This window comes from Varroa jacobsoni, unplaced genomic scaffold (genome assembly GCF_002532875.2).
Source record: "Varroa jacobsoni isolate VJ856 unplaced genomic scaffold, vjacob_1.0 scaffold_839, whole genome shotgun sequence".
NCBI classification, from domain to species: domain Eukaryota; kingdom Metazoa; phylum Arthropoda; class Arachnida; order Mesostigmata; family Varroidae; genus Varroa; species Varroa jacobsoni.
The window spans coordinates 82,711-154,799 of NW_019213741.1; the positions used below are offsets into that span (position 1 = coordinate 82,711).

At 39.5% G+C, this 72,089-nt stretch overlaps 3 long non-coding RNA genes across 4 annotated transcripts; 2 read left to right on the forward strand and 1 right to left on the reverse strand.

The window, feature by feature from the left end:
- Window positions 1–17,507: 17,507 nt before the first annotated feature.
- Window positions 17,508–18,122, reverse strand: LOC111264243 (uncharacterized). Its single transcript, XR_002682771.2, has 2 exons — window positions 18,027–18,122; window positions 17,508–17,816 (listed from the first exon to the last, which is right to left on the reverse strand). It is a non-coding gene; the product is annotated as an uncharacterized LOC111264243 (long non-coding RNA).
- Window positions 18,123–18,293: 171 nt separating this feature from the next.
- Window positions 18,294–19,672, forward strand: LOC111264244 (uncharacterized). Of its 2 annotated transcripts, none has more exons than XR_002682772.2 (2): window positions 18,294–18,900; window positions 19,283–19,672. It is a non-coding gene; the product is annotated as an uncharacterized LOC111264244 (long non-coding RNA). The 2 variants fall into 2 exon arrangements; XR_002682773.2 differs by having other exon boundaries at window positions 18,338–18,838.
- Window positions 19,673–47,202: 27,530 nt separating this feature from the next.
- LOC111264236 (uncharacterized) lies at window positions 47,203–48,515 on the forward strand. The gene is made up of 3 exons (XR_002682769.2): window positions 47,203–47,465; window positions 47,595–47,692; window positions 48,098–48,515. It is a non-coding gene; the product is annotated as an uncharacterized LOC111264236 (long non-coding RNA).
- Window positions 48,516–72,089: the final 23,574 nt, after the last annotated feature.

A 72,089-nucleotide genomic window follows, 5' to 3' on the forward strand; every position in this document is an offset into this window, starting at 1 on the left:
AACATAGCGTGTATTGTTTTGTCACTATATTGGATCGAGGACGGATACAACGCGTGTCAGTATTGTGTTGCTAAGCAGCGCCTCTAGACACGCACACAATTATACAAATTTTATATATTTTTATGATGGGTCGCGGGTTCTTTTATGGAATGCATCGGCAAAATTTACAAACATGTAGAATTGCTACAACTTTTCCAACGATTGGGTGTTTATATCAAATTATATTGCCGTCCTCATCTCTTGATCGATGCATATGTTTTACAAAAATAAAAAAGAAAATACATACTACATTTAATTCGAAATATATAAGAGTTTTCTGAAAAGTCTTGTGAACGATATCCGTCGCGCATGCTGGTCCTCAAAAAATAGCAGAGCCAAACCTATAATTTCTAAAGGTAAGCAAAAACAGTAAGAATGAGAAACGCCTAATTCAAGGTGAAATTTCACGAAATACGTAGAGGGTCATAAGAGAAATATCTTTTCCAATTTAGTAACTGTCTGTTTAAACAGTGACACACATTGATTTGAGGGGTTGTGTGAAGACAGAACAGCATCTACTGACAAACCAGTTAATAAGTGACCTCTTTTTAAAAAAGAGCTTCAAAATTGAATATTGTTGAAATTGAATTGTTGATATGACACAGATGTCTGCAGATTGCAGGTTACTGTTTCCGATTCTACCCGCATTTTCTCATGTACGGTCATATAATTAAAATTTAAAGCTTTGCAGAAATCCTGTAACGATCAAATAGCGTTTACTTTTACAAAGTCGTCAGCTTCCATGTTAGCGTCTTTAAGCCATACGGACCCAATAAAACGAACGGGTCATGGCAATATGCGACTAAATCTAATTCAAGGTGAGCTATGTACGACCCAAAAAAGCATGCTTACTTTCGCTACATGCAGTAAAATTGGATATGAAATCTTGGTTCCTAGTAATAAATCTTTCTAATGATTTTTGAAGCTCCAGATAAATGCATGCATGTGGAAAAACGGTCTGAACTTTTCCTGTTATCTAATTATGCTAATTATAATATTTCAATGTGGTGTGTATTTATTGGCTTAACGCAAACGTTACCGTATTTTCAGCAGACGGCTCCCTCAGACATATGGCTGCCATTAACTACTAACTCGAAATAAGACTCGTCGACGAAGCAATGGCATCTGCTTCATCGACTCTTTTGAAGCCTTTGAGAGCCGTAGAAGGGCTGTTCACATGAGCAGTGGTTGTACTTCGAACGAACGATACTGTTTGTTGAAACAAAGCTAATCTTTTTCGATGCTGCGTGTGCGCCATGGCGAAAGAAAGATAACTTACTAGTGCATTGGTAATAGTACTGATGTTGAGAATCGGCACCGGTGTAGACTGAGGGGAAAAATGTAGCAGTGGAGGGATAACGATAGAGACGAGGAAAGAAAAAACTTTACTGTCATCCTTAGTGCCTGAGAATCAAAACTCCAACGGATGACCTTATCCATAGTCTGTCTGCTCACCAATTTATGCGTTAATAAAAAGGCTGATCAAGTGACCGCATGTGTGTGTGTAGATCGATAGCGGACGGTGAAGGTTCAACAAAGCTGTCTGCTTCTGATATTGAATCTTTAGGACGGTAGTTTAGGCGTTGGGGCGTAGCTGTCGCTGCTCATTCGCAAGAGTAGGTCTTCAGCGCCATCACGTAAACAGTGTCGCTTAATGTTGGGGCTTAGCGTACTGTGTTCTCATACATGTGTACTGTGTACACATGTGTTCCTGTTCCCCTAAACTTCACACCTTACCGTACAGCCTACAACATCCGCTGTTCGGTTGTAGTTTGAAGACGAGTATTTCTATGTTAAATGAGTGTTTAGCATAAAATCTATGATTAACCACAATGAAAATAAACACTCCTTCATTTAATTCAAGTAGTATATGTACATTCGGCATTGCGGAAACCGAATCTGATGTTACCGGCAAATTTTAATAATAAAGGTAGTGAAAAAAAAAAAAAAGAAAAAATGCTATCGAATCAGCGGCATCCTTTGTTGCTTAAATTACATTAGCTAAAAAAAGAGGACACTATTTTTCCAAGTCAAATAACCATACTTCTTAATGATGTATCATTAAAGGTCTACTAAAATGTACATACCTGCTGTGCTTATGAACAGACCTATTCGTAAAAGACAGGCTATGCTTTTTCGCCGAATGCGGGATATATTTATAGAGGAATTAGCGAGCACCAACATCGAACACTGCCGTTTAGAGAAAATAAATATGCGTAAAAAAACTTAAGAAATACCGGAGGCAGATATGAGATGTGAGTAGCTCGAAGATTTAGGATAGTTTCATATGAGGCAGCGACTATTATAGCCTGACTAATAGTTACAGACCTATACATTAGATACAAGAACAAAAGGATTAAGAAAGCTGCCCTGCTCAAGGCCCCATTTATCAAGTGACACAAAGCTTGGGTCGACCCACAAAACACGAGAAATGTGGTAACCAAAACAATTTAGAGACAGTGTCTTCTGGTGTAATAGGAAGCACGGTAAGGTGACTGACTTTTTACTTGGTTTAGATGCTAAGCGGGTACGTTTCTTCGAGATTTATTCGCACCGAACGGGCCGCGCAAAAAATGACATTTTTGCCGCCTACAGTAAAGGAGAAGTAAGCATAGTCCTGCAATGACTTCGGATTTTAGAAATTGAAACATCGATTAATATGCAGCAGGCGAACACGATTAATACGTAACGAATCCATATAAGAAACCAGACATCGGCGTATGTCTTTGAAATACATGTTTGTTACTTTGCTTGCTTGAAGATCACGGGAGTGACATATGCGTAGGATTTTCCGACCCAGTTTATGCTAATTTTAAAGGAAACAATATAGTTGTAGTAGGTAGAAATTTTCGGCATATATGTTTTTGCGACAGTATCAAGAAATTTTACACACTCCGCTTAAGTATGCTGTGCGCAAAACATCAAGCCACCATTAATGACTGTTAGGAAAAAAATTCGTTCTCGATACGGATTTTCAAAATGTAAGTTTTGAAAAAAGGTTTAGATTTAGCCATAATCAGTCGTACGAATATAATAAGCAAGTTAGTGGAATCGATACATTAAACACCGTTTAGCTAGGTGATATGAACGCTAGAAGGAAGATGAGTCCGAGTATCTCAAACTTAGAGCTTTCAGGCAAGGGAAAAAAATATGTTTGTCGGGTGTTTTCGGTAAACGACGCACTAGACGTTCCCATTTCTGGTACTTTCCTGTCCTTTATTATGTTTCGCTGAGCAGACGAATTTTTGTAGTGCATCGTAAGCTAATACTTTTCAGAACATTTTGAATTTTAAAATGGAGCTTTATATGATAAACGAATGAACGGACTCAAAATATCTAAACAAAGCATTTTCAACGGCTGCTTCTGTTCCGTTCGGTAACAGAATTAACAAACCCAATCATCCCATATGCGTGGAAATCAGAGACACTGATCACTTTCTAAAAGACTCTAGCTTTCAACATTAAAACCAGCACCAATATAAATTGTTAAAGTGTAATCTACCTGCGAATCCTAATGAAAAACATGTTTAACAAATTCAATATGCGTAATATATAATATGTGGTTGGTAATCGCCTTTAGTCAATTGTTGCAGTCAGCCAATGCACGAACAAACTTAAAAACAAACTTCTAGATAAAACATTAATGTTCTACCTGGATTTAAGTAACCGAGATATTACAATTCTCCTTATTATTATTACAGGTATATTAGAAATACCAATTAAGTACTTGGAAGAGGTTAACACGGGTGCGCGTTTTCGGCACCCGCTCGACTATGTGATCGATTTTCCGAAGTCAAATGCGAAACGTACCCCCTAAACGTACCCCCTAAACGTACCCCCGAGCCTTCCATTTGCGATGGGAATCCGGTTAACAACTTCCGTCTAGGCTTAGAAAAAAAAACTGGAACATTGGGAAATGCAGCATCATCGAAATGTTTCTGCTATTTCGTCGGAGGTAAAACGGGGAAAGTTACGTTCGCACGATTACAATATCAAGATGATAATATTGGATAATATACTCCACAAAAGTACCCTTTTTTCCCGGCGGTTCCTAGATCGAACCCAAATGATCTACCGAAAAGTTTTTTTTTTTTAGCTATGGCGTTCAGATGATGCTTGTCGTCTTATAGAAAATGCGCGCGAACCTTTAAAAAATATATTTTGAGTTCTGTCTACTCTGTTTACATTCCTTCTGGATAGAAAATAATACATTTCTAGATATTACACACACAGTTACTAGCAGAATGATGCCGCTATTCAGTGTTTATTGGCGAAGTAAAAGCATCCAACTATCTTAAATAATTATGCGACAGCGATATATTGAGCTTCTAAAAGCTCACAAAACGCAAGGTCATGCCAGTGGCAACTGATGGTTATAAACGTTGTAGTTTGGGTTTGAAGGATGTCATAATACTATCCTACTTTCTCGGTCTGATCTTGTCCTCCCTCCTTCTTGCACCATTATAGGAAACATTCGGTTTAAGTGTCATGTTTGACGGTGGAGTACCGCTAACTTCTTGGGCAGCGTTTGTTGCCAGTTCTTTTTTTCAATAATAGTCTTTCGTATATCGATTGGCATGAATGCCGGCATCGCCACTGCGTACCCGTTGGAGTCTTTGTTTTGTTTTCCTCAGCCGCTACCGTCCTCGCTTACATCTCCCTAGAGTCAAGCGCAGACGCTTTTGAAACGTCCATCGAGTCAAAGTGGTATCCCCTGGGGCTCAAATATTAGAATGCAGATACAAATTTTTTTGTTTTTTCACCGGTGGGGAGCCAACGGTACCGGCGAACAGGCAAGAGGACTACGAACTGCCGGTCCAAGTGTAATTCTCCTCCAAAAGGATCTTTCGCTCGAAGCGTTCAAACAACGCCATTTTAAACCATTTCAGAACCTCAGTTTCCCATTCAGTTGTTCCGGCGAACAGCCGGCACAAATGTTTGGGGTTGTATGGAGCCCATCACGACCGCGCTTCTGCTGTCTTGCCCGGCAAATTTAATGATCCAAGGCTACCAGACCCCTATTGGTATCGATTCTCAGCAGGTCTCGCCTTTTTTCTATAAAGAAAGCATAAAGCGTGGGCAGGAGTCACTGTTCGTGGCAAACCGGATTCCCAACTAGGCTATATGAGGTCAAAAAAGAAAGCTAGATATTTGCTACATGTTGTTATGCTACACAAAGCGAACATCAAGTGCCAGCTGTCTCCCTAATAGGGGCTTTGCTGGCCGGGCTAACGTACGGGCATTAGGTAAGGTGATGAGTCGTCGCCAGAGAAAGCGGTTTGCTTTAGGAAGCGAGTCCATGAAATATTACTTTAGTAATTTTAAAGGAGAATGGGTTAGCTCGGCATTGCTAAATGCACTAGACAAAGTGCCATAACCCGGTTTCTTATACTTGGGCATGTAAACGTAATAAATGATCGGGTTTACCTCTCTTGGATGACGTTTAGTTCCACAAGGAACTTGATGTACTTATTATTTTTTCGAAGTACGTGAACTATAATGATATCGCCGAGAAGAATGATCTTATGAGCTCGTTGTGACTCCACTTTAAGTAATTATACCGGGGGCAATGCGTTTCAAATGGTAACGTTCGTTCCCATTTGACAAGCCGGCACAAAATAGAACTGATATTGATAGCTTCACAACAGCGTAGCATGTAATGATAGATGACGCTCGACTGCAAAAGAGATTGAATATATTGTGTCTACCTTACATGAATTGATTCCAATCGACCGCTCTTAAATAAGGAAAATGTGTAATTGAATTTATTTCTACTAAGGTAAGTGTCTAAATAAAAACAAAGACATTTAAAGGGTCCGGAATATATTAAATATACGCAAAAGTTAATATACAATAAGAACGGCAAAAGAGGTACAACGTATACCGTCTGTGGGTGTAAGCATGTACATGTATATACACAGTGGGGCAAACACAGCCTTTAGAGGCGAACGCGATTACTAGTTAAATGCTTAGTTCTGAGGACGCGTGTGTTCGGCGAAAACAACATTTAATTTCACCTCCCGATTGTACCGACATCAAGCAATATCCCCACTCGGAACAAGAAATGTAAAGTCGAACACGATTCCTTCAACCGTTACCTCATTATATTAGCTACACGTGGCCAGCGGAATGTCGGTGAAGATTGTCGATACCCCTTTTGGCTTTCTTTGCTGCGAATGTAGAACTATATATCCTTGTACCTGTACGAAAAGTGGGCGATAGAGTAGACCCAGTGGGTCGTTTCGTCGTTGAATAATTCTTAAGCGTGTGGAGTGTTGGCCCTCCGTTCATGCTAAGACAACCATCCTTCACTAGTATATGTCCATTTTACATTTTGCCTATGTGCCTAACGGCCAGATCTCTATGAGAGCAGTAAAATGTTTTTGCTAGTACTGATTTTCGAAACGTTGGAGTTGGGTCACAATTAATCTTAGGGCTATCATTAGAATGGCCAGTAAGAAGTGTATAAGATACAGAAAGAAAACTACGGCTTAACTACTATCTTCGCCCCGTGATTACATATCAAATTGTATTGAAATCTTTATATTCGGACGTCGAGAACAGATGGGCTTGATTTTGCATATTGTTAGGTTATGCGCCTGCTGAACCTGTTTCTTGCAACGAAGTGCAGGACGTGTAAGGCCTTGCATTCGACTGAAAACCATATTGTATATGATGCCTCTTCACACTTCTTTCCATTCTCAGCATTGGCTTATGAGGAAATAACCTATTATTATTATTATTATTGTATGAAGGTGATGTGGATTGTGAACGATCCGATTCGAATCGCCGTTTTCATCAGCCAAAAATTGCTCTACTTAGAGTGGAAAACCTATTTGTACGCAATTAGCGAAACCTTGGTATAAAAATGAAAATGAACACGGTAACATAGAGATTTGAATCGAGACACAAAAAGATCAGAGATTTATCTTTTTTATTGCTTGTCAACAAACATCCTTAATAGTCAATAGCGTTACTGTTTCCGTGGACCATTGTTCAGATGCGATCGTAACGACAAACTATTTGATCGTATTAGGGCAGAAAACTAGGCTCAAAAACATATCTAAGCACTCTACTACAAGTAAGTCAGCTCAGCAGTAGCGTGAACATTTTACCAAGCAATATCGTACGGTAGCCTGCGCTAATTCTTTTTTACAACCTGCTCCTCGCCACATGTCCTACAGCCTGGTGAAAGTAATCATTACTATGAGACCCGAATAGTTTTTAGTTATTTAGGATACCACTATTTTCCGCAGATATGTCCAGAACAATCGGGTTCACTTGTCAGGCCGAGGGCATCCACTTCTGATCCGTGCCAGCAAAATAGACAATGGGTTTGTCAAGCACACAAACTTAATAATCGAAAAAAGTTATTTTAGTTTATTCTGATTTAAAATTATGTTTCATCCTTGAATAGTCTTTTTGATATGATTTTTTTTTTATCCATGTTACTATATTGCATTCATTAAGCCGCCGTCGTCGTAAAGAGATCGATCTCATTTCCATAGGACGAACGTGGTTCCGTACATATTTTTGTTTGTTGCGAACGCAAAGTAGGTATCTGCCAGTAATGAGAGCCTATGGGTCGCTCCCTATCGATACCGTAGCTTGGTATCTTCATGCAGGTATGACTGCGCCTGTTTAGATGGCATCAGCCACCTATGACTCTATTGCGTCTTAGTTCATCTGTGACTACTACATTTTTACCGTTTAAAGAAGATCATTAATTTGAGGGCTATTCAATTGCTTTCAACGTTTATATACTTGTGTAACTATTTAGGTCCGAATCAGTTTTAGGACTATGCAAGACAGCTACGCTGGTGGAAGGTAATATTCGTAGAAAGCTGTGATCCCATGAGCACCGGCGTCGTAGTATGTGTTAATGACATTCACGATCGTAGGACGCACAATTTTGTAGTCACGCGGGTGTCGTGCATCATTGCCCAATCCCCTGTCATACGCTCTCTCTCTATATATCTACTCTATTATCCGGCTGGGTCAGAGGTCTCGCTCTGTTTCGTAGTTACTGTATCTGATGGTTGTGAGGGAAAGTAAGTGAAGCCAGTTCAAATACCCATACAGTCTGTGATTTTTCGTACTAACCTGGTCGTTATCATATTATTCGAGTAAATCTGCTGCAATGATACAACCGTACCTCGACTCCCTTCTCGTCTACGTGGAGTCCATGTACATGCATTTAGCAACCAACGTATAGTACTATTTTTACACTGTGGCAGACTTCAGCTTTAGAAAAAGCATTTTGTATGTATAATACATGCTGATGCCCATATCTAAGTGATTCGCGGGCAACTATTTATGTAGATCCTAATCATTGTTGGAGGCTTTTCTCCTCAGAACTGTTATGGTACATATAACATATGTTTAAGTTTTCACTCATAGAATATAATGGTTAAAAGAGACCAGGGGTCGCTGTTTCAAGTCCCGCTAACGACAGATACTACACAGTCTGTATAAATAATGTTACGCTTTTGTATTTTGTAATATATTATAACCAAGAATATTAATAATAGAATAGCTGGTAGTTTAGTCTTGGCTGGACATAAAAACCCTAGTGACTAGCTTATTAATCAACGAAATAGTCCCTCATAATTTAGTGGCACGCCTGAGCAAATTTGTCGAAGTAATCGATACACACGACTTTCAGGCCAGCCCGGGGCCGTTCGTCCGATCGTAAATGATGAAGCTCGGTACGTGGAAGTCTCCGATCGCTGACAAGGACAGGACGGAACGGGACGGGCGATGTCAGGCCGCTAAGAGCAGGAAGCCCTCCTCCTTCCGATCGTTAGCGGTATCAGGCCTGATCTACGTGACTGTTGACTTTGAAGCAAGGGAGAAAAAAGAGGGGGTGGAATGGAACTGGTGTCTGTACAAAGCGCCATAAAGGGAAAAAGAACATAAAAGAATGCCGTACAGAGAACAAGCAAGCGTATACCGTACCAAGTTGCCGAATGCGGCCCGCAATGACTTCAAATCGGGGAGGCGTCTTGAGCGTAGTGCGACGATAGACTTGCGGGCGCCAGGACCGTTAGGATCTCGGCGATCGGCCTTGTTCCGTTATCATACTTTTTATTGTCAGGGGCTAAGTCGTTGGTCCCGTTCCAGAAAATCTTGAAAATGGAAATATCAATAAAATCTCCAAAAATATATAGAATTAATGTTTTAAGTCGTGTAGAGCCGTTAAGCATTGTTTGAAACGGCTGGCCGGTGTCTACGCTCGCTTTCAATTTTAGATCATGGCGCGTAAAATTCTAAATTTGTCCAAATTTTATAATATCCGCGTATCATAGCACGATCACGGAAAGAAGATGTCAAAAACTGTAGCCAAGTGCACACATGAAATCACAATATCGACTTCTTTGGTAAAAAGAATAAAGGCACACTTTTTTAGTAGATCGTCGAAGTGTAACGTTAGCGCAAAAAAAAACAAAGGGTTACTAATGAAATAACAAAATCTTATTAGAATTATTATGGGATTTAATTATTCGAAAATCAAGGTCGACTGACTGATTGCCTAATCTATTGATCGCCCGACCCGGAAACAGCAACTGCCATCGAAGAACCCTATCTTACACAGTTTCTATTGTAATATAGCAAAGTTCCATCATAATCCTGTAGACAAATGTATATTGAAACATTGCATTTCGACGTTTTTAAGACATAAAATGAGCCATTAACAGATGACAAAAATTAATTACACAGGGAACTGGCCGGTTCAGTCATATCCTTTTAAGAGCTTCAATTCAACTTTTGTGAACATTATTCATGTAGTTAATATCGAAAAAGTCGAATTTAGGCACTTGAATGAAAGGGCAGAACTTCATATCGACACTAACAAGCTCATTAAGTTAAAAGTTGTGCTATTTTGTACCGACGATACTTCTCTTAGAATATGACTGCTTCTAGTTTTATATATATATATATATGTGACAAGTCAAAGTTTACGCAGGGGGGCGCATATCACTAAAACGTTCACGGCCTATTCATAGTTTATCAGTGCACCATTACAGCCACAAAGATATCTTCGTTTGTGCGTCACATTGTACCCTATCCGATGCAGTAAAATCGAACAAAAAACACTGTTATTTACATTAAAGACAGAAGATTACAACGTCAAACCAATAATTTCTGGCTATACGATCGCGGACCGAATAAATCTAGATGAATCTACCTATGTTCATGTAATAAAAACATAAATAAGATAGTATAAATAAAATAAAAGAACGCGTTCTATTGCTCTTATTCGAGTACTATGAGAAACATTTGTATGTTTCACAATATCTTGATCGACGCAGATTATGTTGAAAATTGAGAATCATCTAATGTAGCAGCTGTTGACATTGCACATAATTAGCTGAATTACGAATATATATGTAAAAAAAAAAAAAAAAAAAACTATGAAAAAACAAAGAAAAGTAAAACGGAATAACATTTTTTACGCATTATTTATTTTAATTATACAAAAACTAAATTGTTTATGACATTTTCGATCAACCCCCTACGCTGTGTTGTGAAGTAATGATTCTAAACAATGGTATCCAACATCTGTGTGGCAAGTCTAGAGAAATGTGTCAATGCCAAATTTTAATTTAGAATGAAACATACATAATATGGTTTTGAAGATTTGATCAGTTCCTTGCCATGCGTTACCAAAGCCGGAAAATAACTGGGTCAGGGTATGCCATTCTAGGTTTGATAGTGTGGATGCGCCTATTTTTCCATAGACTTAAGCTATAAAAGACCATTATTATCTATCAGCTATGTTCGGAGATATCTCGATCACATTGCACAGCGGTAAGTATTTCAGTGTACTTGGTCGAGGCATATATGGAATATAATAAGTAAATAATAAAAGGTACCCGTTAAATCGAGGCCGACGCAGTGTTTAAACATCTGTTAATTAGAAATGCATCTATAATAAACATCTATAATAAATAATCATAAACTTGCTTTCAACACAAGTTAAAGATAAGTTAAAGGGTATGACCAGGGCTCGAAATCAGATGTAGACACATTATTTCGTCTTGGAAACTAACCGTTTAAAGTTACGTTCAATGGCAACGCCGGAAGCGTTTATTTGGATCTGCTCTTGGTATCCAAGTTAAACTGTTTTTTCCGAAGGATAATGGATCAAATGACTAGTTGATCGATAAGGACATTAGGATACTGAAATGATAGTTACGGGTACTTTAATAAACTAGGCTTACCATCGAATTCCAGGATTCGAGATAAAAATTAAGCTTGAAAAATGTAATTTTCTGCTCTGTCTACTATCTAGGCAGCGTGGCAAAAATCTGATCCCAAAATATATAAGCTATGCTCAACATTTTCTATGGCGTAAACGGTGAAATCGTACTTAATGGAATAATGAATTCCACATTGTGTACCTTGTCTATTACGATAACAAATCACCCTTATTTGAAAGGTCTAAAACTGTCTGGTGGCGGATGCTTAGCTATTTACCTGTGTTACGGATATAGATCTTACTCAACTTTCGTAATAACTTCATCCACGTTTATTTGATTACTATGACGAGCATCTTTTACATCAAAAGTTCTTAAACGAAAGCGACAAAAGCACCTTTGAGCCATTCTTTCTGCCTTTTTTTTTAACTAGTGTCGTAAAAATATATAGCGAAGTGCCACAATGATTTTACTCCTCTTTAAGGCGGGCTATGCTAAGTCTGAACAAGGATATTCTAACAAGTTCAGTGCATTTACTCTTACCGAATGTCGGCTTTCAAGTGTTTAAGCTAAGTTCAACGTTTTAAAGCCGATTCGACCCAGGTTATATTGCTTGAGATATATCACCATTTTTAGGCATGCCTAATGAAGCTTTAGCTCTCTAATTGATTTAACAGTAATACCCTATATCTGAAGTATAACACTATCGTAAAAAAAAACTGCTTTCTGGGGCAGAAATTCCCTGCGTCGACATCAGTTGGTTAGGCGGTTAAGATGCTTTTCAGACACTTCCGATTCGGCTAATACGCGTGCGTATTTAGAAAACATCAGAGTTCTGCCCAAGATACGTTGACGGATCGTTACCACTCTTCATTAACATGTAGGCCATAGGACCCTGTGTAGAGCATATACCAGAGAAATTAAAAGGGCATATTAGGAGACAAAGGTTGCACTCGAATGTGGTCATAAGTCGGTATCTATCTGAGCTGATAGCAGCGGCATCTGCAGATCTGGTCAGTGCGGCTGTTTATAATAAAGGGTAGCATTCAAGACTAAAAGGTTACTGGTTGCGACAGTTGCCTTCAGCCCGCCTCTCCTTATGAATCATATCTTACGTATCATAGTCTAGTGCCTGGATGTCCGAGATAACTGCCAAGATAATGGTCTTCAGGGTAACTACACACCTATATCAGTCGGCAAAACACGACCTAAGGCCAGCATTTGCCATATTAGCCTGACAGACGTTTGGCTCAATCAAAAGCGATTAAAGACATACACATGTCTATACGTATCCACTCTAATTGGTAATGGGGTCGCTTATCTATTGAATTGGCAGTCAGGTACGCTTTGCAAGAAGGGGCTTTAATGCCTGAATAAATGATACTAACGGTAAATAATTAAAACTGTTTAATACTTTTTTTAATTTAATGAAAACAGTTGCGTAACGGCGCTTCGGTTTCGAGACGCAGCAAACATTGTCATGCTTTAGGCAGTCAGAGTTTGGGGGCGTAAAGGAGGTTCATGGTAAGGCCTGCCTGTTCCCTGCAAGTGCTTGATGTTTTTAAGAATTTCTAAGCGACGCAGTGTCGGTCATCGAATCAAGTTCACTGTCAACTATCGTCCATAATCGCAAACGCCAAATTTGAACACAACCGTTTAGATCCTCAGGGAGCTTTACTTGTTGCCTTCAAAAAATATTAGTCTTCCCATGCCTCCCGAGGTGTTGGACGCAAAATTGATTAAATCCCACTAACCATTTTTCGGAGCACTGACGCTTTTACTTAATTCTCTTGGTCAGTTGTTTTCCCGGTGGCCTTTGTTATAGTAGACAGAGCATAAATCAAAAATTCTTTTAATACTATTAGTTAGTCTTCCACAGCGTTCGAACCCCGGTTCGCACCGACAATGAGTAGCAAAAAAAAGCAGCAACGTATTCTATCCTAGAGAGTGAATGTTTACTCTGGGTAAATTCCACCTAGGATGGCACATACATACAAACATAGATAAAAATAGAAAATATAAGTTTGGAAGACCGATTTAACAGACTTGACAGTCAGGAAAATCCTCGCCTCAAACAGGATACCCTTCTGAGGCATTTAAGAGAACCAAAGACAGAAAAATGACGTATCAGAGATAAACAAGATACGGTTCATGTGTGTATTTAGAGTCGGAGTGTCCTAAAGCGATCACTCCCTGAAGTAATGCATAGAATACACTTTGTCGTAGTTTGATCATGGCTAGATGATCTAAATACAAAAAAGTAGGTAGAAATTAGTTATCATAATCCACCTAGAAAAGGCATACGGTGGTATTTCGTAAATTACAAAACCTCGCAGCAAAACTTCCACAAACGGCGAAGACTAAAGATATACACGACCTTTATCTAGTTACACTTCTCATTTAGTATATGTTATCGACGGGGGCTTGGATTAACAACACCTGGTATTTCCAGCCAAAAGCTTTGCCGTGCTAAACAAATCTTACTTTTCTAGCCAAGTTGCGAGGGAAGCAGATATCTGAAATCCTGCCGTTTCTCAGCAATTTTGCTAGTATCCGCTTTTAGAACCTGAAATTCTCCAATATTCATTCAGTTAACAAACAGATACATGCAACGTTTTTCTAACTCAGAATTTATTTATACCATTTTTTTTTCTGGCAGAAATTACAATATGTATTTAGTACAGTTCTGCGAATAGCTCACCTAAGTCTAGGGTCGATGAGGTCATATTGATAGTGCATAACTGGCTCTTATCATCCAGTTTCTCCTACTGCATGTAATTTTTAAGTTATTTATTGAAATTCATCAAATGACATATGTTAACACCGAAAGCTCAATGGCGTAGGACTTAGCTAAGGACAAACGTACAGGAAATGTATAGGGCCGTTTATTTATTTTCTCGAAAAAAACAAACATTGCCGTCAGAAAAAAAAGCATTCCCGTACATTATGCGTATTTTGGAGCGCATTAGCGTACTGGTCAGCTTCTAGTTAAAAAAATAAAGTAAATTTACAATTAACACGTATGACTTTTTAATTGTCAACATATTTTTTGCGAAATTTTAACCTATCTTGTCCTTATATATATACTTTGTTCTGTAGAGATCAACGTTTATTGGCAGGTGATGGCTAAGTGGGTAGCACGTTAGCCCGTAATTTTTGACAGACGTGGTGATTTAGGTTCGAATCAGGGCTGTTTTGTGCTGAGAATTAGCTGTCTGAGCCCAATGGTTAAGGAGACACCGTGTAAGCAACTATCATTGATCACAATGACCATTTTTCAGAAGATGCAACTTGCGTGAAAAGCATGCCATCAAATTGTTTTTTTTTTTTTTTTTTTATTTCTGAATAAAATGGCTACAATACTTCTAAATTGGAGGAAATAAAGAACACAAAAAGGACGCATAAGTTAAATGTCTTTGCAGCTACAATTTTTAAAAATTTAATCTTGGAGTTTTGTGGGCCCTTACGCAGAGCCTTCTGGTACTAGCGGATTGATGGAGTGGAAACACGTGATGTAAATAACGAGGTTCCAAATGGTTAGTTATGTCGTTTTATATTTTACGAAGATCATGAAATATATAAGGGTATACCATTGCTGAATATGAGTAAACTAAGTACAGCACTAACCCTTGACAGTGTGTCAAGCTTTTAGCTAGCATATGGTAAACTTGCATATTGTTGGTAAAATGTCAACAAAAATTCAATCTGGTTGAGCTTTTTTCCAATGAAACTCCGCTCTATACAAGCGCTCACTTTAATGAACGCTAATCCAGCATAATCCAGTATACTTTTATCGACTAATATATCCAGTCACCGTTCACACAGATCTTGAGTTTTGCTTAAGGTGATACTTTGCATGTAACGCAAACTTGTCTGCCCAACTTCCCCCCCCCCCCCCCCCCCTTAATTCCTTTTACTCTTTTGGTTCCTCAATTACTTTCATCTGCCCGGAAGAAAGCTTTTCCCAAACTTTGCCTGTTGTCCCTGTTTACTTTGCCATTTGCATTGCTGCACTCCTTCGATGTCCTATTTCCAATTACCCTCGCTTCGTCTATCACGCATGGATCGCGGACTTGAAACACTGGAATCTGCAGACCGAAAAGGTCGTTCTCACGTTCTTTGTGCTCCCTCTATTTCGAAGCAAAGTAGCTCGGTTGCGTCGCACGGTGATGCATTTCTTCAAACCAGGGGAACACCCGAGAGCTTTACTGAAGGATGCAAGAAAAAAATTAAGATAAAAAAACTGGGAAGTCGAGATACAGTTAAACGGAGTTAAACTAAGCGAAAGAAGGGGCACGGAACTAGTTCTTCGGCTTCACACACCCAGGGATAGCAAGTTTAGGGAAGTCGACAAATCAAACACTTTTGTGGTTTCGTTCTTCGGATTTAGAGAAGAGGGTAAATTCAGTCAAGCTTGAGCATTGTTCCCGCTGCTTCGGAGAAAAGGAAGCGTCAGCAATAGCGGTGGCAATGAGCAATTAGGAAAAAAGAATAGACCCTGTTTGAGAAGAAAAAAAAAGTCGTCGGTTACTACAGCTTGCAGGGAAGTGGGCAGGAGAATTTCAGTTAAGCATCGCGCAGACCGGTAAACGAGGTAGAAGGATTAATTGAGCCCAGAGCTATTCTGCTGCAACGAAAGGAAATTGGATGAAAGCGCATGAGCCACCTTTCAACCCAAAAAGGTGAAGTGTTAAAGCTGGCTGTTTAACGTGAAGAATATCGAAGGCAGACTCTTTGTGTTTGTCAATTTGATTTATGCTTACAATCATGCTCATGCAGATTAGCTAAACATTTCTGAGGCCTTTGAGCGTTCGGTCATTAATTGGGTCCTCTACCCACGATAACATTTTGTTGATATTATCCAGAAAATGCTTACTACTGAATTTTTTTACTATATCAATGTTGTAACTAATAGTAATACTAATAAAATAAAAATGACAATAATTTAATAATAAGTCTTATTATTATTATTATTATTCTACTTAATACTGTTTCTTCAAACCGGTGCAGTTGATCGTTTTGTATTTTGCCATTCTTTACAACCACGATGTGGGATGCTGCTGGATTTGGGGGTTATTCATTATCCCTAAACTAGTCCTTCATCGACACTATAATAATGGGTTCGCCTCGAAGGGCAAGCATGCGACAATTTAGTTGGCAGCTTCAAATATTAAAAAAAAACTGTTGCATGTCGCCTATAAGTGAACTAGGCAACATGTAAGACTTTGTTGGGTATGAAAAAATGAGACAGGCTTCCTTTTCTGTTTTCCTTGATCAGATTTTTTTTGTAGGCTAACTGAGTTCTATCTTAGGGTGGGCTGGATCCTTCGCTAAGCAACTGGCTAAAGATTTTTGGAAATAATTCCTTTCCTCTCTCCCTAAATGGGCTCACAAGTGGTTTTTCGAAAAAAAAAAACAAAACAAAAAGGAAATGTTCTTATTTTTCCAATTAAAAGGCAAAATAATCATTTTTACACAAAAATATTGAGAATTTCTGAAGTATGTCAGCTTGAAAATTGAGAAACGAATCAGTTGAAATAAAATTAGCAGAAAGTTGCAGGGAATTGCCAGGGTTACCAGAGCAGTTTCAAGGGAAGCGAAATTACTTAATTTGGAAGTTGGGGTCCGATACTTCTTTGGACACCAATTACATGCAATGTGCCCATCAATTGCTTGCAGTAAAACAAATGGAATCAAAGAATAGGATAACTGAACCAAAAAAAAAAACAAACTACTGTAAAATTCCAATAAAAGACCGAAAGTATTGCAACAAGTTAATTGTGACAGAGCTTTGGCTTAGCTTAATAGAATGCAAGTTAGTTATAGTAGGAAAAAAGCAATAGGTCTACTGTACCTGTAGGTCTACTGTAGGTATACGACAAATATATTAAGTATTAGCGCAAGTGGACAGTAGATACGCTGTTATAAGTAAATGGACAATTCGCTAATTTGAGAATCTGAGGCGGATTAAATAACTGCAATAAGGCAACATAATTATTGAAATGTTTGCGAGAACGATAGAGCTATAGTTCTAAGATGAGACAGCTGAACCACGATACTGCAACGAGGTAGCTGCTGATACCAAAAATACAAATAAAAATCATCAGTTAAATCACAGACAAGCAAATTCGGTATCAGGCGAAACTACCGGTGGTTGATTTTACACAGAGATCCAAGGGTGCGATCTGTGTTAAACGATCAGTACACAAAATCTGACAAAACACAGCGTCTGTCACTATTTCATGTAAACCGGAAAAACAAAACCAATCCATTAATAGCTAGTTTATTTGTTTCATAAAGATCTAGTAGTATGCCAGCTAGCTAACTGAGCGTCTAGCGTTTCGTCTTCTGCTGCCACCACCTTCTTTAACTTCTGTTGACTTAAGTTTCACCAGACGCTCCGAGCTTTGCCCTATACGCACCGCCGTGCGCGATACTGTAAACTACATATGTACATTCATAAATACATACTTATACAATGGAATAAACCCATCGTTGTTGTCGCTGCTTCATTTTACTTCCTCTCCCGCGCTTTTTTTTTTCATCATTTGCTCGTGTAACTAGTCCTTGAAGTACCTGAAGTACAGAAACAGAATCCAGATATTTTTAAGAAACAGACGGCAACCTTTACTGTCATTGGTCCTATTGTTGTTGTTGTTGTTGTAGCTGTTGTCGTCACCCTTGGCGCAGTATAAAAAATCGCCGTGATAGTCGCAAAACAGCATTTGTGTGAGGAAAATGACCGAAAAATAGAGGAAGCTTGTGCAGACGAAAACATGCATTTACCACTTTTGGATTACGCTAGTCGCTTGTCTCATTTGCTCTTCCCCTTGCGCGTTTTCTATCGTCTGCAAAAGTGAACGTATAAAGTTTGGGACCGCCTCACCTTGGTTTATATGTCAGATGAAAAGGAAACGGTATATACAACTAGAGAAAGAAGGATGGCAGCGACGGTAGCAGCTGGCGATTCGATGCGTAGCGGCTTAATGTTCCACTATCAGGAACCAGAAACCCAATTTGGATCCTTGGATCCCTGACGCGCGTGATTTGTCTTTTGCTCGCGATGCCGGTTCATTGCTGCGCAGTGCTTCGTAAAGTTTTGCATAAGCAGTACCAATAGTAGTAGTAATGGGAGATGGTGGTGCTTTGAAGCGGTGATATGATATCGCGTCGCGTATCATATTAAACGATGGGAGCAGACAGCCTTAGGCGAGACCGAACCAAAGATAAAGCCGAAACACAAAGTATACATGCTGCTGCCGTATCATGTCACAGTCTGTTCCGTTTTTATTTCTTTTCGTTGTAGAGAATAGACGACGCCTTGCTTTGCGGTGGGAACAGGCAGCGCTGCCGCTGGTACCGTGAAGCGGCTTGCTGTGGTAGACCAGCGTCGATGAGTGCAAAAGTCTACATACGTGTGCTCCATGTCACCGATATGCTAAAAGAACATCCACAGCTGTGCCACAAGAAAACATGAGGCCGATGGGTAGTGTTGAATGTGCTCACTTCCGTCCTGCGTGGGTGGACCCGAAGGACGTGGCCGATTAGAACTGCACGTTCTAGGCGCTTGGTCGCCCGAACACAATGCCAAACATAAAGTTGGATCTTGTTTTTTATGCTGCCTCTACTCTTCCTAACTAACGGTTTTTTTTTACTATGTGTAAATGTCAATCTAAAAAGGGGTAAAGATAGGAAATTGCTTGCGGGTTGTCAGAAGATTCTAGTTGATACGTCGCATTTCATAAGATTTTACAGTGGATTGACTATGAGTAAAGGTGTTGAACAATAGTTTGACATAACTAATTTTGGATTAAATCTATAAGCGTTCTCTCGAACGTATTCTTCTATGCGTTACTCTAGAGCCAGGTCGCTATTAGCGTGCCACGATATTTCTATGAAGTCAACCAGTATTCTGTAACGATATCTAGTAATGATAAAAATGGTACCTTGTCAAGCTGCTCCCCCGCCTGTGACAATCGCCGAACGTAAACATGAAGGAAAGTTGCCTCGGGTATGCCGATATTAAAAGCATTCACTTACAGGTGACAAGAAAAGAACGTACAGGATGACAAGGAGCAAGGACGAGCGCCGGGACCGAAGATCTGTTGAACGTACAGAACACGTTGCATCGCCGCAGAGATCGCTGTAATAATCCATATACAAGATGGACTAAAAATATGGTGGCGGCACAGCAAGCGCAATACATTCTGGGTAGATTCCTAAACGGACGATAGGCAGAAGGCTCTTGGGCCTGGGTTCTGTAACGTTATATATGTGGCGCATATAACTTTGAATTGAAGCACTGCAGGTGCCTAAAATATAGCAGGTTTATCATGCACAATATTTGCTGATATATTTATTTGTTCAAGTAATTATTCTAATAGTATGTGGTACTATAACAAACATTTTAAATAAATCTAACGTATCCTCGATGAGCGCGTGACTCGTGAAGGATATAATTAGTCGTACATATGGGACGTGATCTTAATCACGACAAGATTAAATGGTTTCTCATCCATTGGCAAATAAGGTGAAATCGAACTACCCGACATTATTGGAAATTACTTCGTCAGAAGGTATGAACTGTTCATAGTTGAAATTTGCACTTTTTATTATTATTATATATTATAATTTGAGTATTAATCATTTTCGTCAAAATGTTTCTATACAAAAGTATTGTAATTCAAGCTTACGGTGACAAAGTAGCTCATCAAAGTAAACTTGATGCAAAATAAGTAATAATTTATAACAGAACTTTTCTAAATTCTCTTCAATTTCATCCATAACAGTTATTAAAAATAGCCGATTATAAAGGAGTAAGCTTCTATATAATGAAAACGTGTGTATTTGAACGGCTGTGACAGTCGGAAAAAAGGCGGCAGACTTACGGGCTCTTGACTTTCTAATGAATGCCCGTGTGTCGTGAATGTCGTAAGTTTTTAAGAAATATCATTTTCGACTTCTCAACTCTAACTTACTGTGCAGTTACGTCTGGTCGGCATGGCTATTATTATATCCCTTTTCTGGTTTTTCTCCGGCTATAAATGATATTATCTATAGGGAATGTGAGTTCTGAAAGACCTCAGCGCTACCAACGGAAAGTTTGCCTTTTCATTTCGAAGAGGACTGAAAACGCTTAAATAGTTTCTATCCTAGTTCGATCTACGAAGTCTAGCTTTACTCTATGTATGCTTAAAGATAACAAGAAATATGCATACATCTCTACAACCAAAATACACGTAATACATAATGGTGAAAGCAGTCATTTTTTAAAAATATAGGGTAGCCATTAAAGATCTGAAAGCTATTCTATGCAGTTGTACGAAAAAGTAAATGGTCCATGACAAGCATTTTTTTTTTTTTTTTTTTTTTTTTAGCAAATCGTGTTACTCGTGCTGTGTCGCGCAGGCTATGACGCACAAGGGTTAAACTACTGAATAACCCTTTTTTACCCACTGCCTAGGCAAATTTTTTGGGTTAAAGGTTACCGTGTTTCTGTTATAACGTCCCCCCCCCCCCAAATTATCACCTAAAATTTAATTTCAGATGCACCAGATCGCGTAGTTTACGCAGGAAACAATTAATTACTAGTTGCCTATCAGGAAATATTATGAAAAAAAGTTTTTTAATGTGCTAGAGGCGAGCATAACAGGTGGTATCTTTCCAAACGAACTCGCAGAATGTTTTTTTTTGGGGCGCGACTAGGTAAACAAAAACTCAAGGTCGTTTAACACTAATGAGCATAACCTTCGAATGAACGGTATCTGTTGCGAAGCAAGCTTACAATTTCTAATGGTAGTCATAAATAGTAATTATAGTAGTGCTTATGAACATTGTTTTACCAACAAAGGGCCGTAAACTGTAATTACCCCGTTCGCATATCCGAGAATATCACAGATATACAGATGAAATCCAAATATAGGAAACGGTAGCTGCTTTGCCACTGACGTCACTGAATAGCGTACGACAACGTGACCTTCTTTCTACCATTCAACAGCTATTGCCCTTGAGCGTTATCTTCGAGTGAAGCAAAACGTTCCAGCCCCAATTCGGAGAAACGCGTAAAGTTAGTATTAAATGAACTTGAGAATGAGTTCAGTGTGTGTCAGTATGGAGCAAGCTTAGCAGACCGATTATGTTCATTAATTTGTTTCTACAAACCTTGTGGCATTATCTATTTCGTTATTGTTTTTACTGCGCTAATATACCTCAGAAGTTCTGTTATGACTAGCCTATTATTAAACTATACCCAAGTCCCTTTCTCTACTGCAGCGACTAAATGAAGAACTGTGCCAGTTATAACCCTTGGTGGTGAGCTCGTTGTCGCTGAAGTGGCCTGCAATAGGAGAAAAGCCACCCCATTACGGTGTTCTTGCCATTAGCTGGCTTTGAACCGTTTTGGACCTATTAAACGTTTCGGCCTACAGGACTGCTTGCTTATGTGCGACTCACGATTTCGTCTGAAATACGACAGCGGACATGAGTAATTATGTCTGCGGCATCGTTTGTACAGCTCCGAATAAATCTGCGACTTGAAGCGCAGAGCCGCGAGTTGGCGACTGGCACCACAAAGCTGGTCACAGTGCGTCACACCTATCACCAGATACGCGTACAGACTTGATATTTGCTTGTTCCACTGAATGGTCCGAAAGACACTACCGGTACGATTGGATTAGCTTTGCTTTACGCAGTGATCGGTTGGCTGAAGGCGCAATGAGGCCGCAACAGTCTTCTGTCGCCATTCTTACCATGGATCTAGCCGCCTGAACAAAGAACCCAACCAGGACTTCCGTAACAGGTGCATTCGCAATATCGATTGGTACATCGGGTCAGCCGTAATCGGCCTAATCTTACCCCAGGTAAATCACAAGCGCTTTATATCTCGCTTCTAGAGTGTACTCTAGCGTTGATTTGTTGAAGTGTTTTATTGACAGACGCACGTAATTAAGGCGTAAGCTTGAATTATGTTTACGACGTTTGTAGGCTAAAAAGACACACTTGAAAATCTTTCTATTTGAATTTTTCATCATATGCTAGCTTCTACATAGAGCGCCATAGCTACCATCGAAGACTACCATCAACATACGCTACTTGGTGTGTGTAATTGATAAAAGAAACAAATAAACTAGAAACTTCGCCTTCGCAGAACCTGTCTTCGTGATAGGCCACCAGTAACAAGTTTGCTCACCTAACTTAGAGGCATCTGGTGAAGTGATCTAAATTCGAATTAGTCATTCTTTGTTGAGAACCAACCGCCTGAAGTATTACTTAAAGGCAATATCGAGTGTAAAAACTCAAAGTGTTTAGCACGTGTAAGAGACTGGAGTTTATTAACTCTGGAAAAAGATCGACCTTCTGTCAGAAATAAATTCAGTAACCCGGCCACTGGACTGAAACATGACCGAGTTGCGTTTGCTTATCTTTATGTGCTCAATGTATATAAAAAGAATCACTTAAGGAGATTGATTTGATCATAGCCGGACCCACTTGAGTAGGATATCAAGCTATTTCCGAAAATATAGACAGTCATGATGACAATAAATAAAATACACAGAAAAATACAAGGAACACGCATTTGCGTCATGATTCGATTGCTTAAAATTCTCTAAACAGAATAGGTATATAGCCTAAATAGATGGGATTTTTACAAAATTAATTGGGCGACTAAGGAAAGTTGCCGAAAACCTTCTATGAAAGCCCACTGGGCATTGTTCTAAATATGGATATTTAGTCGACTTACGATAGAAAAACAAAAGCTGCATCACCAATTGCATTAGCCAGAAGTTATTGGTGGGCGATTAATCAAAGCTCAACATCAGAATTTTTTTCGAAGTAATTCTACGATACGTGTTGTTCTACAATGAGGTCCAATTTGAATCGGCGGTCACCAAAAATAAGGGTATTACAACATTTTCCTTAACTCGATCGTTCATACCGAAGTCTGTTTATCAATGCCACTGCATAGAGTGGGCTTTGTGTATGATTCATAGCTCAACGATAGAGTTCTTCTACTTCTTCGTATCTCGTGAACCATTTTAAAACTATATCCGTATAGGATTGTTTTGTCTGCTATTAGAAGTTCAGTAGAGATACCCTCACAAAGTTTTTCGTTGAGCCAAAGTACCAGTATGACGCTTAGCGGCCGCAGAGTTACAAGTCATTTGTACTCATTGCAATGAGATGTACAAACGTCATATTAGCTGTATCAACTGTTTAATCAAACGGACAGACTAAGGTTTTTTTTTTCGTACTAGACACACGTTTTGTTTGATGTAGAAACTGAATTTTTACAAGTCAGGCCCCAGAGCGTACCTCATAGACAATCGTTGAATTCTGCGAAAAAAATGCTTTGATTTTCGTTAAAAGTGGACTCGACTGTTACAGCTGTATTTATCACCATTAGCGGTACGTAATGGGAGAAAAGACTCATAGTATCTGGGTAACGACCTATGTTTGAAATAGCAGAAGACTTTTTATGGAATTGAGCAAAATATTATATTCAAACTTTCGCACGCTTCGTAAAGTTGAAATAAACAAAAATTCCCGCCATAATAAGGTGACTCCTGCTATAACGAATAGGTTTATCACGTTCAGATATTTATGCAGAACAAAAAAATATCGTTTCGTATTAAAGCAAATCAATCAGTGTAACTTACAGCTGTGCTGGATTGCATTTTGTATTAATGGTGCCCGCGGTAAGGTCATAATCGTGAAACAGATTTGGTACTTTGGCTGTATTTTCTTGTATACTAATTTGAATGAAGGGACGCAGGAGGCTCGTTGAATTTGTTATAACGTTGGCGATCGCAAACGTCTATAAAACAGCGTATGCAAACATTCTAACGAGTTGAAAAAACGGTCTGAGTTTGGTCCTACGCTTCGTAGTTTTGAACAACTTCAGAAAACACAACGTGAAGTCTCAAAAGCAATAGGGACATCATAAGCGTCCTAAACAAACATGACATCAAATCGTCGCTAGTGATTGTCATCTTGCTTGCTTGTTATTGTTGGAAGTATGTATATCTGTCCTTAGGGCATATCTGTGCTAGGCGGAGAAAATAATACGGTCTTTTAGTTGCTCTAGCCAGTCTTGTCAACAAGTATTGCCACGGGCGGTGCAACGATGAAACTTGCCAACATGAAAGGTTTATTATAAGATGACAAACTTGGACTTCTTTCTATTTCCAATTTCAATATTCTTAATTTTCATTTTTATGAAGGGAGGAGCTCACCGTTCAGAAACGAACAAGCCACTAATTATGGCTGCTAGAAAAATGTTGAAAGCCAGCGGCACAGCGTTGGTGGCTCTACTTGTAATACTTGATCTATAACTAAACCGAGCAACGGGACTTCTCACCTTCTACTTGGTTTTAATAGAATTTACTTTTTTATAAGTATGAAACAACAATATTAGTGTTACTTGATTTTAGGGCTTGTAAAACCATTTAGTTAAAGAAGTTTTATTTACTCGCTGCTTTTACTGTATGGAGCTTATCCTATCCTTAGAAAAATAAAAGCTTTTTTCTTTTCGACCTGCGTCTCATTTTTGGTTTAAGTGATCCTTCCAATGGACCATTTCTGTAAATGTTATTTCTACTATTTGTCGTCTCTGGTCCCCGTGGTCCAATCCGCATCAATACAGAGATGGTATTAAATTATTTGCTTTTTGCAGTGTCGAATCAGGTCTTAGGCCAGGGTAATGACAGAACATTGTTACATGGGGGAATCCCTTATACAGTAGGACAATGCAAGCTCGTAACGCATTCACTGAGAAACGTTCTAATCTACCCTAATCGTATTCGTCGGACTCATGTGTTATTCAAAGCAAAACAATCCAATTTCACATATAATATTTATCGTACCCTAATATACACTGCAAGCACAATTTCGAAAAATATAGCGTCGGTCATGATTTATTCTAAATTATGTTTGCATTCGTCATCTAACGGTACTATGCTTACTGGTAGATCTGTTGCTTTCTTTTGCGAGGAAAGTTTTTCACCGTGAACGCTCGTCGAGACACAATAACACAAATAGGTTTTTCTTCGACAGGTACGTCGAAAGTTGGCAACTAAAAGGAAATAATAAGGGAAATTTTGTTACGTTCAAAAATTAAAGAGGCTCAAAAATACAGCTGCAATGTCAGAGCTTGCTTGAGCCCTCTGACAGATAGTTCAGAGAATGAAGCTACACGTGAATATCTTCACGTGAGACCCGAAGCCGACTTTAAGTCAAAGGGATCTCCAGTGGTAGAATATATTTCTGAAAATTACTATTCATTTTTTCCTATAGCACCAGTCTCAACGTTAGACCTATGAACTAAATGTAGAATTTGTACCAGCATGCCACGTCGTAAATAATGAATCAATTCCTTAACTAGATTTTTTATCACACGAAGTGTAACGAGATATCCATTATTTTCGCTTTTATTGATTATTGTCATCCAACCATATATCCAGTGGTGCACAAAATCGCAAATAGGTACAGATTTTGAAGCGCTAAATGGTAAAATTACTCAGTGCTAACTTTAAGGACAGCTCTTTCGGGTGTTACGATGGGGTTTTATGCAACAGGACAGAAAGCAATAGTCTTCCGCAACGGAACCTAAGGCCCAGCTTTCAATGTTGAGTGACTACGGCAAGATGATGTATTTAGAAATGCTATTTATTCAAAAATCGAAATATGGCGTGGAGATTGAAAGAAGATTCATTCCGGATCATTTTCACACTACGAAATAGTTCCACTATCAAAATCTGTTTTTGAGCAAGCAATATATGAAAACAACGTTCATATTCCCAATTTCATTGGCGACACGCGTCAAATGCGCGGAAATCGTGTATTTGAGGTAAGAAACACGTTATTTTTACTACACTATAGTCTATGCTTACACTTAATTGCTTACTTATATTTTATAAACTCACCTTATACAACTTTAAATAGGGAATAATCCTTTGATCTAAATGCATATAAATCAGTGTTTATTAACTTATCAGTGACTGCAATGCGTTGACCTTGAGTTAATATTTTAAAGCTCTTCCTTTAATCCCTCTTGTCCTAATGAGATAGGTTGATCTAACAACCCTATCTTTACTACTATGGAACAATTTGCCCCGCACACTTAAAGGACAAGTAACTGAAGGAATTAACGTCTCTTATCGCAGCTCTTGATGGTAGATTAAAACTATAGAGGTCTAAGCCATGTTTTAGAAAAAATGTTGTCAAGGCTGGAAGTAGAAAACTTATCATCTACAAAGTCGAAATTCGAGTATAGTTCAGAAAATGCAGACACGTTTTGAAGTTCTGTCCTAGAACGGGTCTTCTGCTGTTATAAATGTAATTTTTGTAACATTCACGGCTGATTTTACGATGATGAAAAGATTTAAAAAGTGTCCCATTAAGTAATAGAATACATGTGCTTAGATCCACTTATGCGTTAGTCTATATGAAAACGTAAAGATAAATTACGAAGACGAGGTAGTAGAGTTTGTTATCTACTTTCATTCTTTATGGCACTTGGTCGTATTATAACGCTCTTATTCAAAACTGAAGCAATCTTTGCTGAACCCCCTCTGTGAACAGACCTTGAGGGCCCGTCTGTTACAAAGTAAGATACACACATACCCTCCCGCCTCGTCCCTGTCGCGTTCGCTCAAATCAAATACCAAGAAAAAAAAAACTACTAGAGTCGGCGCAGTTTATGCATTTGGCTTACGAAAGTTATCAGTGACCCGCATCCAGCAAAAATAGTTCATTAAAAGCTAGAGCTATTGTGCTGCTACAGCTACTTTAGCGGGTTCGGCCCAGTTATGCGGTCGGATAAGGTAAAGAAGTCGAAAAAAAGGCCAACAGTGGGAACTTTTCGCCTTGTAACTCGCGGCTGAGGGGAAAAACGATCGTCGTCGCTCTTCCGTTGATGCTTACAGGAGAGAGCTAAAGGGATCTCTTTTGTCTAGGCTATATAGCAGACTTTGGACGTTGACGTCGTTAGCGTATGGTCTTCTTTCTACTCGTATAGCATAATATATATATATAAACTGAATGTCACATAACGACTAAAAAAAGGTTTTCGCCACGTGAATGGCAAAAAAGTACTGCAAAATAAATTGGTCTAGCAGACGATGAGCTATTAAAACTTTGTTAGTGTCGTCAGCTTTTGAATTACCAAAGGTCGTAAATAGACGAAATAAAGGAGCTATACGGATGCAAAAAAAATAGAGATTTATGTGATCTGGATGTTAAGTAATTTGTGATTATTCAGCCTCGAACTTTGGTTTGAACAGGTGATGATAAATTGGTGTCTGATTTGTTGAACTTAAAAGATCTCAAAATGAACAAGCATGCCATAAGCCAGATTAGATAGAGACGTGCCGTCACAAAGCTTAGTGGACTACGCTGTAGCAACGGTGACGTACGTCCCGTTACAATGTACGTCCCGGATTACACACAATGCTCTAAGATCCGATTTTTTTGCACCATTCAAATCCACGCACTCGCCGTACGTAGATGGCCATATAGTATGAGTTAAATAGATGAAATACATAGTTGCAAATATTGAATAGCCTTGTTCTTTTATTTACTATATGGCAGTCTTCTATTTACCAAGTGACTCTTTGTGTCATAACGGCGCAATGGTATTTTTCTTCAAACACATGCCTCAGCTCATATCCAGTCAGCTGTTTCCGTGTTAAACCGTTGGGATACCCATTCTGCTATTTTGTCATTACAGCCTGAATATATAAGGGCTCGCCAGGCAGCAGTGAAAGGCACATAGTTCAACTAATGAAGTAACGTCTATTGGACGACACAGGCCTTGTATCAGCATAACGCTTTCCGAGATGCAAGCTCATCTAATTTGAGAAGTGCGTCGACTCTAGTGACTAACGTACAAGCAGTTTCTAGAGGCGCTACGCCTGTGGGACAATTAGGCAATTTGACGCAAGTTGTTACCCAGACAGCGCTAAAGGCCTCCTAAAACAAGGCCTTTGGACATGAATATTACACAATGTGGCAAGGAAAAGTTCGTTTCAAAGGAGGGCCATGGCTAGTAACATAGTGGACTAAGGCACATTATAATCAAAATTTAATAAGAATCGAGAACTACAGAACGACCTGCTTTTTTTCTAAACAAACTGTCCGTGTTAAACAAAATCGCCCATAGTGCTTTAGTTATTCAGATGGCAAAGTCCTATTTTGGAAACCTCTTGAAGCGTCAGAAAAGCTGCAATTGAACGAAGGCGCTTACTTTTATAAGTCAACTTATGAAGTAAAATTCAAATGTACGACAAATTTACAATCAGCCTTCAAAACATTGATTGTGAAATTCCCCAAGTTACAGACTTGGAAAGCGAGGCAGACGTTGAGAATAGGCCTTCAGAAAAACATCGATAGGATATTAAGACTCTTCGGGAGCTTCTTTCGTCGCCAAGCCATTTCGATAAGCATAACGCTACGTAGCCTTCGTTTGGCGTAAACCTCTACTGTAAATAGTAATGACTGGTTGCTTAAGACGTCGGCAATGAGATAGGTGCTGGCCTAATTAACAGTATATAATGATTTCCACTCTATCTCTGGCAAAATAGATTTTTGAGATCTTGTCGCCTTAAATACGGGGGCACAGTAAGGCATCGAAATTTGTAGGCCCGCATCATATCGACGGTTACGCTCCTCATGGATCAGCGGTTATAGTAGGCACCTTATATTTTAACCTTGTCGCATGCAACACATTATATAATCTATGCGGAATGCTATAACTGGAAAACATATTTTATCATGGTTTGTAAATATACTCTTCTGCCATTTTCGTCATAAACATAGCATCCAACGTAAGATATTCGTTCGTTACGAACAATCAAAATTAGAGTACTTGATGCGTTTTTGTCAATACTGAGACTGTTCGAGTTTAAAAAATGACATCATTCACTGATGCCAGCGCTATGATAATATGTTAAAAGTCTTCCAATATGACAAACCGCACTGCATTGTCTCTCAATGACTCGACAGCATCAGTCTAGTCTCGTGCCCAAATTTGACGGCCTAGAAGCCAACATTATAGTCCAGCAGGGTATCGGCAGCAATGGTGTCATCAGACACGGTGTCAGGAACTGGGCCACCGAATTCAACACAGTATGTCTTGGCTATTTCTGATCTAGTATCAGAAAATTCACCGATGTTAAAGAAATCGCTTGTTTGGTTCTGCTGCGGCACCTCACATAGCAACAGAATTGAAAGCGATAGTAGTAGGAGTTCATCGACGGTCTTTCTTGCTTCGCCAGCGGCTATAGTCCTCTCAGGTTTCTATTCGGCAGTGATTACAGATGGTGTTTTGGTTTGCAAAGACCCATCAAGCACAGGCTTTTTTTTGCACCAGCGTTTCATCTCACATACAACATTGCAACCTAACGGTTCTCAAACGATTTCGATTTTAGCTGGGGTATTATGAATAGGACAAAGGTGTCTAAAAATAACGAGAATCCATTAGTCGTTGGGCGTTTTGAATACATTGAGCAACTATTATTAGTAAACGGTTCTAAGTAAGATCACTGGGGCACTGCACTATACGTATTTATCTATATTGTAGGTGCATTAACCTATAATGATAATGCCCAGTGTTTGTACAAATTATCCTAACAAAAATTATTCAACCGTTAGTATAACATTGATACTGACCCTTCCTGCGCCCCCCCCCCCTCTCAGTATGTCAATATTTCAGATATTTGCCACTGTACTGTGGGGAAGAGTTAGCCAACTTTTTTTTGTTTTACCCGCATTCGAAGGCATAGAAGATTAGGCGATAACTTTGTGTTTGAGTTATCTATTTGAACGGGATTATAGAAAGTTGCCCACGATTACGTTACCGAAGACCCCCACGGAAACAGGAATGATAGATGAATTATTACCTGGTAAGATTGCACCAGGTATAAACGTTGCACACTCCTATTACCTCATTGTAAGCCTGCCAAGAGCATTTTCGGCGTCGTTGTTATGGTACAGAAGAGAAACGTGTGAAAAGTGGCGAAAGCAAGCGAAGGCAAAACAATATTACGGCCACAAAAAGTTTACGTTTTGCCAGTGATATTTTCCTCGAAAGTTACTTAATCGATTCGATCGAATGGAAGTTATAATTATTAGCCAATAACACTTTCTCATGGCATAAAAAACCGACACGCAAGCTAAATGTGACCCTCTCTATGTTGTGACACACAACTCGAATGACTTTTACAGATCGAATGTTCAACGATATGAATATGTAAGCTTTTATCTCACGGTCTCGATGCAACGATTTGCTTATGAGTGTCCTTTAATCTGGAAACAAAGTAGAGGAATATATTCCGGCTAGTGTGAATCACATAGTGGATTCAACAGAAGAAAAATCTCAAGCAAAAAGGCACAGAATGTTACGAGAAAGGCATAAGAAGACGTTTTATACTTTGTCTGACACTTGTGCCTGCGGTCCTGAAATCAATATGAACTAAACCTCTTTCTGTTATTACTCCAAGCAGCGTGTCCAGTTATTCTCATGTGGGGGACTGCACTTGCCACTAGTTGATATAAAGCATTATCAAAAATCTCGATTTCATCCGGGTAGCAATCAATATGGCTGCGGTAGGACCGCTTACAGAGGCGGCCGTCTCTAGGTTCCAATGAACGACGACAGCTGCTAGCTGCCCATTTACCCGATGTGTGCCATCAGCGCTGCAAAAATTGGTTGTAGTGTGCAAATCTTCTACAAGCAATGTGTCGGATGAATCATCGCTTTATACGCCAACGATTTAATGACGGGAAGCGTTATTGGTCAAATCGCCCATTTCTACGCCCATTGACGTAAAAGAGGTCGCGGCCCAAATTCTGGGCGTTGAAGTGTCGCAAAGCCGGCACATATGTTACTTATCCGAAGGATCTGCTCAGTTCCGTATTTTGTGTACATTCGTGGACATGCACAGAAAGAATATCAATGCTGTTTTTTTTTTGCTTCAAATGATATGATGACGACTTTTATCAGGAGATACTGAAGGTTATTTGCGGCGCGGCGGTGATGAGTGGACTGTGACCGGATGTGAATTATATCACGACGCGCCTCCAAGCGCTAATATGAATGATAGCAGATACAAGAAGATTTGGTTTTGATTTAAATAAATAGATAAATCGCACGCGTTCTTTAGGGTCAATGCGTAGAAGACTAAACGTGTATTTTCTTTTGTGTACAAAGCAATCATATTTCAATTACATTTAGTTTTGCTTTTCGTCTGCTAGAAAGATAATTTAGGTAAAAAACATAAAAGGACGATATGTCTTACACAAGTGCCCTCTGTTAGGTCAATCAAGATATAAACGTAATATCTATATCTATCTATCTATATATATATATATGTATGGATCTGTCGTTTCAGTTTCATATTGTTAGCGACAGGTTTATCATAGTTACGATAGAGAAAATCTTCTGTCATAGCAGATCACGTCAAAGGTAACGTACCTCATGTGGCATGTTGATTGACGTCGAGCTAGATGAACTTATAGCGTAACAAAATTATGAAACTTCCGAAACGATCCGACTATGGTAATAGTTCGATTTCGGAATATGCGTATCTCAGTTCCTTCATTTGCACGGTCCGTTTGATTCCAAAAGTCTTCATTTCATTTCCATCTAAAACACTCGCTGATATTCCGCAGTCAACATCGGTGAAACTGACTAATCAAGATACAGTATTCTTCATTTTTGGCGCAAGAAATCCCAATCTACTAAGAGAAGATTTTAGCTGGCGGCGAGCCAACGAGACGACGCAGAGAACAGTATTAACGGGATATCTCTCGATATCTAATATTTAAGGATAACTATTACCGCAATAGCTAGACTCAAGCGTTTCAGTAAACATAAATCAAAATTTTACTAAAATTAACAACGATGAAGAGGCAATTTGTCATTTGCTAGTTGTTTGACTATCCTATCGGCTATAAAGCAATCAAATAACGCCATCTAGCTTCTTTGGACGATACCCTAGAAAGGCGAAGCTTATTGCTATCCGATTACTGAAGTTCACTTAAGCTTTCGATATTGCATACAGTTACAATGGATATTGAAAGAAATTGATATTTTATATTTAGCGCATAAAATGTTTCTCCCTAGTTTTGGTATTAGGATTCCTGAAACAAAGTTTTAGACTTTCCTGCAATCTACAGTTAGTATGTATATTCGCTGCTCTGAGGCATCATCTAGAGGGGGAATTCAAGCATCATTCCTATTACCTTATTTTTTATTATTCTTATTATTAAAGTTACTATTTAATTTCATATTTATTCTTCGCACCCCCAAGTCATAATGAAGATACACAATTTATAAAAAAGGTGCTCGATAATAATTGATTACCGAACCATAAGTAACCGGTTCCTCTTGTCCAGGCTTACATTGACGAAAGCGGCAATAAATAAGGAGAGCTTTACACATTTGCGTGTCCGTTGGATTCCGGCCTCTAATTACCTCGGTGGGTCGGTAACTAACATCACTACGACACCGTAAGAGAAGTGAAGCACAGGAAGAATTTTATCTAAGAATTTGAAATTTCGCGGGAATGCCCGATACGTCCCATTCACCTGTCACAGTTGAAGTGCGAACTCCTCAAGACTTGTGAGGACACCACCTGGCAGATGACGACGACTAGAAATTGTTCGATTGTTGATCATTGGTTGTCCAGAAAATTGGGAATTAATCCTGGTCGAACCCTTATAAGTTTTAGTTGCCAATGAGGTTGTGCGAATGCTTTGTACTGCAAGTACGTAGCGTAATAATGTCTCTTGTTTGGCATCACTGACCATACTGGAAATTCATGCCGCTCCCTTAGGCTACCGATATTAGATAGAAAGCAAACTGTCAACAAATAACAATATGACGCGGTATTGTATTCAGGCCATGCACGTTAAACTGGTATGACAATTATTCAGAAAATTGGCAAGAAGTTAGATTGTTTAGAGCGAAAAAAGAAAGTTACGCCGTATAAAGGTTTACTGCTAAATCATGCTAGTTGTAATATGTATTGACACGGAGGAACGTACCTTGAGAATGTTCATCTGGGTCCAGAGAAAAAAAAAATTGTCCTATTGGACAGCATATAATGTCTATTAGATTCCCTTCGAGGCCAAACACTATTGCGGAATTGAAATCTGGCGACGCATGTATAAATGAGTTTCAACCTGCTTCATAGACACGATTTGGCGATGTACAAACGAATGCTGTAACAATTAGGATTTATTATGTTGTAGACCAGGTTTTATCAGTTCGCTCATTGGGCTGATCAGTCGTAACTGTGTTTTAGTTGATCATTTGTTAATTGAAAATGTCGCATACAGTCCACAGCGGGTCTACTATAAGGCCGTATTTCATCAATTTTTAGCCTTAGAATAGATAGTACCATTCGCTAATATGGGCGTTGACCGCACTCTACCACCGTATCACGAGAAACAGAAGCATAACAGCCAATTTTTTTCTAGCCAATTTTATAGTCTACACACCTGGAATTAGTTGCTGATTTGTCAACTTTTCAATTTTTGACGATCCTAAAAAAGCTATCTTGGCCGACCGATGCTCGCTCACAAAATCCTAGCTAGACCTCTGACACACTAAATCAATCTACAGATACCCCATAAGGTAAACTACGTCCTATCTTCGCCGCCGTCAGTCTTCGAAATATCCTCTCAGAAGTGGCCATACGTTGTTAGGTCAATTAATCTGAACGCAGAGACTAGAAATCTCCGAGCTAGTAACAGAGCTACGTTTAGAACTCGTTGCCATAATTTACCTGCTGCATCCAAACCAGAAAGCATTATGCTCGAAGTTATTTAAGTTCATCACATAATACGTTCACTAATTATTATTATTTGAGCTGGATATGTGGCTAAAACCGTTTTTATCTAGGGTCAGTTTTTTCAAACCTCTGCACGATCTCTGTTACGCCAAGATAAAGCTTTTTGAGATCTCGAAGTTAAGTGGTAACGTTTAACGTATTTGACGGCCAAAAATGTAATTTCAGTCAACGAGCTGTGATAAGAAACCAGGCAAGCGATGGCTTTTATTATAGCAGATCACGAAAAAATTCATATCATTTAAAAATCACAGGAAGGTTTTTGGTATAGGAGGCTTTTCCAAACCTACAAGTGCCCATTGAGAAACGTTTCGGACTTCTTCTCTTCCTTTCAAAAAACAAATACGAAGAAAACGGCTAATGGACACTCAATCACAATGGTAGTATTTGACTCTTTGAAGCCAATGCGTTGACATCGATCGGGTTTTACTGCAATTATAAAGCTTCACATATTTTATTGCATGCACGAAACAGATGAATTTGTCAGATGATTTTCCAGCAACCTATTTCAGACTATGCCTTGATCAGAGGAAAATTCTATCTGTATTTCGGAATATTAAGTAAGTCTTTTGTATCTGCATTTGTTTATTCACGTAACTCAATAAAAAACAGACCACTAAAAAGGTCTGTAATTTCCATGGTAGGTCATTGGCGCACACTGTTTCTTTGCTCGAACGGAGAAATTATCGATCATCGACTTCGCATGGTCAGCAGCACAAAAAACCTATTGTATTCACTGGAAGTTAATCAATTTCGTAAGAAATATGTAGCTATACCATAACACTTACAGGTAAGATTGACTGTATTGAAATATATTCGTTTGTCCGGACCCTGTCAAGGCATGGTTTTTTGACATTTTCAGGTACCTCCTACGAAGGATATTTCGACCTATATGGTATTTTACCTTGTTACTTTTAGTATATATGAACAGAGATTTTAAAAACGCACCTAGATCCAACTAGATTATGCTTTTGGTAATATAATATATACTACCCGGCAAAGCTACTCGGAGTTAAATATTCTTTTCCCTTTCCGTTGAATAGCAGAGGGTCATATTTAGTCCAGGGCTTATGACACAAGCCCGTTTCACCCATAAGAAAAACACTGGGCAAGCAGAGCTTTGTGTCGTGTTACAGATGAACGTCTGGGTTTTTTTACGTTTGGGTTCTATTGACATATGCATTGAGAATACACTGAAGATAGCTTTCCTTTATACTTGCTTAGCTACCAATGCGGTTGCTCATACACGGCAATGAACAAAAACACAAGGAATATTAGTTTACTATAACAAGATCAGTTGCGTATATATGTTTATCAGATCAAACAAAGAGGGATGAACACAAAACGACTACCTGGTAACGATATTTTTCTATTTATCTTTAACCAATCATCTACACGACTTTAATTAACGTAACGATTATACAACGCAACGGGTTATGTTTAGGGAGGGAACTGCATGTAGAAGACGCTAGTGCATGTAGACATCCTTCGGCCCCTCTAATGGCGGTGCAATCGTCGTGTGAGACGGCTGCGCCGCCATTAGCAAGGTTGGTCAAAGTAACTGACGCCCCCCTCGACATACCCTCTCTGACGTAGCTAGTTAGATCGAAAAGCGGGGTAGTCGGCTACCTTCGTCAGCACTTATATAGACGCTCACTATGTTCATGGGGACTGGGTAACCGCAGTCGCCTCACGTGCCATCGGGGTGCCACACGCTGGACCCACTTCCCAGCGTTTCCCATAAGGGTAAGCAGAAAACACGCTCTTCGACGAAAGCGGAGTAGGCCATAACCGTGGAGGCTCATACGCTGCCAAGGCAGACCCAAACACACTCACACACAGACCAATCAAGCATTAGTAGGTACAGCTCGCTAAACCACGAACAAATTCTGGTCGCTGGAGGTACCGAGGCAGACAAGGCCGCCTGAGCCAAATCTACCCTAGGCAAAACACCGCACGGAAAGCTGACAGAAGGGAAAAGGTAGACCAGGGAAATTACATCCCTTTGTTCTGATCACCTTCCAACACCGGCAGACCGATACCTTCCTGGCAACGCATGTATCCCTTGTTAGCCCGCGACCTAAGCTTGCTCACTCGGTGCTTTCTATTCGAGTCATCCCTACATCAGAACGTTGTCTGTTTGCCCCACTGCTGCTGCTGTCAGACATCATATATTACTGGTACTATACGGCACGGCCAGAGGTAAGACACAAAAGAGAACTATGGATGGTGGCGCATGGAGTCTGCAAATGTTGCCAATTTAGCGTGTATTACATGGTAAGAAACACCACGAATCAATGCATTTTTGAGAATATCATTGGCATAGATGTGCAGTTTAAGAGATAGCTTAAGAATGCAGCGAAATTTGAATGAGCGGTGTCTAAGTTCTATGAACAGACATACACTTAAGTTGAGATAAGAGAAGGGTACCTCTGTACACTTCCACAGAGATAGCCATGGCACAACAAACGGGCATGATGACATTTAACTGGCCAAAAAAGTAGATATGACTAGAAATTTGACAGAAATAACTGGTATAAATGTAAAGCATTTCTTTCAGTGTTATATAATCTTTCTGGACCAGGACTTTGCGCCTAGTAAATTAGTAAACTTTCAATTGTACATAATGGTAACAGAGCTTGAGCATGTTATAGATCTGTTATTCCTTGTAACTAGGGCAACGTATACATTCATCATGTGTTACTGCATGTAAAGATACGACGTATCAAAATATTGAGCTTGTAAGTAAGTAAAACAACGCCAATCCCCGATACCCTAATCACCTATCGGTAATTAGTTAATGTGCCGTCTCAGGTAAGATTACGCTAGAGCTGTCCAGGACAGAACCACGAGAGGCGGAAGTTGTAGCAACATGATTTCATTAGCCGAAACGTGTAGTTACTTCGGGTAATGAGACAATGCGATAACGAGAGGTTGACTGAGACGAAAGCCTTTGTGGTAGGGGTCCAAGGCGTTTCGACTTCTTCTACCTTTTCCTACAGAAAAAAAACATCTACGTAAATGCGGAATGCTTTGGAGCAGTTTGGATCTTTTCGAAGTTAGTATTCATAGTGACCTTTATGCAATGGTTTTTTTAATACTGGTGAAATAGTAATAATAATAAATTTAGGTTATCGCACTGTGTACGCCTATACCGCTAAGCTGACCTATATAGATTTAAAATAAACTTTAGTCAAAAAATTAACAGAATTTTGGTGTTCTCAATTTTCCTAAGAAGCAGCAAGGCAAATACTAAAGGGTACGCTTGAAAAAGGATTTCGACACACTCCCGCGCTCCGCAAAGGTGAACTCTGTTTCTCTTTCTGCCATTTATTATATTGTGGATTTTACTGCGGTCTTTGCAATTGATCAGTTTCACTTATTTGATAAGAAGTTTTCGTAACTTTGGTGCAACTTGACTTAATAGAATAAGATCACAAAGGAAGAGTTTCTTTAGAATCGGATTATTCTTCCTTCTGACACTAAAGGGCGACGTGTTCTGAAAAGGGCCGAGGAATAACTTCTTCTCAAATAATATGACGGACTGAGAACACATTACAAGCGAAGAACCAGCGAAGTAAACCGTTCGCCAAAGCTTTTCATACGAAAAAAATCTATTCATCTTGGCGGTAGCCTCTGTTTCGGCCCCCTGAAACAATCGGTAGAAAAATAAGGGCATATGAAGCTTTCTCTTAACATACCGCATTCGGTTTGCTGGCTTTCTGATCAATTTCGGGCGGAACTGGAGGAAAAAGCATGTTTGACTCTTTAGGTAACATCGGCCATAATAGCATCGTCGAGTTGATTGTACGGGGCGTGCGGAATACTTTGTTCTATATAATGACCTGGCAAGGTACGTGCTAGAAATAGCCAAGCAAGGATAGCGCATACGGAAGTGATCATGGGTGGTTGACGAAGTTCTACGGCCGAAACGTATATAGATCATTGGGCAGTCTACGAATACTGTCTTTGTCTGTATATTGATGTCGCCGGCACAACGAAAGGCTTTTTCGATAACGTTCATAACCCAATAGGTTTTGTCACGTTGCGTATCTTTGTCAAGTATCAAAAATAAGGCTATATTTTCTTTCATGAAAGGCGTAAGGTGCTAATGGACATTTGAAGTTTCATCTGAAGTGACATCTGAAGGATTTTCAGATTCTTTTAAGCTGGCAAATAAATACATTAACCGTAAACATAATTCAAATGTCATTATATTTTAATACAAACAGTTAGGTTAGATCTAAATACATGCAGATAAACGCCAATGTGAATTTTTCAAGTTGAAGAAATTCTAGTACTTTTAAACGTCGCTAAAACATTTAGTATAAACTGATTGGTGAGAAACGTTTTCAAAAATGAGTACTATACATTGCACCACTGTATTTTTCACCGTGTCTAGCGCTTTCAAATAAAATTACTTGATATGCTTGAAGTTTTACGTCCGGTACTACTACTAGGCATCGCTTTATACGGGTTGGTTCCAGCCAGTACGAGACAAAGTATATCCGCGACCGGTCTGAAACCTTGACCATGTTCCATATACTTAGGTTTAGTAGGCAAGCACATTATCACTGCTCCATCCCGGGCCAGAAGCTAGCGTTATGCCTTTATTTCAGAGCAATAGGTATATATCATAGATAGGTAATCATGAAGTCCGGCTCTGGCAGGCCATTTTCTACGTTTTGCAAAAAACTTTACCCAGATGTTTTAGAGCATGATACAGGTGGCTCTTAAAGCGTGTTCGGAATTGATATATGGTTTATCTAAGGAAAATGACCGTAATCAAAATATAATTTCGTGTTACCCTGCACAGTTTTGTTTAGGAAGATGCGCGACAAAAGCTAACATGTATTTTCATGCCGCATAAAGATATATGCTAGTATCAGTACCTATATAACGCAGCGAGATATAAACTATCAAAATTACCACACTGGCAAAGGGTCACCTATTCTTGATGTATCAACTTTATCCAAATGTCTTGTATTACAACCAAGCTGCGGATCCATATAGTGCATCGCTTTCTCATACACCTGAGCCTGAAGATTTAATTACCCCGCATTTTGAAAAGGTTTAAAATAGATGAATCTGCGTATACAACACAGTCTTTTAAGCACGCCAGAAAAAAAATATCACAACCTTTGAAAATTGTAATTTTTTGGTCATTGCAACAATCGTTCCGTATTGTACGGAAATTTTAATGTTCGATTTTATGAGGTTAAATTCAATTAGGAGCTCAAGTCGACAGACAGTACACAGTGTTATGTGTTTGTTGCAAAGGCCAAAGTGCAGACGCGATTTTAATCATTGCAGGAAATTCATCACTGGACTAATGGGAAATAGAACTGCCCTATGTCAACCTTTCCTATAAAGAGTCCGTAACACTATTAGGTGTCCGACTATTCCTGCATCCGGCCTGCATCAAGGAGTGACGTATAAAAAAGGAATGGGAACTAAAAGGTAATGATCTTGGTTTAAAAAAATCCATTCGTCAAGGTCGAGTCCCACACTCATCCGTTTCCGCCCCATCGTGCGTAAACAGCATTACGTAGACCTACCTAGAAAAACTGCGGGTAATGCTGCTCGTTCTAAATACATGTTAAGAGAAAAACAGAGTAACTTTAAACAATAGAGTGGCTCCAAGGAAATGGTGTTACCTGCCATTTAAAGATAAAATCATTGAAATAGAAAGTATTCTGTGGGCATTCCGTATTCCACGATGTATTCTGGCGGCTTTATTTTGCTATCTAACGCGGTTGGGACTTCAGCTGTAGTATTTTCCCAACACTGACATACAATTAGGTTTTCAAACTGCCAAAATATAAGGTTTTAGCGATTACACTGGGTCTGTGTAGACCAATCACCAACAATTGTGCGTTTCGTTTTGAGACCCTTGAAATCTCGAGCCTGAGTGACATAATACTTTTAATTCAATGACAACTATTGTCGTTCATGATATAATTGTGCATACTTAATAAACTGGCATTACTCGTCACAGTTTTTTTTTACATATTACGTCATGAATTATTATATTACTACCGAAGAGACATCACACTGACCGAGTACCGACGCTGAAAGTAATGGCATCTCTTAAAAATAATATTTCACATAAGAGTTGGAAAGTATCGAATTGATCTTATTTCTTTTAGACATAGTCTTAGTTACACTGTTGCCAGTACTTTGCTTAACAGTTAAGAAGTTTTGCTTTAGTAGTCGAAACTTAAACTTTACATTTAAGTTTATGTCAAATGAAGGGACTTGAAATACAATTACAGTAAGTAAACAAGCAACTGTACCGCTAACTACATTTCTAACTTCCACAGATTCAAGATAGCTTGGTTGAAGACTCACAAATGGCCACATTCTACAATTATATCGTCATCAACGCCTCCCGTAACTTCTTCCTACCCTATGAAAAACTTGGAAAAGATGCGCCCAACGTGTAAGGACAGCCCTCAAACATCAGCGATTGAAGCCTGTTATGTGCCGCGCACAACGCTCTATCGACCTGCAACACGCATATCTACGACCACTTTATTTACAAGTGAGCTTTCAGTTATCGTGTGTACCATTGAAGAGTATTCTTCTATCGTCTGGATCGATTGCCAATTAAAGGATCGTTGCTAAATAGACGAACGTCCTGTAATATTCCTGTTATTCTAATCACGCAGTATTATATATATATATAAGAGATAAATGTATAGGCATTCTTAATGATGACTTTGTATTACGATTAGTTTAAGTTTGATCTTTTTTTTCCGTGCAAAGTTCATCGTATTTGTCTCTATAGCAACAATTTTTTTTGACGCTCAAAAAGGTGCTGGGTAAACGTTTGACGCTAGATCGCTTGTACATGATAACCGAGCGAAAGACTGTTCATCCTAAGCTATTCTTTTGGTCGTATACGCAAGTACACCTCATAATTGTGCTGCATTCTAAAATACTACACATATTGAACTATATTGGTTTCTTTTGTACATTGTTGATTTTCTTTCCAAGGGACATACCTGCACCCTGATACAAGTATGGTGATATTTTAGGAAAAATGACAATTCCTCTAATTATCTCAGACGAGTCGTAAGGACATTTGCGGAGTTTTTGCAAGAGCAGGCGAAAGGTAGTTTTTTAATGTCAAACCTAGAACCAGTACAGTGATCCTTTTGAAGTTTGATTCTTTACATCTGATCGTCTGAAGCAGGTGCTCTGCAAAGATTGTAGGGATCTGAAAGCGTTAAAATGAGATATCCGATAGGTTGATTTGTTGAGAAAGTTGAAGATAAAATAGTCATCGAAGCTGGCGAGAGCCTAAACATCTTAATAAACACGTCTATCAGGGACATCCCTGTTGGTACTTATATAAAATTGCGTATAGATACCTGATTTCTATTTATGAACAAACAGTGTATAACAAGGTTTTAGGTAGAACCATTCATTCTCCTGTATCGAAAGCAAACACACGCGCATCGATTTATTTATATACACCTTACTAACACTAGTGTTAAAAAATAACTGCGGATAATTTTAGATCGAATGTATCGATTGGCCTACGAAGGAACCAAGCAAACATACACATATCCTTCGTTAAGGGATTTCTAACTTGGTAAAATAACAACTCGAAGTCTTCGTCTAGCAAAAACAACTAACACAGATTGATAAAGCACCGCGACAATTGTGCATTAGCTCTGTCTTGCAAGAAAGCCATCTCTAGAATCTCTAGAATATATATATAGAAAGTCATCTCTAGAATCTTCTATATATATCAATCACTTCGACCACAGCGCCGTGGGTGCACAAGCGAGATTTTTAGCAGTAGTAATATTCCGTCTTTGGAAAACTTCAGATCAAGCCTGCGTGTCTCGTACGCTCGAACAATTTGTCGTCCTTAATATGACACTTGACCTGTCTAATGCATCTGTACGAATAAATGAATCGTTTAGAGTCACAGGACTTCATTTACCAGCTTTAGCAAATAGGCCGCGATTAGCTATGGACGGATAAACCTAGGTACTGGATCGTAACTTTGTCTCCTATTGTGAACATTAGCTCTATAAGGACGTCTTCCATTGAATATAATAACTTACTGATTGATTAGATCTAGATCATGTATGAACAGTTAAAAATTGCAGCTGCGAATTGATAAAAATGAGGTAGGCAATGATTCCTTTTAGGATATACGGAAAAAAATCATGCGACAATTATATCTTGCAAAATAAATCCAAATGGAACTCGGTAAGTTTTAAAAGTGAGCGGACCCAGTAGAATCTTTTAGTTTCTTGAAGATTATAAGCATCGCTGACCTAAGGTCGGTGTAATTATAATATGTGTAAGCTTGAGTAAAACCAGTAATTTTCTAAGTATATTAAAATACTTTTTAAACTAAATTATTTGATAAGCCCAAGGTTCGCTTGAAAAGTGGCTCTGTCATATGTATTCCAATAGGCGACGTTTATCAACTACAGTTGGCCGGTTATAAATGGGTTCTCACGTCTTGTAATCGCTGACACACTGATAGAAGTTTATATCATTTCGTGACAAAAAAAAATTACCAAAATCTTCACTTTTTCCCTACTATATATCTACATCGTTTTCTAATTTTGCCAGAGCTGATAAGTGGTGGTCGATTACTGCGGTAAATAGGGTTTCACCAGGCACCACCGCCATGTTGACGGAGACGCCGGGCAAACTTTTTCTGCCTTTCAATGCATGACAGAGTCCGCGCACGACCCCTGTCACCGAATAGCTCGCAGTTTTTAAACGTTACACAGTTCCAGAGGAGCAGAGGGCTATCATAGGACGATCTTATATATGTATATATATACATATATATATATGTATATATATATATATATGGTTTTGGAGCTACTTGTATAAATAAGTAACTAGACTTGTTCAAACAGGTCCTGCATCTCGACGTCGTTGGCAGGAACTAAGGCAGCCCCCCTAAGTATTTTTCTGCCAAAGGCTTAACCGCCAAAGTTACCGTATCGACCAATTTACTGCAGAAGTCTTAAAAAAGCTATTATTCGCCAACCAGTTTGATTATTTTCGCCGTAGCCTTTAGAGGGCACGGACCGGAAATGATGTGTTGCTGTGGCCTCATTTATAATGGAATGATATTGAAATCGGCCCTCGTACACAGAAGTGAGCAATTACAACCTACGGGAAAGCTGCATGAAAAGAAGGAACTTGCCAAATCTCCCATTGCAAAATCAGCACGAAACCGCCAATGAAAAAATGACAGTTCGTAATGAAAACATCTCAAATCGAAAGATTTGTAAAAGAGACTGCTGAGCTTTCTTCGGCTAAAGTCATTTAGTAGCTAGGAGATACCGGGTAGTCTTGTTATGTGCAGGAATCAACTTATTGACAGTTATCTAGCTAGCAACATAAAACCGTTTTTTCTGCATTGCGCTTATAAACATCCGTAAAATCGATAACCCTCATTAGGATTACATATTTCTAAGTGTAAGAATCTCTCAGAGCTAATGCGCTGCATAGTACGAACTAATCCAAAAGCATATATCATGCTTGTGTGGTAACCTTATGGTAGTCATGATTCTTGAAAATTGTTAACTGTAAGCTCCGTATCGACATTTATGTCTCTGTGCTTGTCCCTATCGGTAGGGTTTGTTTGCAAGCTAAGATCTATTGAATATTGTGTCGAATATGCATTACTCCATAGAGGTAAAAAAAAAACGTCCAAACATATAGAGAGATAAGCACGGGATCAGCCCGAGCGTAGCTCTAATTAACAACTAAAGTGAGTAAGATCCTGTCGCGATGGCGTGGAAAATTACTACGGCTATTGAACCACCTCAATTTTAATCTCTTTTGCGAAATGATTACCACCAACAAAAGTATAAGCATACCAATTTTCAATAAGAATAAATTTAATTAACGAAGCGGATACAAATTTGCCCATATTCACACATCCCCATGGTAGAATAATGTGCCGCCACTAATTTCTAAAGAATATTAGCAATAACATTTACCTATTCGTTTGCTTGAAAGATGAGCGTTATTTAGTGTAGGGGTGTTCGATTTTTTCCACTAGCCCGCTTTGTGGTTTACTCTATTACTCACGTTCTTTCCGGTTTTCCGGCGAAATGTTTAAATCCATTTCACGGAAACTTTACGATTTTTGTTTAGCAATTGTTTAACTAGGGTTTGAAGAATTTTCTTACTTTTGAAAATTTCTACTAAATAGCGTTGACGGTCCAAATCAAATGGTTAGGCAGAAACGGCAGGCCTTGAGAGCCCGATCACATATAGGTCAGTGTGTCATTCTTCGGATCTAGGACACTACTTTTTCTCTTCTATGATGATTCTGCACAGAAATCTCTTACTGGACAGAGTGTTCTAGTGTCGGGCAGAATGTTGAGTAGCAATGTCCTCTAGCAGTGACCTGTCCTGACGCAGCTAACTCAAGCATCAGCTTTTTAAGTGAATTCTGTCAAGTGAAGATGATAAAGAGGACGCCATGGTTACAGTCTGCCTTATTCCGCTCAACTGACGGCCATTTTTTTTTTTGCAAAGATACCTGCAATTAAACCCCGCAAATCTGATCGTATGTAGTCATCGTATGTTAGACTATGTCGGAGTGCTGTTGCGTAGTTTTTTCGCAGCAGCTCCTTTTATGCCGTCGAACTAGCCAAGTTTATCGTAAAAGGTAATAGCGACGAAGGCAGGTATTAGGGCCATTTGTAGATGCACGATATCACTATATAATTGATTTTCGGTCAATCGATATGGTAATACTTTTTTTTTTATTAAGTTATTTTATCGTATAGCGATCGTGACATGTAGTCTCAAAGGGCGTCACTATCTATTGGCTCCAAATTAGAGTAACTGGACACAAAACGTAGATGACTGCTTGAAGTTACACGATGCTCGAACTATACAGTGATACGGTCTCGCGATTAGTGTTCTGCATGCTTTCTTCTGTCAGCTAAACGTGGGCAGAATATACGTCCACGAGATAAAGATGATTCAAATTCAAAGTTGCGTTACCTTGTGAACATCTTTTAGTACAGGATTAGCTTATACGCTAGACCGCGGAAAATTATTCAAATTATTCAGAACGCCTGTTGGATACGAAGGGCTTTGCATAGTCAACCCAACTCTATAATCATATTTTTCTTAAAGCTATAGTTAAAGGAATATCAAACAGCACGCTCGTAAAGCAAAGATTTTTCTTGCTGACATAGAAAAGGTAGGAAAAGACAATTTTCTCTTCGTACGTGGATTCAAAATCGTACGTCCTCTGCATTATGCCAACGAAGATGTAAAGTAGACGGTGTAGCATATGATAAAACCCTATCAATTTGATTTTTAAATCATGCTTTTTATCGAACGGACCATAGTCTTTGATTTACTAATATTAAAGCTATACATTAATTGTGATAACATCTATTACAAGCACACGTATAACTGTCAGTCGTACCGACACCATACACTTACTGTATGTACAGCTAACTTTTTGGGTGGGAGACCCAAGTGGCTGGACATCATCTGATATGCTTACTTGACTGCTAGGATAAAGTGTACGTAGGAGCTCACTCGTCTCTAGCCAGATGTAAATTCTTAACGATTCGGATTTAGTTTATTTAAATCCGCTACAAAATAGTACGCCGACGCTTTCTTCATTGTTATTCACGGAGTTAGCGGTAATTACACCCTATTTACATGATATTCATATTGGAATTTTCGGTATAATTTATGAGCCTAATTAGGACGCAACGTCGGGCACCTTTAACGATTATATTCGGGAAGATCGATGCTTAAGACAGGTCGACATTAAAAAAAAGCCTATGTTAGATAGCAAAAAAACCGAATTGTGGGTCTATGCACGTAGCTTTTACTAAAGGATAATTGTAATAAATTTCCTGAGATGTTTGCGTGGTTACAATTATTCAGGGATTCAGGTTTGTTTCACGGATTGCATAAGTGATACAAAATCACAACGCATTGTTGGACTATAGGTTAACAATTCATCATTACCGAAACAGTATGTGGGGATACTCTGCACAGAATAACTGGCCTCGTTAAAACAAACGTAGACCCTGTTTGTGCTGAGATCCCCTTGATTGTCTGATGTGCCTTGTCTGATAAACAAATCATACCTGTCTGCTTTGCATAATTTCTCTCATATCCATAAATTACTATACTGTGTGAAAATATGTGGGAAGTTATTAAAAACAAGAACAATGTTTTTCGCTTGCCAGTGAAGAGAAATGCAGTAAAACTAGGCCAGGCAGCAAGTTTGTACGTTTAAACCTTTCATCTACAACAATTGCCACAACAAATGGTAAGATAAGTACATTTCGATAGATAGTAAATGTTTTCCTCGATCGCTCAAGCTTCTTAATAACGAATAAGTACTCTTCACAAAGTTGGTTCTATTGATTTTCCCCAAAACAACACCTGAATGTAAGCTAATGCATCTTGAGAAGCAGGATATCAGTCAATGAAATGAAATATTTTATCTTTTTTCATGTATAACTATAAAAACTATAAAAAAGATGCGACTTCTTGCTCTGAACTATTTCCGATCCGTCTCGCACATGTTATGACACCATCAGCTGAACCTGAAGGTAAACAACACGCGCGCATAAAATCGTTATTATCCTTAAACGTTTCTAACAAATAGGTTTGCTTCTTTCAGATCGGTTGAAAAGGAATGATGAAAATTAGTGTCCATGTAGATTCATCTCTGAACGAAACTAGGTTTGTCACGCGATTAATGAGGGACAATCGGGGATTTCTGTTTTCCTGCTGTGCAGTATTATCATTCGTCGCTTGGAGACGTTATGACAATACTAAGAGAATCCGTCACGATGCCAATTATACGTTTTTCGCTCACAACTCTAGCTACAACAGCAATAAAACCACTATCGACTGGTGTCGCGATCGCCGAAGTAAAATAGCCGCATGCCATGAAGCCGCGTAAGTAGAACATATATTTGCGCATGCGCCGTTGATCAAGACCTCGTTACACAACTGGACCGGCAGTTCCCTCGTAAGAAGGGAAGGGAAACAGCTCAGCGCGTCACCGCCCGAAGCGGTATCAAAGCTTTAAGAAGCGACTGAATCAGACCATGGTCCAAGAGGCACCCGCTACGATAAAGGTGACAGCCACCGGAAAGAAGCATCGAGACGGCGAATCTAATAGAATCTGACCTGCGCTAGCCATCACCACAAGCTACATACGCTGGAACAGGGTTAAATCGAAGCTGGACTTATGTTGCGCAAGTACTTAGCCGCGTAGTGGAAGAGCACAGCAGAGGCCAAAAGTGCCCTGCTGCCTACGTCCTTTACTAGTTTCTCTTGTCAATAGTAAGCAGATAGAGGCTGACAGGACCTCGGGGCTATAATGGTAAGGCAATAACAAGAACAGGTTGGTAGAAACACTATAATGTCGCTGACGGTGACGACGACTTCGAGTGATCATGAAAACACGAAGTATTTTTATCTCTTTTATAAGACTCAGTGATATGGATTCCAGAAACGCTCTAGGATGCTCAGTCGAGTGCTAAGAATTGCAAGCTCTGACAAACGCTTTGCAGGCCATGCGTATGGGAGGCAAGTAGATGCAGATAGCAGGTAAGTACCGAGAAAATTTATGTAGCCACAACTACATGTGGACGAAGAAAGATAAAAGAAATCACGCTTTTTAAGAAACCCACAAAACCAATAAAAAAAATCTATACAAAAATGAAAGTAATACCTTATTTGCATATAAGTATATATGGTTTAGTAAGGATTTAGTCTCAGATTTGAAGGCTAATTTTTAAAACCAATAATAGTTTGATAAACGTATCCTTTTTCTCAGTCCTATTGTAAGAGAGCGATACCTCATTCTACCGTTGAAAGTAAAAATTTGCGAGAAAATGGTTCCGGTAAATAGTTTTTCCAAAAAAAAAATATGCAATTCTGCTTTGATTGAAAAAGTTAGAACATAGATCAGCGTTAATTCTAGTTCCCATCGAAAATTACTAAAACTTACAGGCATAAGCAGGAAAATTTACAAGGTCATAAACTTATATAAGCGACATATGCATTCTGTGGCATCGAGTGTTCCTCAAACTATAACCGGATCTAATGAATGAGGTTCAAGCAATAGATAGATGTAGACACGGCTATACGTATCTATTTGAATATGCAATTTAAGAGTTACTGGATTCAAATAAGAAATGCCTCTTACTCGACTACTACTACTACCGCCCGACACGTGCGGACATCAAGTTTTGTCCGCTAAACATTATTTTGATAAATTCGAATTTTTGGCGGTTCTCTGAACTAATGTCCTTTGGCTACAAATGGTCGGCGTCTTAGAATATGATTACTAAATTCTATTCAATGTGACCCTTATTGCACTAGTGAAGACAGGTGATTGAAACATTCATATATATTGTTCAGTTTATATAATGGCTATGCTAAAAATAAAATATTTGTAAATAAAAAATAAAATTGTACAAATATAATTAAATTTGAATTTATTCATGACTAGGTTCATAGATAACTCTCTATGAAAACAAACTATTTAACGTCTAAATTCAAACAACTTGGAACCATTCTTCGCAGACAAGCTTGCTTTTTTGTATGTTTACCAAATCCATGCAATATATTAAATATTTTACGATTTGTTTTGGAAGGCAACTCAGATAAGAGCCTTAAGAAGTTGAATTTTTTCTATTTACGTCTAAAGACGATTCCACGCGCAAACCGACCCGACCTCAGTAGCGTTTGTGTGAAGTTGACAATAACACGACTTTAGCAAAATTTGACATTTTAATTACAAATTATTCAAAGCTAGAACTAATAATTTTTGCTGCTGATCTAAATTTTTGGTTTATATGGGAATCGAAATCAGGTTCCGACGTAACTGTTATGGTTTCTAGATTTTTTTGTCGAGCTGGCAGCTATAGTAATAATCTTTTTATTTAAAACGATATATTAAACTGTTAGAGTATAAGGCCATGCCTTTTCAAAGAGAAATAATTATGTAGTTTGTAAAAGAACGAAAGAATCCTCCAAATGCTGGGATAATGAGCGGTTGGTATCATTCCCAAACAGACTATATACCTTCATGTTATTAATATATAGCTTAAGCCGAATTCAAGCCGAAAAAATATCGAGAAGCAAAACAGTTAATAGAAAAAGCCAAAAAATAATTCGTTTTAATTTGATTTTCCCAAAGGAAGTTCCGTAAGGGAGGGCACTTCGATAACTAAGCATATTAATTTTAACACTGAACGATCGATTCGTTAAATAGCCTCTTAGCAAATTTATGAAGCGCCAAGGAACTCCTAATGAAATCAGCTCCCCAGTTGATTATAAAATCATGATGAACTTGATCGAAAATTTCGAAATAATCAAAATAAATGCATTAAAACTTCTCGAAATAAATTTTAAAAATACTCATCCCCGGACTATTTTAGTAAGCTATGTTGGCGACTTATTTGGATGCTTTACCCTCCGCGAATTCAGATTGGTTAATGTCTGAAGGCTCTTTGGATGTAAAATAAGCTGAACTATGATTTTCTGTTTCATATTGAACAAGCTAGAACTGTTAAGCTACCAGGCGGTAGTTATCCACTAATAACTTGATGCCTTTCTTGAAAATAGCGCAACTTCAAAAAAGTCAGGAACATATTCATAATATCAGGTCTTTGTTACGCAGAGGGTCTCGACAGAGGTACTCCAGGCTTTTATAGAAGGTAGCCGGATTTCGTCATGCGTGAGACAGATTTATTCAGCGGTCTTTAAAGTTACGGGCGATAGTATCTGTAAAGGTAATTAGAAATGGATATTCAGTATTGTTTATAAATGAGGTGCTCTCCTCCCACACAGAAACCGAAGGAAAACTTGAACAAGCCTCTAACTGCTCTCAGCAAAACCTAGAGAGTTACCACCTAAGTTTAGGCATGCTAGTGCTACTCTCACGTTTTCTGATATGCGTCTCGACAAAAGTCGCTCAAGATTCTGAAACAGGAGCGATTATTCTTTCAGATTTCGAGATGAATAGGAATATTTGCTTTAACTGAGAGCTCAGATGAGGGGAGGGATCGCAATCGACCATATTATTTGCAAATAGCGCATTATTTCGTATTAATGCCGTGACGTAGCGTCTTGCGTGATCACATCATAGAAACCAATAGAAATTTCTGCCTTGTCCGGCATCAGTCTGGGCCTCTCAATTAGTGATTTGCTGGGATCCTCATTATACTCCGAGTAGACAAGCGGGTCAATTACGGATCGATTGCCAATGCGAGAGAGAGAGAGAGAGAGAGAGTACTAACTCTGTTACGATATCAAAGACTGTACTACCACTGCTACCAGTGTGACGAGAGTAAACCCTGGCTAAATCAGTTACGTCCTAGACAACCTAAAAAGTACATGAAATGCAGAAAATCGGACAAGATTACATCTTCGAAGGAGTTGTCACCGACCTCTCCTTATGACCAGTCAATGTCAGCGAAATTAAATCTTTATATATGGATACGAAGTCCAGACAAATGATAGAGATCGATTAAATTTCTAATTCTGTCGACCCGTAACAAGGCGCCACCAGCATCAGAATGCATAGCGGCATACTAGCCGCACAATGCCCTTAACGACAACAGCCCCTAGGTTATGTACGATCTCAACTCGGCCGCACTTCAAAGTCTCCTTGTTAAATATTATAATTCCATCCGCTTTTGGGATTCGATTGTGACGAAAAATTTAGTAACAAGTACCAAATGACAGATCAGCGTGTCTCGTAATTGTTGTAACGTCACCTGGTAACTCATACAGCATTTAATGTTTCCTTGAATTTTTTGAATATACTATACTGCGTTTAAAAATGATATAATTATAGTTCTGCTTAACTAAAACCTATTTCAGTATTTTTCTAGGTCCATCAGTGTGTGGGCGACAGCAAGGTAAGATTCCTTCTAATCTAGGTAATGCTTAAACAATTTAATTTTAAAGTGAGCACATAAACTAGTTTGATAGCATTAGAACTTCACAATACGATTATATAAGTTTCATTAACTAAATCTGGTACGAATTTCAGATAGATTTTTGTTTAAGCGCAAACCGTGCCTCGATGGCCTTTGTCGAGGCACCAAATATAATACAACCTCAAATTTCCCAAAGTAGTGTTTTTACAGTTCTCTCACAAATTAGAAGCTTAGCTCAGGTAAAATATTTAGGCGCCCCATGGCCTCATTCCAAAAGACGCTTCGTTCACTGAACCATATCACTCCAAAAAATGATTGATCTCGGACTTGCTCCTCAAACCTGTATGTTACAAGCCTGCTTTTTACAATAGGGCGATGTATATGTTGTCATCCTTGAAAACATAAGACACAGCAGGTGAGCTGGATGTGTGCAATGTATAACAATCACATGCTGGGCAGAAGTACCGAGAACTTCTTTGCCTTGGCCGCTGGGGATATCCAGACGACTTTTCATACGATGCCTGGAAAGCGGCGTGCCTCAAAAAGTTCACCGTTGTTCTCTCTGCGTGTTCGAATGCCTGTCGGGAAGGTGACTGTTTCTCAGCGACAGAGTGTACTGACAAGGATGAAACGGTATAGAAAAGCCTCTATAATCATTTTTAGGACGGTTAACTATTGTTCCAATAACAAGCCATTATTATAGTATAGGACGCAGCTTCAAACACCTCCTTGTGAAATTACTGTTCCAATATTTAACGACAATTTACTCCCATACGAAAAGTTAGCTAGTAACTAAATCTACTGTTTGTACAGAGGCATAACTTGCTGTACAAATTAACATAGTACTTATAGTAACATAAACATATTAGGGCATACGGTACCTGTTTCTGCTATAAATCTTTCGCTACGTATTCGTTTGGATGTGGACAACGAAAGTACCGAACTCATCTTCCCACATTTCCTAATTTTAATATAAATTACTTAGTTATTAATTGATAATTGCAGCTGTTTTACTACACAACAGCCGACGACAAGCCTGAAGCCTAAATTTTATGGTGCGTTCGAGTCCTGATTCTACTAGACCGCATCAGAAGGGAAATAGTTGTAAACAGGCTAACGAGAGGTCATAGGAAAATGTATGCAGATTGTTTTCCTAACGCTGGCCATATTTTGCATAAATAACTCGCGAGTGGTTCAAAGGTGCTATGTATTCATACCTGGATCTCTTGCACGAGCGTACCGAATTTAGTGTATATAAAATGAGATGTAAATTCTATTAATTCTTTGGGTGCCGCTATATATTTGGTCGTCCGACGGATTCCCGACCGACATCGAAAGTCGCTAGTTCATAAGACTCATCTAGCAAACAGAAAGGAAACGCTTGGTAGATATGCGCGGTTTTCCCGTGCAGCTGACATTTTACGTTCCGTCGTCAGGCGTACGACACGCTACATACAGGGATATTTCTTCCCGCTCTATAAACACCGAAATGAAAAAGTGCTATCGAACGACGAACAATGTATAAACGTACAGCTTCTCTCCTGTTTATAAACATTTAAAAATACGTCTGAAAATTGAGAGGTTTTTGCCCATAGCGTTGACAGGTTATGACTTTTCTATGAAAAAAGTACGAGCATCAATTTGAGGTCTTGTCGTGTCATCTGTGTAAAAAAAAATGCATACCAATGTATCTATTATTCATTTTCATACATTAGTTCCTGAATTCCCGTTGACAGAACAAAGGATGTCCCACGCGGTTCATGCATAGTTGAAAGCCCTCGTCAATTTGCACACGGGAAGTTCCTGCAGGGACGTAATCTTGTATAGATAATTGTATTATAAATTCCATCGAACACGTCAAATATTGGATCAAAAACTGCAATGATTGAGTGCCTTGCCAGTTCCCTATACAAAATCTGTAACCCGTAGAAAATTTCTGACTGCATAACCGACTGTGTTTTTTTGTATTGCGGTTGCCTAACTACGTTCTAGTTGAATAAGACGAAATAAGCAGGTTCATCTTCTGTTTTTTTTCAAATACCCCGAGTTGGCTTCCTCTGCCCGTTTCGAATGATGTTATTCACGAAAGCCTATCGACAAAACTGTTTTTTGTTATATTGTTCTATTTAAGTTCATATATATATAAACTTAAATAGAATATATAACGTATTGCAGACGTTCAAAATACGTCGCTGCTTACAACAGGCTATTGATTTGTAGACATGTCGTCCCGTGTACGTGTTAAGGCAGATTTTTACGGCAAATTCAAGTAATTGGCACCAGTCACTGTGTTATCAAAACACGGACAGTCTGTCGTTTGCTTCGAATACGGCACTACAGTATAAGATTCATATCGTCTTCCTGTGGAACTTATGTGGATTTTACGGTTGCCCATTAAGTGCAATTACGTCTATTAATTCCACCATTAAATTTACAGGTAGCTCTAAACTTGAATTGCTCCCTGGATCAGTCAGAAAGTTATGTGTGCAGATTTTTCGTGATACGCTGCATATAATTACATAAAATAAGGGTGTGTCAAAAGGTGACGAATAGTCTGAAGGAAGTCCCTTCGTAGCTGGAGAGTCTTCACATTTACAGTAGCACTGTACGCTATACGACGTATTTCGATAAATAAAACACTATAAGATAGCAGAATTACGGTAACGATTTCCGTTTATGATATATAGTGACGCCACTGCACCAAAACATAGTAATAGAGCAGCATATAGACAATCATAGAATGCCCCTGCTAAAACGTATGAATCCGTGTTTACTGCAGTAATTTCAGTATGCAATTTTTTTTTTTTCATTTCATAGCACTTCATATATTTCGTGTTACTTCAAAACAGTCTTCATTTCACAAGTGTCTACCACTTGTGAAATGAAGACTTTTTTTTTTTTTTTTAGCTGTTATGGGCCTTGTTTCTAACTATCCAGTAAGTTTTGGCTCACGTTTTCTATATACACGATAGAATATTCAACGATTTTCGCTAGTACTAACTGAGCACAGTTATTTTTGGTTTAGAGCAAGGTATAAAAATAGTTCGGAGAGTACGGCGTTGGTTGATCTCCGCCGACGAAAGTAAATAACTTTTCTTTCGTTACTTACTACCAGCCAATAACTACTATCACAATGATCACTTCCAGTAGATAGAGGGATGCGATAATTAAATTTGTTGAAACAAAAATCCCAGACTGCAGTAAAGCCAGCATGATCCAATGACGAGCCAGATGTCATCCAGAAAATTCCAATACGAAAACAAATTACGTCAACTTATATACTCAATACGAGCCATTTGGCCTCGATTCTAACGTACAGTATGTACCTGTTTTCTAATAAAATGAGTGAATGAAAATTCTTGATAAAAAAGCTAAATCAACACAGGTACTCCCGTCAACATCGTGCATCCCAGTGCTATCGACCGTGTTCCCGCAGAGATTTAGTGGTAACGTGTTTACCCGCTAATGTTAGAGGAGTGTGACGGTTACAGGTTTGAAATCGAACGTAGACACACCGCGTGCTAGCAGTTGGCCGTCAAGTAACGATTAACAGCAGTACCCGGCCAAACTCGAAAGTACATCGACTAGCATCTATTGAAATCGTTGCTACACTGATCGTTTTTGACAATGGTATTATAGAACTGTGGTTCTCTTTGGGATATTTCTGAAGTAAGTATTGTATTATCCAAATTTTATTATTGCGTACCCATATGTATAAATCCTATACGTTCTTTGTCCAGCTATCTCCTATGCTCTATTAGTGGCCAGCACCGAGATAGACCCGTTAAGCTAAACGATTGTAGGTCATACGATATATTTGCAACGTAGAAGCCTCGTACTACATTTAGTCAAAAAATAGAAACCGTTGTTTTCACTAGCACCACTCAATGGCGGCAGAGATAACAACGATCGGTCAAGGATGTTAGTCACGAATAATCAGTGACCGACACAAGTGTTTGCCTGTCAGAAATATACTTGTATTTTTGTTGGGTTCTCACTGTACGACGGTGGGTGTATCCCTTCTATATAACGTCGGACTGATAAGGCTTTCACTATTTATGAGCAACTCACCGAATAATTATCTAAGCGTTGTTAGTTACGTGTAATACAATTGTTTATTCAGAGATGCTTTGATATTCCATATTGACGGTGCCCTTTTTTGAAGGTTAATGTATAACACTCGCTTATAAACACTTCACGTATAAGCGTTTACCTTTACAGGGTGGAGCTTCAGCTGACATTCTCCAATTCTATTAAACCTGCGCGTCTTTCTATGCCGCGGCCTGAGTTAATGTTTACTGCAATACTACTTCCACATGTAATAACGAGAACGTCTAATTCAAGGTAGATAGGTTGCAAACCTAGTTAGTCAATAAAAGGAATATATCTGAAATTCTCTATATTGATAATATAAACGGCTCGCTCGCTTTCTTTGCTATAAACTAGTAACACAAGACAGCGTATTGTGATAGTTTACACAATGACAACAGCAACATGTTGGATTGATGGACGAACGCAACGGAAAGCACTGAAGTTCCGCTATTCTGCCGCTCGTCAAGTATTAAAATCGCACTTATCAAGTTACCTACTAAAGATTTTGCCTCGTTTTCTCTTTCTTCCAGTTCCGTTTGTGTGTTGTTCTGTTTTACACGGTACGTGTCCTTGCTTTCTTAATATATAACGGTGAGTTTTGTGAAAGCTAAAATGGTTTAAATGTTGTTTTCGAGGCCTGCTCGGAAGAGTAGGTGGTAACTTCCGTCGACTAAATGGATATTTGCCATATTATCTCATGCTTCCGTCAGAATCATACATCATCATCATCATCATCAGTTATTAGATACTATATTATATTTTTCGTTTAGTATACAAATATTCTGTTCGAAGAGGTAATTGCCTAATTTTACCGTTTTCACTGTCGCTAAATTTCGGCTAGACTTTTTTATTGACCTTTTTTTGTCGCGTTAATTTTTCGTTGTGTTTCCTCGAATAAACATAATTGACTCGTCCTATTAGCGTGCTGTATTTGGGTTTGGAAAAAACGTAGTATTTCAATAGAAATAGGGTTTCAAATGTGTGCGGTCCAAGTGCCTTTTCGACACCTGTTTTACCCTTGCCGAGATTAAACTTCGTTCAAAGTAGGCCTAGTACGGACCTGTGCTGAGTACGGAAGGCATTCTATACCGAAAGCGACAGGTAAGCGTTTGTTTGTGTAGTTTTAGGCCTGGAAAATGTAGCATGGTATGTGCAATCATTCGGGTTTGACAAGGATAATTTCAGGACGCTACTAAGGAATAATATAGGCCAAACGGCTTATGATTGACGACAACACGGACTCGATTACGCTAAATGGGGTGTACTCGATGTGAGCTTACCCCATTCATTGACCGAAGAAACAAGGAGAGACAAGTTATAGCTGCCTTGCAACGGCTAGTATGGTACCGAGAATTACGGGGTCATTACAGCCGGTTTCCGTATATAGAATTGTTACGAGCGATGAGAGGTTAAATGATAATACGACAAAACTTATCATTGAGTCCAACTTTAAATTGTGACAAAACTCCAGCCACATGTTTGTTGGTCCAAACAGATGCCGCTGGACCTTCTCGCCTGTTTATGCTGGCAGAGTGTACAAATAGAAAACCATTTTAGACGATTGCAAAAGCGTACCCTTGAGACTAAATCGCAAGGAAAGGAAATACTATTGCTAGTATGGTCGGCCTTAGTGATAGCGCTGCCTTCCGGAAGATGCCGTTTGTCCTTCGGATTGGTTTTCTGTAGAAAAACCGTTTTTCATCCTATAGAGAGGGAAGAATATTTTGAGGGGTTTAAGAGAGCAGCGCAACTACCGACACAATGGCCATACGATGTGAAGTCCCTTTTAAGTCTGACAATAGTCAGTCTTTTGCAGGACTTGAAAAAAATAAATATTTACACTGGTTTTTGTGAGGGAATTTTTTGCCCAATTTAAAGCGATATCATGCGAGTGCATTGTAGGAGAACAGGACGCAACTTAATATCTGGAATTAATATGGTTCTCATTACATGCCACTTAGCATGTAGAAAGAATAAAATGTTTTCGGAAATACAAATCCAAATTCTTGTAAAACTCAATAAGACAGAACTGTGTAGATAAGACGACTCGTTTAGTTGGAAAATGTGCAGGCCAGTTTGGTAGTTTAGTTATACTGTTTGTCGAAAATACTGCAGACTATTTTGTGCCCAGCCATGACTGGGTTTGTTGTATGTGCATTTGTGTCATGGTTCTTTATAGCTTAGTATCTAACCCTTACTTTGTCTTTGATAACACTGTTGCATACACTCTTCCCTTCATGTATTCCAATGCGGGGCAGCTTCATATGTCCCGTAGATCTCTTGTATCTTTTACCCAGTCCTCGTAGCAGCAGTAACTCACAAATGCTTCGCTAGTCACGGGAGGTTTAACGGGTTAAAAACGCGTGATCCTGCAATTTGCATGCAGCTGACGTCTGTTCCTGCAGGAATATCATCATCATAGATTCCGTGGTACGTAAAGAGCTTTGGACGCAGAACCGAAGCAAATATAACACCGGCAATACATCGGCACACGTGTACGAGACAGTAATGAACACATGAGACTTCAACGAAGTCGTATGAAGGAACCGGTGGCCCAACGAATAAGCCGGTTAACAAACAAAAACCTGAGAGGAACTGAAAGTCAAAGACAAAAAGGGCGGGGTGGATATGCGTCCTAGTTTTATAGGCACAAACGGGTCGAAGATCTGTGCGACCCTAATCCCTTACCGCAAAAGACTGATCATTTTTTAGAGCAAGAATTACAATATATATATATATATATATATACTGTCATATTTAAGATGTTGCAATCTTTCAACGTGCTACTGAACATAGGTGGGACGGGGAAAATGAATCAGAAAATAAAAAGCAGAGGGGAGAAAACTGCATTAAACCCGGTAAAGCCCGAAATCGAGCGAACATTTCGCTTTTGTATTGGTAACTCCCTCTGTTACGCTCGTTACAAACGGATAATCTGACCTTTTTTTGCAAAGTTGAATTGGCGACATATGTACTGTGCACGTTGGAAGGCGTTCCTTACGGCCTATCGAATGGTGGCGTATGATGTTAACGCGACTGCTAAAGCAAGCGCGAGCTTAAGCTTCGCCCGGAGCTTTCAGAGAAGAAGCTTTCTCTCATATAGTGTTTAGAAACGAGGCGTTAACGACATTTTCATTTGAACTTGTCCTGTCTGTAGTAACAACGTAGTTACTGGCTATTTGTGTTTATGTCCGTGTCAACTAGCTAATTTTTTTCAATGTTCAATATGGAATAATTTTCAGTTGTACATGCCACTTAAGATACTCCCTGGAACTTACTCAGGATCTAAGTTCTGCGAACATTAATATTTTTTGGTAATAACGAAAACTCCCGAAGGATTATATAATGCTATGAATCACCTCATTCGCCATTAGCTGTGAGCGTCTTATATTTGTTGTAGAAAGCTTGTTTATGAGTTGAAACTAAAGAAGCCCAGGGGACCTGAGGTCGCTGGGCATCTACCTATTGGCCTATCGAAACAAACGTTGTCTTTAAGGGTTGTTTTGCTCACAACACATAACTCCCACTAGACACGCAAATTTCCATAATATATCTTTTACTGAATGAAGAGATTACAGATGTGTCGGAATAGTTTACATCCAGTATATGAAGAATGAAAGTTATCATATATATGCACACGCCACGCGTTAGTAAGGTACAGTAGATCATGCGTGGTAAGAATTTAGTATACTGGCAAAGACGTTGGTGTGCCTTTGTGCTCTAGAGTTTATGGCCTTATTTGGCCTGCTCAAATGTTATGCCTGTCGAGTTTCACACAACGCAGCGCCGCCTAATGAAAAACGATCGAATCGTAAAGTAATACAATAACCTAGACATCTTTACCGTCAATGTTTGCGTTTCTGCCTGATTGCACATGAGTTTAAATTTTACATTGAATTCTGCCTCTGCTCATGCTATAAGGGTACTATGCGGTCGAATAAAGGGTTTGTCAGATAATAATGTGTTTCATGCATAACCCATAGTAACTACTGTTTGTTTTTTTATTTTGCGACTTTTAAATCTGTCTTACATACATGTTCATATTGTGCAATCGAAAAACTCAAACATTCATCGACGCGTTCTTTAACCGATGGCGGTAGCATCGCATCCAGATTATACGTTAGACAGCAATCCCGTCGCCAACTGAGGTGTTTACCAAGTCACACTTTGTCAGTTAGCTCTTCCTTTTTCATCTTGATCTCCTTCTTCTGATGACTTCTGCTATTGCCGCACACTCTTAGCGCAGTTTTTTTCTGGCGATGACGCTGCTGTTCCTACTTCTCTTCCTTCTCCTGATTGACTAAATCGACTAAGGCTCTGCCGCATACGCAACCCTCTATCAGGACAACGTTTCCTCTTATCTTCTTTTAGAACCATCGTCCAGCGGGTGTCGGGGATCCGATAAGCTTCATCGACTAGCGACGAGTGCCACCCCTTAGGACTAACATAAACCCCACCCTCTGCCCGCATCCTAGCCGCTCCGCGATTGTGCAAGACTGGTTTGGCCACATTTCCTTCACCTCACCCTCAGACGCAACACATTTTCCTCTCTAGCCTCAAAAAGGACGACACTTCGTCACGTTATCGCAATTCCATTAGTGTACCGAGCGGATGCTACGAAGCGAGCTGGAATGACACGAAGGAGGATGGCGTCGTCGCAATGGGGAGTCGAATCTGAGGCTCTTGTTTTTTCTAGTACTCCTCTTTGCACAAAAATCTGCTCCCCCTTTATTCCTATCTACCGCGATAGACTCGTGATGTGCGTGGATGCATAGGAATCAGGACGGCAGCACGCTTAATTTCGCTGATTCTGCTGCTTGCGGCGCGAATGTAACCGTGTCGTTTCCGGGTGCAATAAGCAGTGCTGAACAGCTAGGCTGTATCGCTGACTCGCTACGACATGGCCGTAGTGGTAATGGAGAAAGTGGTAAGAGACCAAGGGTTGCTTTTGTTTTCAGCACGGTGTATTAGAATTTCTTCTCCAGACAAAAAGTTCATAGGACCCAAGCTGATCTCTATCTGGTTAGATCTTGCTCGTTGCTTATTATGCTTATGTGAATCTCTTACTGTATATTGTCGGTGTTATAGAATTTGTCTGTCGGTTTATAACTTAAGACTACGAAGCAGTTCTTTGTAATAACCGAAGGTAAATAGGGGAATGTCTTCCGGACAGAATCTTTGTTTGTATGATTAGAAATTTATAAATTTTTTGGTCTATGACGCGATGCGGTCAGATCAAGCGACAAAAGCAAAATTAGAACTTGACCTGATGGTCGATTGCATCATTAGCTACCCTTTTGCTGTTGTCGCTCAGCAAATCTTATCGTGTTACAAGCGTACATTTTCCTGTTGTATATGGACATACATATATTAATCTATCCCAAGTTAATTCCAGATTGCTACTGTTTTCTATATCTCACAGGCTTCTGTAAAAAAAACTATCGCAGTTGTGAGTGAAACATCAAAAAATAAGAGACATAACTAGAAAATGTTTTTTTTTTTTCGATATGTCCCTTTTACGTCTCTACAATACAGTAAGGGTTCCCCTAGTCGTTTGGGCGAGAGAATCGTTGCCAGTATCGCTAAGTGAATTAGTCAGTTATTTCTCACTGTGGGATCGACACGATGACATGGGTCAAGGGGCAAATAGTGGAAATATGCAGGCGCTGGCAGAAGGAACAGCAGCAAAAAAAAAAAAGGGACCTCCGTCACAAAGGTTGAAGCCGTAATGAAACCAGCAGCGATAGTCTTAATATTAGATGGTGTTCGCACTATTGATGGACGACGAACGCATTTTCTCGTCTACTTCACTAGCATGTTCTGGTCATCACGGTGCACTAACGAGGAAGTCCATCGCCTCCGATGTCTGTTTGTCGGCTTTTCGGTTAGTTCGCCTGACTGATGACCTTGTCATATGAAGGTAGGCTTGGACAGCTTGGTTCTTAGCCACTTGTTAACGGTACCCATTACCCGCTTCAGTAGTTGTCTAGCCACGTTGAAAGGGTTTCAACGGACTTCACTGCACTTCCCTCAACTAGCTACTGTCGCTTCTTGACAGCCGCGAGGAAAGTGATGGCGGCGGGGGTAAAAGGTATCATACAGCAAAGCGTAGGAGGAGAACCAGCAGACGGGCAAAAGACAGATCGACCGGGCGTGTTATGACGACGCAGTAGCGACGGTCGCTCGAAAAAAAAAAACGACATATATAGATGCATCTATGCAGAACGAGTGCAAATGTGTAAACCTTTGTGTTAAAGATTTGCGCTAATGGATGCAACGGAGCGTATATCTGGTGTGACTCTACGAAAACCACCCGTGTGCACCTTTTCTTTGTTATCAAAGCTAACATGCGTTGGCTAGAATCAATTATTAGAGGGGATTGTGTGGTTGACTGTACCGTAATATGGCTTACCTAGACAGTATGAAAGAGTTTTAGCTTTACAACGAAATATCTCTATTCAAATCACGTCCTTAGCACTTTAACCTAACTAACTGTTTAGAAAAAATAGACGTTCTATAGCTTGACCTAGCTAATGCTATCGTATTTACAGCGTGCCGTGGATGGCAATGGCACGATGTACTACGACTGCTTCACGAAAATAATAATAATTACATACTATCCTAGATCAGAATGATAGCTGCATATACGTACGTTGGCCTGCTGCCGTTGGTGACATTCTATTGTAGACCGTTAATGAATTGGTTGAACTTCTTAAGGGCAGGTACATATACATTGGATTATGCGATCGGGCTACCTTTACACGAGGTACCGTTTCTTCTAATAGCTCGAGCCGAAGTCTAGGACAAGTATAATGATTTACGTACGTCTATTAGTATATGTTCGATTTGTTGCTTGCTGATGTTACTGCTAGTGTTGCACCGATCACTGTAGCATTGTTATTATTGTTCGCTAATATTTAACGAAATATTGACATACGACTGCGTTGGTGGGATCTGTTGATTCCGTGTTTATTTCGTGTTTCCTCTCAGTTTCTACCAGTGTGTAAGAAATGTGTCGTTTAGGTTTTTCTAGTTGTAGCACATTAACGATTCAATGAAAACATCAAAGTAAGAAACACGTTTACTATAAAACGGCACTCGACTTGACGTCAAAGACGTCGGGGACACGTTGGTCGTCGACGACTTTTTCCAGAGATGGCCCGTTAAGGCCAAAGCAGTTCACTGTAATATGTTCTAATATTTCAAGTGAACGCTAAACGTTTTTGCTTATCACTGCCTATCCAAGGGTACAATCGCGGGGCTCCATCGTATTTCCACTCTGATTGGAATAGCTACTAGACCTGTCTCGCCGATTTTGTTACATAAAACGCTTCTAGTTTTTTCTTCTAACACCTAGGGCGTTAGTCCGACATGTCTAGCATTTCTGAATGAGAAGTAACACTTGGAACAACTGCAGTGTTTGCATTATCATATCTCGTACATTACTGAAATAGTGCATCGCCTCTAGCGGTCATGAAATCGAAAAAAAAAAAAAAAAAAAGTTGTTAATATTGGAACAAACTAAACCAACCTGTATAATCATAAGTGGATCAATTTCTTAAACTTTGAAAAGTTGTCAATTGATAAACTCAATAAGGTTTATCTTACTCCTTACGGCAATGTATTTGGTTGGGTTATTAAACCCACAAGACCCGTTTTCAGGTTGAACTGCCAAACTTTTTTTCATAAACAAAGTCTTAGCATTTCGGGACTTTTCGCTATGATATTAGCCGCGTTGCAAAGCAAATTAGATTTTGGGCATGCTTTGAAAAGCCCAGCAAAGAAACCATGATATCTTTATTAGACAATGAGATTTTTGATCATAGCAGAAAATTATTGGCATAATAATGAATTTCTGCCTATCCTAATCCTTCATTGAGCCTTATCCAAAATGTGGACCTGTAGCCCTATATAACCTAGAGTATGCTAACAATAGTCTATCACGTTTGTAAGTGGTCGTTGTTCAGGGTTCAAATCGTAACTACGTATTTTTTTTCTGTCATGAGCAATTTGTTTGTAGCAATTGTACGATTAGTTATAACAGTATGCACAATAAATTAGCAAACTGTGATCCCATAACAAGAGAATATAGTGGTGATATGTTTAGGAGTATTTTATCAGAAACTTGCGACGATGACAAACGTTCCTGTTTTTATTTTACGTGTCGTACCAAACAAACGTCACCATGGATGCTGCAGTTTGTTGAAATGTTTTCTTTCTGCCCGGCATTACTAACTTCTATTAGGTGATGTGCTCGGTTGCGACCAGACGCCTGTATGCCTCTGCGTATCAGCACTAATTGTAGATGTGTGAGAATCAGGCGGATTCTTTGATTTTAATTGCATCATCCAAAAACGTGAGCTGCCTTCAAATTCTACGAGGCCGACTGATTCGACGTTTTCGTCGTCGACGGCTCGTTGTCAGAGCCTTTACTAAAAATGGCAGTACCTCATCGCAAACCTGATCCCTCGTTGTTTGTCCGGAACCCTCTGTTAGCACTGGGGTCGACCGTAAAACTAAAAACTATGTGTGCGTCATTTACATAATCAGGTTTGCGCGAGCCAGCAAAAGCATGAGATGCAGACACGAACTAAACAAGGTAAATGCCCCTTAAGAATGCGTGCTTTTGCGCGCTCGGTCCGAACGTCTTGAAAGATGTTCGATTTTAAACGAAATAGTTAGAGCGTCTAAATCATTACTAGCCACTGGAGTGCCAGTAAAAGCATACAACCATACTCGTGCTCCGGAACAAAACGCGACCTGCAAGGTACCCCCTAGGACAGCATCAGTTATTCAGATGTTGTCCGCTCATGAAATGCAGGTTAGGCCTTTTCTAGCCATTATCGTTTTTAACTGATTCCCATTTAGAGTATGTCAAGCATTCAAGATATTTGCATATTACTAGAATCGTATTGGTTGTTAGTTATTAGTGAAATCTACGTATCAAAACCTTGCTCTTGAAAGATGTGATCCAGAAGCGTTTCTAATTTTATCTAATTTTTATCTAATTTTATTTATGATGCGTGGCCCCATCAACCAAAGGTTGTTATCGAGTACGGAACCACTTAAGCCTGCCTTACGGATAAAAGAAATTTTGTCATTTTGGTATTAATGGCTTGAGCGGCTATTGCCTATCACTGTTAAGTGACGGGACTTAAAATATCAGACGGGCCTAACGTTAGAACAGTTCAGCGAGCATAGTTTATCCGGTTACTGTCTGTACCTGAGCCGTTAGCTTCTTTAGAGTTAATCAAGTTTACGATAACTGAAAACGTTTATTATCCAAACTTAGATATTTTCAACGTAACAAAACGCGTCAACTTGTTATGCATTTGAAATGAATTAGACACCTGCTTAAATACCGTTTAGGTGCTTCCACCTGTGCTACAGTGTTAAGCTCGCATAAGCCGAAACCCTTGAATAAGGCTGGGGAAAAGCACCTCAACTGCTGGTCCACGCAGCTAAAACATCCTGACTCTTAGTCGAACGTACTTTTCTCTAATGTGGTAAGAAGGATCTTTTTGCCCAGGGGTACCTTTATCGTTAAACGATAACCCTAATCAAGTGAGAAACCTCGTTCCATTGGACCGTTATATAGAGAATATTAATGCATTCTGATATAAAAAAAAAAAAAAAAGAAAAAAGAAGTATCTTCTTAGCTCGACAACTTTTTTGGCTCCGAGTCATACCTGCTAATTCTTTCACTGACACAATTTTGCTCGTAGCTAAGCCACTATATGGTTTTTTTTTTGTTGTTATTCTGCGTATGTAATAATGGTAAGCACGCCCGTTCATGGATACCGCAAGCTGTGTTCGATTACTAACGTATGCACGAGACGTATTTTTTCAACATTAGCTTTCTTAGATGCTAGATTTGAGTCTAAGCATGGTTCGATTCGTGCTGGTCACCTGGTGGAAAGCTTAGCGGCGGTACCGAACGTAAAACTCAAAATATTTAGATAAAGTAGGCTTCGTCCTTTTAAATTGGCTTTACTTTCAATTGATTTAAAATTGTAAATTATAGTATAAAATAACAACGTTACGACCGAAGTGCTCATCAAGAGTAAGAAGAGGAAGTCAGCGAAAAAGCCATCAAAAGGAAAAAAAGGGAAGACAACAATACTTTTTTAGATATTTAGGATGAGGGATTCACGTAGGTAGGACGCAGCAAGCGTAATAGCATTGGCAGAGTGATCGTTTTCCGCAGAAGAGAAGGTTAACAAATAACCATATATATATATATAGATCAAAGAACACATGATATCGTTTGTAGAGTTGTTATATATTACATGCTCAAAAAAAAAAAAAAAATATATAGCGTGTTGAAAATGCTAGAGTATTTGGTACAATTTGTGAAACCGAGCAAGCGGGTAAGCGGCCTGTAATCATGCAAATGAGTTAGCCTCGATACACGATTCAGGAGCTGCAACAGCCGTACGCGTACGTAATGGAAACGTGCACGAACATAACCTTTAAAACAGAAACATCTCTACGACGTTTTCACTTATAAAACGCCACTAATGCACAATGGCAATGTTTGTATATCATTTGTATATACTATGTCAGAAAATGCTACTTGGAAAATTATTTTTTCAGTCAACAAAGATCAAATTTTTATTGAATTCGAGGACTGGTCGAATATTTTTTTCGAGAGAACCATTAAAACAACCGTACGTTTCATGTTATTTGCATACGGTATGCGTCACGGCAATCTGTTTAGCTAACATGAAATATACTCTACGTTTTGTTCAAGCTTTGCTAGTTGGCTGCCTCAAGACAGATAGTAGATGGGCGACTTACACGTAAAATATCGCCAGCCATAGCCAAATACCGTTCTGCCCACCTAACTTTGCCGCGTTTGAAGAAGCTCGGAAATCAAATGTCCTTAGCAGAAAAAATATGCGCATGTTTGTGTGGCCTACTGAAGTACCTTTTTCTTATTTAAGCAAAAGGCTGGCTTATTGCCTAACCTTAATAGTGTTCGTTTCACCGATCACCGAGATTGAATCTCATGACAGGGCGTTCTCGAAATTCATCAGTCGATTATTGTTGGGTTTCCTTTTTTTCTTGCTTCCGTTTCTGTTGCTGCTATCCCGAATCAAAACCCGAAGAAATCACCTATTTTGTCCCCCAGCCCTTTTTTTCGTGGGTCACGCAATCCGTCATTCCGGTACTGTTGCCATCAATGCCGCCTATACTATGCCACAAGGGCCGAAAAAAAACGCGCACCTTGACTACATCTCTCTATGTCTCGAATTTTACATCCGGTATCGCCGTTAAATATTCTATCAGACGGCTCGCTCCCAGCACGAGACGAAGTCTTTCTATATTCGGGTTTGAAGCTAGGCCTTAACGTGTCCCTGAGATTAGCGGCTAAATACGTTACCCAGCAAACTGCCTCGGAAGCAAAGCTATTCCCACCTACCAAACTCTGACCTAACTGAGCATGCTCGACTCTGGTGCAGACTGCTTGGCTCTCTAGAAAGATAGCGCTCAGCGTGCTGCGTTACAGAGTAGGAAAGGGTCTAATTTGCTGTAATGTTCGGAGCAACAGCGCGGTTTGTTGACGAGATGTGGCACCTTGTGTAGCAACGCAAGAGCGAGTGGCTAAACCCATCGATTTGAAAGATGAAAAAGGAGAAAAGAAAAATGTCTAAGTTTTTTCTTCTTTTTTTGTTTTGTTCTTTTCGCGTTCGGCTCTGTAGTTTTGTGGGGAAAAAAGCTTCCCATAGTTACCGTCGCAGGCATCTAGATCTATTACTTTCGTCACTAAAACAACCATCGAACTAGCCTTCAGAGCTCATAAAAATATGCTGATTCCTCAACTTGAGCTGTAAGCATTTTCAAATCTTGCTCCTTCTCGATGGTTATTACCGATACCCTGGGGTTAGTCTGTTTAGTGGGCTGCATGGCTGTGTGGCTGACGCCCCGTTGGGACGTTTAGGCTTCTCTCTGGAGTTCTCCATAGGTTTTTCTTTTCCTTCTTCTTATCCTCTTCATCCTGTTTTGACCTGTACACGCACCGAAAACTCAATTTTGTGGTCGGGGATCAGAAATTGGGATATGGCTAGATACAAGCGGAAGCAGAGACGGACATTGGTTGCCCAAGGCCATTCCCTACATTTTCATCAAATACCTTTTCCTGGACGGCGTCGTCCTCATTCTCTATTCATTCAACTGCTATGGATGCCGTGGTCGCTTATTTCCTTGCGCTTCCTTTTCTCGATCCAATTTAAAGGACCCATGAACGGGTGACAGTGGTCGCCGAGAGGGGATGCGAGAGGGGTGGGGCGGAGGGAGGGGGGTAACAACAAAAGAGGATGACAACAAAGTGTACAACACCATAAAATGCAGATAATAAAATGAAATATCTGAATTACCATTGTATAATACGCGTACCTGGAATAGTGGTATCATGCCGCCTGTGCTATCTTTGTAAAACGAACGTCGAGTACAAAGTATTTTCTATCTTGTTTCGAGCAATTCGACTCCTTAGTGGTTCGAAACAAATGCATACAAAATGGGAGCCAATTTTATTCAAAAATGAAAGGAAAAACACTCGATACCGAAACACGTGTTCATGCATATCAATATACAGTCAAAAAAAGCTTTTGTATTAGCCAGATTTACTTCGTCACTGGCCGCTATACGCTAGCGTCGGCAGACTGGATAACTGATCTTAATCAGAAATTTCCAGAAAAAACTCCCAGATAGTTTCCATTTCTGATGTGTACTCGGAAACTGATTGGTTCGTCCTTGCAAGAGATTTGACAAAATTACATACTTCCTCTAACAACCTTGAAAAATACCTCAAAGCAGCAATTAGATCAGATAAACTCTGGGCTGTCGTCGAGACTCGAGCAAGTCGGTGCGACATGATCCGCGTGGGTTACATTTAAGACTGTTTGATTAGAACGACCAGTTCTGTGTTGTTCGATGACAGCTCAGAGATCTGCAACGTACGCCTTTGTTTAGATCTAACTTCTAGATCCGATCCATACTATTCGTCATAGTTTTCGCTTTAGTTGGGAACAAAGTTCTCATGTGATTTGCTTTACGGTTCGTAGTTAGTCCATTTGTAAAGTTCTTCTATGCAACCTTTTTTCTATATCTTAAATAGGCGTACAGTTGCCTACAATGTCTATTGTCTATCATTAATAGTAGTTCATCGTTCGGATTTAATTTATATCGATTCTATGCCCAGCGCATGCTTTCATTTAGATCTGGCAGCAATGCAGAGTGCAATATGTAAGAAGATTTTTGTAACTGGGTTTTATGTACAACAGGTGGCCACTAATGGTCCACGACCTGCTAACTTTTGAAGTTCGTCGATAAAGTTTCTTAGTATGTGTGCAACGTGGAATAGGAATAGTTACCTGGATGCGGTATACACGACTGAGCTAACAAACTTAAGTTATTTATTGTTGATCCTTGATGTATTCGCGTTTCTTGCGAGTTGGCGGATTATGAGATTATGTTTTTCGGTATATGACACTATCTATAGTGTGTATTCTTTAATTTATTATTGGGCGCTAGAAGATACATTATGTCATGAGCGCTCGGCCCAAATCATGTTGAATTCGCTATCTTCGCTCTGTAAATAACACATGCTTTAAAAACAAAGAACACCTAATTAAATAACATATTACTCCGAAGACCCCTTTCAGGATTTCGGCATGAGTTATGCACTTCATTCCGTATGGAACTACTCACTATAGTTTATACCGAAATACAAACTTATCGCTGCATATAGATAGATGATTTTGAATTTTTACATCCGGCGTCGGCGTTAGATATTAGATCTTGTGCATGGACAATCTTAAGGAGCTGGATTTTTTTGGAGGCAGACGACCCTTTTTTGACGTACGTTACCTTGGATAAGGGCCTTCAATCAGCTGATCAGACGGGCCCCGGGATAGGTTCCAGAAAAATGCACTCACAACGAGTCCATAGTGAATTAAAACAGATAATTTATGTTGTTGTGTATCAGACACTAGAAAAAAAAACTGCACGGCATCAGATTCCGAATCCAATTTTACCACTAATCCATAGCTTCGCTCAAAAATTAAAGTATTCTAGTGCCTATCTTACTTTCCCTTTTGCTTATTCTTCCTAATAGCTAGGTACCCGTATTTATTGGCAAATATTCGACTATATCACTGAACACGAATAGTGCTTTTTCGGTCTACTGCCAACTGTTTAGCAGCAACCACGATCTAGTTTAACGCTATCCTTTCCACCTGGGACGACTAGACCTACCCAGTAGCCCAGTTTGCTTACTAACTACGCTGCCTAGCCTCGTCGAAATGCCACCGGTACCTTCCGACAACAGTGAGTTACAGTAAGTGCTTAGTACAACGGGCCGGAACATTTGACCCTGATCGAGAGCCATCGTTGTGACCCTCTCCGCCACTTGCCTCTAGTTCCCTTTGGTAGAGCCTTTGCATCCTATGTCCGCTCGTCCGGGAAGCTGCAGTGGAGGGCATTGTGCCAGCTATAAAGACACTTGTTATCGTCCACTACATCCTACGCTCCGCCATTCCACACCCGCTTCTCCTGTTCTATCCAGCTTTCTCTTCTCGTTTGGCTCACCGTTTCCCACCTATATAAAAAGAAGTTTCCGCTTGGGTCTTCCCTCGGTTGAGACCTCACAGAACGTACACACACAGCAGTTTCCAATCGGCCTCGGCAACGCGCTAGACTGTCTGTTCTTTCGTGCTGCTGCTGCTGGTAATGTACGATGCCAGCAACGTACACCGAGGTTGTTGCCAGTTCCGGCCGCAGTCACTGTGCCCCAACCCAGTCTAGCAATGGCCGACATTTCCGCGTTGTTTCCCGAGAATCACCCAGCACTTCTCACCCAGCTGTGAAGACACTATGGTTACGCCAGGATAGCATAGCAGCAGTAAATAGGTGCATGGAAAAGAGTTTCTGAGCAAAAAAGAGAGAGAGAGAGAGAGAGTCACTGCGAAGCTTGAGAAGCTCTCGATTTTCTTTTGGTTGGCGAAAAAGCGGCGCGTTAGTGTAGTGAGCTATGCGGAGGCCGCCGCAACGCGACCTGCTAAAGGATGAGTGCGCGATGGTAAAGACGGTAGTAGTGAAGAAGGGACACATAAATTACGACGATGACCGGACCATAAGACCTCGCAGATTCGAGGACAGAACGGCCATATTTTTGATGCGGAACGAATAGATTTTTTTGTGATGTAGTAAACCTATACCTACCCGTGTATACATATGTCCTGTCTATGATATACGATTACAATGACCGCTACATTTGATTATAGCTACTGAAAACAGGTAAAATTGTTTTGTATAGTACTTAATAAAGCCATAACTCATTTATTTCAACTAACAAACCTCGTAGTTCAAAATGCTTTAGCTTTTGACCTTCACTAACAACGCTCTGAGGTACGTAAAAAATGAATATTTTCGAAAAAAAAATATCCACAGTTAGCAACCGGCATTAATATGTTCGTTGGAAGAAAGTTCAGCTTTTTGCGTAAATTTAGTGATCCTGGCAAGGGGTTCGCGTCTCCAATAGTGAGCAGGACCTCTTTTGTCGAATATATACCCGTTTTCTTAAACAGCACTTGATGAAATATAGTGATCCACTCGAATTGCTCAAATGTATTAGTTTGGCTTGCACACATTTAAAGAGAGAGTATTAGCTAAAATGCTTTTACCATGACTGTCATCCATCTTCGCTCAACCTTATATTCGCCAGGAGAAAAGCCGCTGAGGTTGGCGAGTGTTTGATAACGATGACTCTGTATGAAGCTCCTTCTCGATGCGAACAAAAAGATCAATCAAACCGGTGAGATGGGATTCATTTGTCTACGGGTCGATGTTGGGGGCGCCACTCCTAGCAAGAAGGCGCTTCGTATGCACAAGACCATCGATACACCCGGTTACATGGGTGAGCACCGCCGGTTTTAAAAAACCTTAGCGAGCATGAATGACGTACAGGTAATCTCCCTGCCCGAACAAACGTGGATACCCACGAACGATGTCCTTTTAAAAAAGTTTTTGACGACCCTAGTGAAACATTGAATCTACTTTTTGACCTTAGCTGTGGAACCCATACTATGAGAGGACTCTCATCCCAAATATGCACGTCCTGTGATAGAGTCTACGCGTGGTTATTTTTTTTTGTTTATCATGAACAGTTTGCGACTAAACGTGGACTACGTAAATAAAGCGTGGATGGCCTCAGCACAGCGGCTAAGAGGCAAGGCGGTCTGAAGCCTACCAGTCCTGCCATACACATTTAGCAGCACACTGTCGTACTTCGATATGAGCATGTACTTCACTACGTATTGAAATGTAAATATCCGACGAAATAGTACGCACGACGAGCAAGTCAACATCCACCCATATAACCATTCCATAGGCAAAGCCGCCCAATTTGAAATTGGTTGGCCAAAAACTAAACCAATGTCCGTGTCTCTTTCTCGTAAGAAGTCTACCATAATTTACGTGGGAAATACTCTGTTTTTCCCAATGAAGACTTCCAGGTCAATCTCAGACGATCGACTGAGCGTGAGACAGCGTCTAGCTTCTGCAGGTAGCCTGATCGACAGTTCTAAATAGAGTTAAAAAAATACACAGTGTTGAACAATATACATCGCAAATGTTCACCGTCGCACCGCTGCGCGTCGCTATATTATAGCAGAGTGGTATGAAAGCAGCACTTATTAGGAACTAATCTATTATACTAGGGTGGTTGCCTTATAACTCCAAAAAATTTTATCGCATCTAAAAAATCATTGATTTTTTAGATGCGATAAAATTTTTCGTCTAAGTTTGCAAGTTTCGCCCACGTGTGTTCTCGCTTCATATATAATATAGCTAATTTTAAAAAGCTGTAGATCAATACTATGAACTTTATATATATATCTTTGTAGTTGCGCTACCTGGCTACGAGGGATTAGAGAGAGAAGTGTCAAAAGTTTATGGGC